This window comes from Bubalus bubalis, chromosome 12 (genome assembly GCF_019923935.1).
Source record: "Bubalus bubalis isolate 160015118507 breed Murrah chromosome 12, NDDB_SH_1, whole genome shotgun sequence".
Classification (NCBI taxonomy): domain Eukaryota; kingdom Metazoa; phylum Chordata; class Mammalia; order Artiodactyla; family Bovidae; genus Bubalus; species Bubalus bubalis.
The window spans coordinates 97,019,682-97,091,770 of NC_059168.1; the positions used below are offsets into that span (position 1 = coordinate 97,019,682).

The 72,089-nt window shown below is 44.7% G+C and overlaps 1 protein-coding gene across 2 annotated transcripts; it reads left to right on the top strand.

Moving 5' to 3' along the window:
* The first annotated feature begins 27,352 nt into the window (after window positions 1–27,352).
* On the top strand, window positions 27,353–56,222 carry ZBTB43 (zinc finger and BTB domain containing 43). Of its 2 annotated transcripts, XM_044926345.2 has the most exons (3): window positions 27,354–27,505; window positions 50,385–50,438; window positions 50,748–56,222. In XM_044926345.2, exon 3 carries the CDS (start codon window positions 50,770–50,772, stop codon window positions 52,264–52,266), a length of 1,497 nt encoding a protein of 498 aa, XP_044782280.1. In that variant the 5' UTR covers window positions 27,354–27,505; window positions 50,385–50,438; window positions 50,748–50,769; the 3' UTR covers window positions 52,267–56,222. The 2 variants fall into 2 exon arrangements, with proteins under 2 accessions (XP_006074582.3, XP_044782280.1); XM_006074520.4 differs by lacking the exon at window positions 50,385–50,438 and having other exon boundaries at window positions 27,353–27,505.
* Window positions 56,223–72,089: the final 15,867 nt, after the last annotated feature.

Consider the following 72,089-nt stretch of genomic DNA (forward strand, 5'->3'; position numbering starts at 1 on the left):
GAGGCTGTGCAGTCTGGCTCCTCCAAATGGGAAGGGATGAAGGAGGGAAGGTAGGTTTCCAGTCCAAGATGACACTCTGCCCCTCCTCTGCCATCAGTGCCCCTGCCTTCTTCCCTGCTCTGTACTGTCTCCAGGGCTGGTGAACAGGACCTCCTGCAAACCCAGAAGGGCCCTGTATGATTCCCAGCACGTTGTCCCATCCCTATCTCAGTCTCTTTTATCTTGCCTCAACTGCAACAGCGCCACCTTCAGGTCATCCTGAAGTATTCAAACCCCATGAAGGGTCTGGATTACAGTCCTTCCGGTTGGGAGGTGGGATGGCAGAGGCGGGGTTTACAAGGGAAGCAGATTGTTTGGGGCAGCTCCTCCCTACACCTCTGGGAGCCCTGTTGCAAAATGGTCATTGGCAATATCTCAATGGGAGACTCTGAGGATAGAGCGAGATAACCACATAACACACCGAGAACCAGCCTGGAGAACCAGTTCTCCCAGCAAGAGCCCAGTGACTAATTCTGTTATAAGGTTGGATGAAAAGCTTGTTGAAGCTTCCCAGGTGGCTCAGTGGTGAAGAACCTGCCTGCCAATGGAGAAGATGCAGGTTTGATCCCTGGGTCTGGAAGATCCCCTGGAGAAGGGAACGGCAACCCACTCCAGTATCCTTGCCTGGGAATCCCATGGACAGAGGAGCCTGGGCTACAGTCCATAGGGTTGCAAAAAGTTGGACACAACTGAGAGATTGAGCATGCACGTATGACGTGCTTGTTGGCCTCATTTGGAAAATCCCTAAACAACTAACAATCTCTAGGTTTTATTTTAAAAAACAAAAAACATAGAAGTCCTTGACTCCTTTTTCTTTGATTCTTTCCTTTCTTTGCTTTGGACCACAAAAGCACAGGATTCAATTGCTCACAACTGTCAGTTCAACTCAGTGATTATCAGTCATGCACAGGTCCTCTTGTATCTTTGCTTTGCTTTTGTCTCTTCCATCTTCTTTCTTGAACTCCCTGCCTTCCCTCACTCCTCTCCCCACGGGCAAATATTCTTATGTTGTCGATCTGTGAGCGTGTTAGCCTTGAGAATATATATTGCAGCATATATAAGCAGTACCTGCCAGACACCTTGTTTGGCATTACCTTTTTACGACCTGCCCATGTTAATACACATCATTCTAATTCATTCCATTGAATCCTGCCTGGTGTTCGTCATTTGCATATGCCGCCTGTGATTTATCTACTTCTTTTTGAGTAGACATCTTGGGTGTTTCCAGCCCTTGGCTATTACCAGCAAATGCTTAGAGGAGGAATATCACTGAGGAAATCTCTTTGTCTGCCTGTGTGACAGATGCTCTGGAGGACATGATCAGAAGCGAAATTGCTGGGATATATGCCCTCCACACCGGCCCCATAGCTCACTCTTCCACTAGGACAAGGATTCCTAGGTCTCCACCAACACCTGCCCATCGGATGGTTATAAAGTGGAGCTCAGGACTTCCCCGGCTGTCCAGTGGCTGGGACTCCGTGCTTCCACGACAGAGTGCTCACATTCAATCCCTGATTGTGGAACTAGAATCCTGCACGCCATGAAGATTGGCCAAAACAATAAAATAAATTGGAGCTCATTGTCACCCACCTCTCTTTGTCCAACCAGCCTGTCCCTCCTGCATGTGCTGGAGAAGGGATGGATGAGGTCTCCTAGATGCCACGTATTCTCTTACCTTTGACGATAAGCGGCTCCAGCTGCTGGGTGTCCTCAAACTCCATCACTTGTTATCATCCACGCACAAGGAACAAGTCGAACAAGCAAAGACACATGAGCCTAAAGATGTACCAAGGTGTGTGGCCAGCCCCAAGATGGCCCTGAAAACTCCATCCATTCCAAGAGTGTCAAATCAGCCCATCAGATGCAGTTTGCCTGCCCACCTCCTCTTTCTCAGAAGTAGACATTCGGGGCAAACAACAGTGGCGTGGGTGATTTTGTTAGGGCTGCTGTTCTGAGCCCCCATTAGCAATGCTCTTGGTTGCCCCTGAGGTATAAAGGGCCATGCAACCCAGGATAAGCTAGGTTCTGGGACCAAGTGGCCATGTTCCCTTTAAGCTCAAATTCCTCCAAGTCTCTGCAGTGTGTTTGCTTAGAGGATTTCAGAGTCACAGTCTCTGGAGTCAGATTGTCCTGGGTTCCAGTCCCAACTTACCTCACAGGACTACTGCAGATGACAAAGGCGCAGTACATGCGAAGTGCTGAGCTGACTTCCAGGCACGTGCTAAGCCTCAGAAGGCCATCTGTTATCCAGAACAATCCACAATACAAGAAATACGTTCTCCACTTTACAAATTATAAAATTTGTAATTTTATATACCCAGAGAGGCTGAGCTACTTTTTTGGAGAGCAGAATTCAAACTCAGGTCTGTCTGTCTCTGTTTGTTTCCCTCTTCGAAGGAAACTTCGCTGATTCCCGTCCTCTGCCAGGACCTTGGGCTGAGACTGGTATCAGATGCCTCCACGGGACTCCAGGTCCTGGATTCAGTGGGGACAGGCCCACTGGGCCTTCTTGGCAGGAGTCCCTCAGGGAGTGGGAGGCCCAGGGCAGGCCTGGGCCCCGGCTGGGCAACAGGAGGCTTCCAGGTGTTGGGGAAGGCAGCAGCCTGGCTGGTTTCCAAGCACATTCAGAGCCAACCCGAGGGAAACCCCAATTCTATCCGTGCCAGCACGCCTGGGGCAGAAGCACTGGAGACATTAAATATTAAATGTGTCGGCTGACTTCCAAACTTGGTAATTAAAACTCTTATTTCATATTTTACACAGGATGGACGCGGAGGTCATGGGGCTGCTCTAAGAGGTCTCATAGCTCCCTTGTTCACAGATGAAGTGGCTCTTCTGAGGAAAACTTCGCTCTTATTCGGGACCCACACTGCCCTGTTTATAAAGTGATTTCCTGGGAGGGCAGGCAGTGGAGGTCGGGAGGTCTTCCAGGGAGGGTAGGGCCCATTCAGGGCTCCCAGCTGGGTCTCAGGCTTTCTTTCTACTTCTCCGAAATAGGCCTGCATTCCCAGGAGCCTGCAGAGGGTCTAGCCTCAAGCCCCTCAAGTCTGCTGCAAGGGCAGCCCAGGGAGCTGGAGTTGGCTCTGAAAATGGGGAAGGAGAAGGAATAGCCAAGGGAGGGCTGCAGGGAGGGTCCGAGAGAGGGGGACCCGTCCCTTAGCCTCTAGCGCCATCTGCTGGTCATATGCTGAACTGCATCACCCTGGATGCCCCCTGGAGACCTCACGGGAGCTCTGGGCTGGGTTGAGAACAGGGGATCAATGAAAATCAGGGCTGATGCTTCAGGGAACAATTTTAAAGCACAATTTAGTTTTGTGAATTTTTCAGTCAGTCATTCTCTGAGGTCAAGAGCTAAATAAGACTCTGACCTGGATCTCTGGGGACCCAACCCAGCTTGATAACCAGGATATCCATGGAAATCAGCACATGATGAGCACAGGCCTCCACGATTTATGTTAGTTTTCTCACTACGGGGGCTGTTCTCATGCTGCATGCCCATTTGACAGATGAAAACACTCAGCTGACAGAAGACCCCAAAGCCAGATTACTTGCGCCCACCCCCATCGTCAATCTTTCTGCAAGGCCTGACCCTTTCCACCTCCAAAACATACCATGAGTTTTCTTCTTTCCCCCATCATCATTCTTACCTCCTTGGTCCAAGCCATTTTCACCTCTTCCCTGGACAAAAACCTCCCCAGGACGTTGGCAGGAGGATTTTAGCAGCTCCAGCCTCGCCCTCTACCAACTATGTTTCACAAACAGCCAGTGGGATCTTAGGACGTGAATTGAATCCCACCCATCCCTTGCTCAAAAACTTTGATGGCTCCCATTGCCTTTAATATAAAATCTAGGACTTCCCCGGTGGTCCAGTGGTTAAGAATCTGCTGCCAATGCAGGAGACATGAGTGCAGCCTTGGTCCAGGAAGACCCACACGCTGAGGGGGAACTAAGCCCGTGGACCACAACTACTGAAGCCCACATGCTCTAGAGCCCACAAGCCACAAGAGAAGCCCCCACAACGAGAAGCCCAAGCAGTGCAACCAGAGAGTAGACCCACTCAGCACAGCTGGAGAAAGCCTGCATGCAGCAACGGAGACCCAGCACGGCCAAAAATAAGCAATTAATTAAAAAAAAAAAATCTCAGCTCCTTGCCAGATTCAGAAATGCCCTGATGCGGTGTTCTCACTAGCCTCATGTCATGCCCCTCTCTACACCCTCCGCTCACTCCACTGCCTTCATGCGGGCTTCCTCAAACATGCCAGATCCTTCCCAAGCTCAGTTCCTTTGCAGATGCTGTTCACTCCACCTGGAATGCTGTTCCCTTCACTTCTTCTCTCCGAATTAAAAGTTCTCCATGTCATGGAACACCCCAGGCCTTTCCTGACCACCCTCTCTAAAGAACACCTGCCCGATTGCCCAGTTATTTTCTAACCCAGTCTTTTGTTTTTTCTTTATAGAACTTCTTGGCACTTGCAACAACTTTTTTATTTGCTCATTAACTTTTAAAAGTTGTTCCCCCAACTGGAATGAAAATTCTGAGCAGGCAGGGAGCAGATGAGCTTTGTTCATCATAGCACAAGGCCTACCAAATAGTAGGCACCAAATAAATACCTGGCACCAAATGCAGGTACAGAGCATCAGAGAAGGTTTCTTGAGGAAGGGACATCTACACTGAGACCTGAAAAATGGATAGGAGTAGCTCAGGAGAAAGTGAAGAGGCAGAGGAGCCTGGAGGGCTACAGTCCATAAGGTCACAAAGAGTCAGACACGACTGAAGCAACTTACCATGCACACATCTAGGCAGAAAGGGGAGTGACAAGGAGGAGCTGAGAAATGGAATATTTCCTGCCACATCAATGGCTTCCCTGGTGACTCAGATGATTAAGAATCTACCTGCAATGCAAGAGACCCCGGTTTGATCCCTGGGTCAGGAAAATCCCCTAGGGAAGGGACTGGCTACCCACTCCAGTATTCTTGTTTGATAAATCGTATGGACAGAGGAGCATGGTGGGTTACAGTCCATGGGGTCACAAAGAGTTAGACACAATTGAGCAACTAACACTTTTCACCTTCAGTAAACAAAGATGTCAGTCATCAGCAATTGCAGCCACCAGGATGGTGAGCTGGTGAGCCCTGAGGGAACTCCAGAAGGAAAGAACACCTGCCATCCAGCAACCACCAACTGCAGTCACTCCCTATGGTGAGTCCTGAGGAAATTCAGGATGTGAAAACACAGGATACTGGCCTCAGATAGCTGATCAGATCAGATCAGTTGCTCAGTCGTGTCCGACTCTTTGCAACCCCATGAATCGCAGCACGCCAGGCCTCCCTGTCCATCATCAACTCCCGGAGTTCACTCAGACTCACATCCATCGAGTCAGTGATGCCATCCAGCCATCTCAGCCTCTGTCGTCCCCTTCTCCTCCTGCCCCCAATCCCTCCCAGCATCAGAGTCTTTTCCAATGAGTCAACTCTTCGCATGAGGTGGCCAAAGTACTGGAGTTTCAGCTTTAGCATCATTCCTTCCAAAGAAATCCCAGGGCTGATCTCCTTCAGAATGGACTGGTTGGATCTCCTTGCAATCAAAGGGACTCTCAAGAGTCTTCTCCAACACCACAGTTCAAAAGCATCAATTCTTCGGCGCTCAGCCTTCTTCACAGTCCAACTCTCACATCCATACATGACCACAGGAAAAACCATAGCCTTGACTAGACGGACCTTTGTTGGCAAAGTAATGTCTCTCCTTTTGAATATGCTATCTCGGTTGGTCATAACTTTCCTTCCAAGGAGTAACCGTCTTTTAATTTCATGGCTGCAGTCACCATCTGCAGTGATTTTGGAGCCCAGAAAAATAAAGTCTGACACTGTTTCCACTGTTTCCCCATCTATTTCCCATGAAGTGATGGGACCAGATGCCATGATCTTCGTTTTCTGAAAGTTGAGCTTTAAGCCAACTTTTTCACTCTCCACTTGCACTTTCATCAAGAGGCTTTTTAGTTCCTCTTCACTTTCTGCCATAAGGGTGGTGTCATCTGCATATCTGACGTTATTGAGATTTCTCCCGGCAATCTTGATTCCAGTTTGTGTTTCTTCCAGTCCAGCGTTTCTCATGATGTACTCTGCATATAAGTTAAATAAGCAGGGTGACAATATACAGCCTTGACATACTCCTTTTCCTATTTGGAACCAGTCTGTTGTTCCATGTCCAGTTCTAACTGTTGCTTCCTGACCTGCATACAGATTTCTCAAGAGGCAGGTCAGGTGGTCTGGTATTCCCATCTCTTTCAGAATTTTCCACAGATGGCTGAGGTGCATATCAAAAGAATGATTTCAGAGAGCCCAGACTCCTGCATCTTTCCATACATAGAAAAACACTAAGTTCCTTAACTTGAGATATCTAGTTTCCTTTAATTCACAATAATCTTTTGATTATTAATCCTTGGAAGAAAAGCTATGACCAACCTAGACAGTATATTAAAAAGCAGAGGCATTACTTTGCCAACAAAGGTCCGTCTAGTCAAAGCTATGGTTTTTCCAGTAGTCATGTATGGATGTGAGAGTTGAACTATAAAGGAAGCTGAGCGCCAAAGAATTAATGCTTTTGAACTGTGGTGTTGGAGAAGACTCTTGAGAGTCCTTTGGACTGCAAGGAGATCAAACCAGTTAATCCTAAAGGAAATCAGTCCTGAATATTCATTGGAAGGACAGATGCCGAAGCTGAAACTCCAATACTTTGGCCACCTGATGCAAAGAACTGACTCTTTGGAAAAGACCCTGATGCTGGGAAAGATTGAAGTTGGGAGGAGAAGGGGAAGACAGAGGATGAGATGGTTGGATAACATCGCCGACTCTATGGACATGAGTTTGAGCAAGCTCTGGGAGTTGGTGATGGACAGGGAAGCCTGGCGTGCTGCAGTCCATGGAGTCGCAGAGTTCTACACAACTGAGCGACTGAACTGAACCAAACTGAACTGAATCTTTTGATGTTCAGACCACCTGCCCTTTGTTGCAAAACTTCTATATAACTTGGCTCCCTTGCCCCCAACCTCATTGCAGCAGTTCTTTCAGAGTTATTTGAGATGCTGCCTCCTGGGCTTGAAGTTCTAAAAATTCCTGCTGAATAAAACATACCTCTCAACTTTTAAGATGTGAATATTTTTTAAGTTTACAAGCACTCCAGGCAGAGGGGAGAACAGGTGAAAGTGTCATAAGGCAAGAAGATTCTTGGCACTTTTAAGAAATTAAAAATAGAAAGAGGGATTTCCCTGGGCATCCAGTGGTTAAGATTCCATGATTCCACTGCAGGGGGCACAGGTTCAATCCCTGGTTGGGGAACTAAGATCCCATGTGCCACATGGAGAAGCAAGAAAAAAAAAAAAAAGGAAAAAAAAGAAATGGAAAGAAAGCTGACATCACTGGAAAGGAGTGAGAATAAGGAGAGCCTGAGAGTAAGTTATAGCAGAAGGATAAGTCTTCCTCCTCAGAGCCTGGAACACCATTGAGAAATGAGAGGCAAGAGGTGAAGTGAGAAGATTCATGTTTTTACAAAGCTATGACAAACCTAGACAGCATATTAAAAAGCAGAGACATTACTTTGCCTACAAAGGTCCATAGAGTCAAAGCTATGTTTTTTCCAGTAGTCATATATGGATGTGAGAGTTGGACCATAAAGAAGGCTGTTCAGTTCAGTTCAGTCGCTCAGTCATGTCCGACTCTTTGCAACCCCATGAATCGCAGCACGCCAGGCCTCCCTGTCCATCATCAACTCCCGGAGTTCACTCAGACTCACATCCATCGAGTCAGTGATGCCATCCAGCCATCTCAGCCTCTGTCGTCCCCTTCTCCTCCTGCCCCCAATCCCTCCCAGCATCAGAGTCTTTTCCAATGAGTCAACTCTTCGCATGAGGTGGCCAAAGTACTGGAGTTTCAGCTTTAGCATCATTCCTTCCAAAGAAATCCCAGGGCTGATCTCCTTCAGAATGGACTGGTTGGATCTCCTTGCAATCAAAGGGACTCTCAAGAGTCTTCTCCAACACCACAGTTCAAAAGCATCAATTCTTCGGCGCTCAGCCTTCTTCACAGTCCAACTCTCACATCCATACATGACCACAGGAAAAACCATAGCCTTGACTAGACGGACCTTTGTTGGCAAAGTAATGTCTCTCCTTTTGAATATGCTATCTCGGTTGGTCATAACTTTCCTTCCAAGGAGTAACCGTCTTTTAATTTCATGGCTGCAGTCACCATCTGCAGTGATTTTGGAGCCCAGAAAAATAAAGTCTGACACTGTTTCCACTGTTTCCCCATCTATTTCCCATGAAGTGATGGGACCAGATGCCATGATCTTCGTTTTCTGAATGCTGAGTTTTAAGCCAACTTTTTCACTCTCCTCTTTCACCTTCATCAAGAGGCTTTTTAGTTCCTCTTCACTTTCTGCCATAAGGGTGGTGTCATCTGCATATCTGACGTTATTGAGATTTCTCCCGGCAATCTTGATTCCAGCTTGTGCTTCTTCCAGCCCAGCATTTCTCATCATGTACTCTGCATATAAGTTAAATAAGAAGGCTGAGCCCTGAAGAATTGATGCTTTTGAACTGTGGTGTTGGAGAAGACTCTCGAGAGTCCCTTGGACTGCAAGGAGATCCAACCAGTCAATCCTAAAGGAAATTAGTCCTGAATATTCACTGGAAAGTCTGACGCTGAAGCTGAAACTCTAATCCTTTGGCCACCTGATGTGAAGAACTGACTCACTGGAGAAGCCCCTGATGCTGGAAAGATTTGAAGACAGGAGGAGAAGGGGATGACAGAGGACAAAATGGTTAGATGGCAACATTGACACAATGGACATGAGTTTGAGCAAGCTATGGGAGATGGTGAAGTACAGAGAAGCCTGGCATGCCGCAGTCCGTGGGGTCCCAAAGAGTCAGACATGAGTGGGTGACTGAACAACAACCAGGCTGTCCTGTGATGCATGCAGCGCAGAGGCTGGAAGCAGGAAGATCAATGGGAGGCCATTGTTCTAGTCAGGTGGCGCTGGAGGAAGATGTGTCATGGGGAATGGGGGAAGGTGTGTCCCAAACCAGGGCAGAGGAGACAGGAGATGAGTGGATAAGCCCAGAGGCCTTGAGAACATATCAGATAGGGAGCTGTAAAAAAAGAAAAATGTTTACTGACCTACATGTTTCCACAAAACTGGACATAAGGAAGTAGCATTCACTGAGATAAGGCACAGGTTGATGTGTGGGGAGATAAATCAGCTGAGATTCTTTGTGTTGCAGGTCATGAAAGCCCAACTTAAATTGGCTTAAATTGCTGGAAAGTCCAGAGATAAAGTGAGTTTCAGGGTTTGTTTTGTTTAGAGACCAGTGATGTCATTGAGTACCCTGTTTCTTTTTTTCTTCTGGTCTTGCCGTCCACAGTGTCAGTGTCTCCTGGCGGCTGCTCCCCTCATGCTGACAGAATGGCTGCAGGAGCTCCAGTCTTCACATTTGTACCTACCCAGCTGAGAAGATGAGAAAGGGCCAGCTGTGGCCCCCTTGGGGAAATAGAAATACTCTTTCCCTAAAGTGCCAGTAACTTACCCTCATGTCTCACACTGGTCTAAAGTGGGCTTTATGCCTATTTCTGTACTAATGGCTGTGGCCTGGGGAAGCTTTATTACTTCAGACGTGGCTACTTGAACTAATTATGGCCAAGAAGAAATGACTTCTTGAGTGGGTTAAACCAGGTTTTCAAACCCAATTGCACATTTGAGTCCCTTGGGCTAAAGCCTAGGCCAGGGCATTTGAAGAGTTCCCCTAGGTGATTGTAATGTGCAGACAGGGTTGAAATCCATCAGGGCCTATTCCTAGAGTTCAAAGTGGGGTCAACCCCATCTCCTCCAAATCTATGGAGTGAAAGAAGGCGGGAAGGAAGAATAAAAAGACGGCCCCACATTTAGCCCATGTTGAATCCGAGTTGCCATGGGTACCCATGGAAAGTGTTATGTTGGGCACAGGATTCTGGGCTGAGATCCTTAGCCCATGATTTGACATCTCATAAACATAGCACAATCATTAGCTGTTAATACTTTACCTCTTTTTCAGTGGCTATAACCTCATTTTCAGAGAAGGCAATGGCACCCCACTCCAGTACTCTTGCCTGGAATATCCCATGGACAGAGGAGCCTGGTAGGCTGCAGTCCATGGGGTTGCTAAGAGTTGGACATGACTGAGTGACTTCACTTTCTCTTTTCACTTTCATGCATTGGAGAAGGAAATGGCAACCCACTCCAGTGTTCTTGCCTGGAGAGTCCCAGGGACGGGGGAGCCTGGTGGGCTGCCGTCTATGGGGTCACACAGAGTCAGACACGACTGAAGTGACTTAGCATAGCATAGCATAACCTCATTTTATACTTGAATTAATGCTGTGTTTGTATGCCTTCACCCACCTGCACTCATAGTGCAATATTTTGCTTCTGACAGTTGATGTGTGCGTGTGTGCTAAGTCGCTTCAGTTGTGTCCGACTCTTTGCGACACTATGGAGTGTAGCCTACCAGGCTCCTCTGTCCATAGGATTATCCAGCAAGAATACTGAATTGGGTTGCCATGCCCTCCTCCAGGGGATCTTCCCAACCCATGATGGAACCCATGTCTCTTATGTCTCCTGCATTGGCAGGCAGGTTCTTTACCAGTAGCACCACCTGGGAAACCCCTGATGGTTGATAGAAGGAAACAATTTTGTATGAATGGCTCTTTGGAGATCAAGGCATCACAGAGCCCGGAACATTAACTTCTCTTACAGCCCCAGGCTGGTGATGAACTTTCCCACAATGCAGATTGAGCCTGTAACCGCTATGGTGACATCCTCCCATATCCAGTCCATCAAAGATACTGTACCAGTTTGTCACTGCTCCTTAATAGACCATCTTAAAATCCTGTGGCTTTTAATAGCAGTTGTTCGTAATCACGCACACCTCCACAGGCTGGCTGGGTTTGGCTGAGCGAGTCTGGGGTCCCCTGGACTGCTCTGCTTGAGGCTTCAGGGGCCTCTGTGGTCATTTCACATGTCTCTCATTCTCCTTGGGCCAGCAGGCTACGACTGCCAAGCACAAGAGGGTCAGGCAAAAACACAAGACCTCTTTCACCCATGTTTCACAGAGCGAAGACCAAGGAAGGATGGGGAGTAAGTACTGATGGGGAGTAAGTGGGAAGGACCATGAGTTACATGGCAAAGGGTATGGATACTAGGGGAGTGCAGGCTTAGGGCCAATGAAGCATGGCTTTATTTATTCTAAGTAATGGACAGTGTCCTGGGATAAAACAATTGATGTTTAAGAAGCCAATCCCTGCCCCCCCCCTCCACACACACACCCCTCTCAAGGAGGGAGTCCAGCTGGCAGGGTTGGCTCCTGGCGGCCCTTTTCCTCTGGAAGTTCTAGATAATCAGCAAATCTCACAGAAAGTAGCCAGAGGGGGATGTTGATCTCTATAATAAAGACATGAAAGAGAGCCCAAGCTGGAGGGAGTCAAGCTGCTTGGGTCTGGAGAAAGAACACTGTCTGGGTTCCAGCAGTGCCTCAGGCCCCGTCCCCGTTCCTTCCTCACACCTGGCTCGACCCTCAGCCTCAGTTCCTTTTAAGAAGCCACTGAAGGAGTCGAGGCTACAAAGTGACAAGTTTTGACCTTGGTCTTCTGAAAACCACTCTGACCAAGAATAGCTAGGACACTCAAGAACAGCAGGCATCAGGAGTCAGGATTTAAGAGAAAGCTTTTATTAATAATTATTATTATTATTTGTTAAATTATTATTACTATACCATTACTAATTTTATTTAATTATTTTATTAATTAATCAGGACAGCATGGTTTCAGCACAAGGACAGATACAAAGACTAGTGCAGAAGAAGGTAGGCCCAGAAACAGATCTTTCTACACATGGGCACGTGATAAATGACAAGGTAGCCCTGCAAAGCAGTAGGGAAAGGAGAGTTTTCAGTAAGTGAGTTCTGAGATAATTGGATCTCCACAGGGGAGAAAAATGAGATAGGACCTCTAATTCTACCATCTGCAACCATAGAAATGGTGTGCAGGCTTCAGGAGGAGCTAGATCCAGGATCTGGAAGACTTTTGGGGAACCATGGAGGTTCCTCTACTTCAACCCCCTCCCCTCCTCCCCTGATGTTTCTTGAGCATGTTTTCAGCATTGGGCACTGAGGGTTTTATGGGCACTCCCATGTCCCTGCAACATTGCTCTGAGGCCAGTGTTAATATTCCCATTTTATAGCTAAGGAAACTGAGGCTGGGGAATCAAGACCTTTGTTCCAGTTTACATGATGCACACATGGCAGGACTGGGATTTGACTCCAGTAGGGCAGTTTCAGAGCCCACTGTTCATTCTTCCTCCTAAACAGCCCTCAAACCTGCCCCCTTCTCTAAATCTCCACAGCCATCCCTTAAACATCTCTCATGTGGACAGCGGCAGTAAGTAGAGACCTCAAAGGTCTCTCCCTCTTCAGTCTTAAAATACACAATAGCTGTGTCATTCCTCTGTCTAAAACCCTTCAGTTACTGGCATAGAAGCAGACATATGGTTCAGTGGAATAGAACTCAGAACCCAGAAATAAATGTATATACTTATGGTCAGCTAATTCTCAAAAAAAAGGGTGTCAAGATATTTTTTGACTACACCAAACGTCTTATGGGAACTTGGTTCCCTCCCTGGCCTTGAAAGCACCAAGTCCTAACCACTGGGCTGCTAGAGAATTACCTACCTCAATTTTTTAATAAAGCAAACACATCAATGACCCCAAGACTTTTCACCATCTAACTAATGCCTGCCTACCCTTCCAGCCCTATCTCTTACTAGTCCTTCCATTGATCACTTTGCTCAGAGAAGCAGAGATTCTAGGAAAGATTTTATTTTAAGGGATTCAACTTAGAGATTTGACCTTACTGTAGGAGCTGGGCAAGCTTCCCCAGTGGTTCAAAGGTAAACAATCCGACCTCAACGCGGGAGACCTGGGTTTGATCCCTTGGTTGGGAAGATTCCCTGGAGGAGGGCATGGCAAAACACTCCAGTATTCTTACCTGGAGAATCCCCATAGACAGAGGATCCCGGTGGGCTATAGTCCATGGGGTTGCACAGAGTCAGACACGACTGAGCAACAAAGCATAGCACAGCACAGAGGAGCCGGGCAATCAGCCTTTCTAAGTCTGTTGCCCCTGGTTGACATGTGTGAGCTGCAACAGCTCCTGACTCACCAAGGCTACTGCTTCATCTCTGTCTTCCTAACCTCACCCAAAGTCCCCCTGAAGCCCACCCCATCCCAGAGCACGCGGGGAAAGGCATTCTGGGAAATGTAGTTCTAGCCTCGCTAGGTGGACACAGCACCAAGCCACCCACGGCTCTTCTCACATGCCCTTCCCTCTGCCTGGAGCATGGTCCCCGCTCTTCACCCACTTATTCCTACTCCACCTTTGAATCTCAGCCTCCAACAGGAAGTCGCTCTGGCAGATCCTCCAGAACAGAGGTGGGCACTTCTCCCAACCTCTGGCCCACCACAGGCAGCTGTGAAGGTCGTGCACAACCCCAAGAGCACAGATCGCGTTCACAGCCATCCTAGATGTGTGTCTTCATTATTTATTTGTTTATTTGGCAGTGCGGGGTCTTACTTGCAGCATGCAGAATCTTTAGTTGCAGCCTGTGGGATATAGTTCCCCGATCAGGGATCGAACCCAGGCCCCCAGCTTTGGGAGAGCTGGCAGAGTCTTAGCCACCAGACCACCAGGGAAGTCCCAGGTGCTCATCTTTATATGACTGTCCTCCCACAGGTGGCAGTAAAGTGACTAGAGCAAGGAGCATCCTTTTCTAATTCTAACAACTGTGTTCATGGACTGTTGTGGGACTGGGTGCACTTCCTTTATCTCAAGGGATACTTGGCTGCCAGACTGTGCCCCTTTTTACACTGTGAGCCCCACTTGGCAGGGGCCATAATGGGACAACTCACTGTGGGGTCCCCAACACTTAGCACAGAACCTGACACACAGCAGACTCTCCATATCCATAAAACAACATAATAGGAAGCAACCTAGATGTCCATCGACAGACAGATGGATAAAGAAGCTGTGGTACCTATGTACAATGGAATACTACTCAGCCATAGGAAGGAACACATTTGAGTCAGTTCTAATGAGGTGGATGAACCTAGAGCCTATCATACAGACTGAAGTAAATCTGAAAGAGAAAAACAAATATTGTATATTAATACATCTAGAAAGATGGCATTGATGAACCTATTTGCAGGGCAGCAATGGAGATGTAGAAAACAGACTTATGGACAAGGGTCGGGGGGAGGAAGGAGAGGGTGAGATGAATGGAGAGAGTAGCATGAAAGCATACACACAACCTCATGTAAAGCAGATAGCCAATGGGAATTTGTTGGATAACTCAGGGACCTCAAACTGGGGCTCTGTGACAACCTAGAGGGGTGGAAGAGAGTGGGAGGTGGGAGGGAGGTTCAAGAGGGAGGGGACATATGTACACCTATGGCTAGTATATGTTGATGTATGGCAGAAACCAAACCAATATTGTAAAGCAATTATCCTCCAATTAAAAATAAATAAATTATAAAAGAATAACTGAATGTCTAGGCAATGAGAGAAGAGTAACAGAAGAAAGCAGAAAGATGAATGAGCTGGGGGCTTTGGGAGCAGGCTGGAAAGAAGAGGTAGCACAGCTGGGTGGTTCAGAGCATGGACTCAGGAGCCAGGCTCCACTTTCATCACTTACCAGCTGGGTGACCTCGCTCAGTTACTCCACCTGTCTGTGCCTCAACCTGCTCATCTGTAAAAATCAAGATAAGAACAGCACTTTCTTCAAGGAATTGGTAGGAGAATGCATCAGACTGATGTTTGCAAAGCGCTAAGATGGCAATATATAACCATTTGTTTAAAAAAAATAGATGATGATAGATAAAATGAGGGAAGGATGAATCATTTTGTTTCTCTCTCAAAGCCAGAGTGAAAGGCAATCCCGATGGAGAAGCTGCTGCCAGGGTTCCCCATTTGAGTGACTGGAAGGTGGTGGAATGCTTCTACTCTGAAAATATACAGGTTTAAGAGCATTGAGACAAACACCCTGGCTGGTAAGAACATCTAGACTAGAGGGTATTACATTATCATATGGTTAGTTAAGGAATTATAGCTCTTAGGGTACCAGCTTCTGCACAATAAAATGATTTTTAAAACAACATTTTAAAAACCCGATTAAAACATAATGTCCTGTTTAGTTACTGCCACAAAATGTTTCATTTGCAGATTACAGCCTAGCGGATTTAATTTACTTTCCGCTGACACCCATATTAGATGCGATGGGCCAGGGAGGCACTCAAGGCTGTAAGCTGCAGAACTTAGAAGCTCATGGGTGCCACTGATAAGCCTTTTTGGAGGACGTGACATGGCCAGGCTTCCTCCCCACCCCCAGGACCCTGAGGGTTTCCTGATGGTTGGCACACAGCGCTCCTCCCTGCAGGCTCTTCTGATCAAGTAAGGTTTGGGACTCTGCAGGATGCTATATGCTGAGAGTACAGACTGAAAACTGGTGCTTCAAGGGCCAGGTTCGGCTATTGATCATCTGCCTCACAGCATGATTTCTAAATAGTCAAGCCAACATTTGAAACATCAAGAGATCTCACTCTAAACCTGGACGTTTCGCTACTTTTAAAAAATGGGAAGAATTGACAGTGCTGAACTGTCACCGTCACGGCAGCGACAGGCTGGAGCGGGAGAGGTCATGTGCTTTCCAGGCCGTCACAATCCCTACCATTCCTTACCGTCTCCCTCACAGTCAGGGGTTTGAGAGTTAACTCCAATCTGGTTTGCTATCGCATGTGAGGTGCTCTTTTGTTTTGTTTTTCGGTAGAGAAACATTCCTTGATTCTATCTTTTGAGGTTCCAGCAGGAAATAGACAACATGCTCAAAGCTGGGGAGGTGAGGAGAGTTTAGTAGTGGGATTATTTACAAAGGTATGGATAGAGTTTAGGAAAAGCAACAAAGAATGATACAGCCTCCAGTGCCACAAACACTGAGGAGTGTTACCATCCTGAGTCCGAAGGGATGCAGGGAGGGGGCCTGGAGAGAAAGCGCTGCTGATGGAGCTGAGTCTGGGTCAAGGGCGGCAGTCAGCCCAGGGTGACTCCTTGTGGACAGAGCCTGGAAAAGACTCCTCCAAGTTCCTTTCCTCATGCCTCCAGTCTCCTCTGGTGACCCCCATGGGCCACACCAACTGGAAGCGAGAAGACAAAGGGATCCTCCCAGGCTCCCCATATAGCTCAGATTCCAGGACACAGAGTTGGGGAGCCTGGGGGACAAAGAGAGGGCCTGGAGAAGGACCGAATAAAAGAGAGCCAGCATGCCATGTGTCCATCAAAAGTGGCAAAACAGAAAGAGGGTGTATATATCTGTGTGGAAGTTAAGAATATTCTTGTACTTCCCTGGTGGTGCAGTGGATAAGAACCTGCCTGCCAACGCAAGGGACAAGGGTTCAGTCTCTGGTCCAGGAAGATTCCACACGCCTTGGAGCAGAGAAGCCTGTGCACCGCAATTTCTAAAGCCCGCACACCTAGAGCCTGTGCTCCACAACCAGAGAAGCCACTACAAAGAGAAGTACACGTACCACAATGAAGAGTGGCCCCGCTCACCACAACCAGCGGAAGCCCGTGTAAAGCAACTAAGACCCGGCACAGCCACAAATAAAATAATTTTTTTTTAAAAGAATATATATTCGTATATATTTAATGTGCCAATGCTTGGTCCACTTCTCTCGTCTGCGTCGTCTTCGTGGTCCCCTAAGCATCTGACTATGCATCACTGGCCCTGGGAGAGTTATCTCCACCCCTGCCCCCCACCCCCATCCCACCACACCCTCTTTCGACTTTGTCTCCTCTTGCGGAAGGAGATTCCCATCCATTCCCCCAAAGAGGAAACAGCAGTAGAAACAAGACCCTTCTCATCCTTCTCTGCACGCCCTCATCTGTGCAGTGAGGTGGGGCTCAGGTCAAGTTCAGACATGGCCCTCCCCCTGGACCTGCCCTCAAGAACAGCTCATCCTTCTTTCTGCTCCTGTTGCAGGCAGTAACTCAGCAAGATGAAACATCACTGCCCTAGGGAGAGGGCTGCCTGGTCTAAAGGCGCCCCCACAGCTAGGAGAGAAACTCAATCCCTTTAGGGAAGGAGAAGTCAGAAGCCCCAGGTTCCAGCTACATTCTCTAACTCCGATTTCCACTAACGTTGCTGAAGCTATTGTCCCCGTTTGATCTCAGTTCCTTTTGCCCTGTATTGAACATTTGTCCTATTTTTCTGACTTCCCAGCAAGGGCTCCCATCCTGTTTTTGAGGAATTCCTCATTTTACAAGGCTTGGAAGGAAACAGAATTCATTTTCCACTCTGTGTGCTCGGTCGCTCGGTCGTATCTGACTTTTTGACACCCTTTGACCCTTTGGACAGGCTCTTCTGTCCATGGGATTTTCCAGGCAAGAATACTGGAGTGGGTTGCCATTACCTCCTCCAGGGGATCTTCTTGACCTGGGGCTTGAAGCTGTATCTCCTGTGTCTCCTGCATTGCAGGCAGATTCTTTACAGGCACTCTAGAAGCCTTTAAGGCTGGGTGTCCTTTTCCCGGTGTCCTTTGCAGCTAGGAAGCAGCCACAGGACCAGGCTCTGAGTTGGTCTCATGGCTCAGGGAGGTGGCAGCAGCAGTTGCAGTAAGACCAGCTTCCAAGGCCATGAGGCCAGCAACAGCGCAGCTTGGGGCATCGGTCAGCGGTCATGGTGGTGGCCCTGGGGGTGGCAGCAGCGTCCTGGCCACTCCAATTCTGTGACCTGATTGTGGGCACAGCTGTGTAGTCACCAAGCCTGCTTTTCCAGCCTCCTAGGGACTGTGTGAGCCACCCATACCTTTCTGGTGAATTCCTTTACTGCCAAAATCAGCCAGACTCCATTTCTGTTCCTTGAGTCTTTTTTTTTTTTTTTTTTTTTTAAATTTGGCTGTGCCGGGTCTTCGTTGTAGCATGCAGGATCTTTAGTTACAACATCCAGGCTCTTAGTTGCAGCATGTGGGATCTAGTTCCCTGACCAGGGATGGAACCTGAGCCCCCTGCATTGGGAGCTCGGAGTCCCAGCCACTGGACCACCAGGGAAGTCCCTGCTCTTTTTGACTTGGAACTCCTACTGATACATGTGACCACAGAATCCTGGAGGGAAGAAAAGATGAATGGCACCCCTAGCTACACCCCCAGCAACTCCCTCCAGATTATGTGTCCATTAAGACTATCTCAATTATTTTAAAAATGCAAATCAAAATAAAAGCAAAGCCTCAAATTGACAAAGAATAAAGAGAAAGTGTAAGTTCACAGGAGCCTGGTGGGTTAAGGCTAGAAGCAGACTCTCACTGAGAAACTGATCCATCTCTGGCTCTCTTGTAAGTCCTTCTGGCTGTCAGGTTCATCTTCAGCCCCCACACAGGGGCCCCTGCAATTGCAAGGCTTCCTCTCCTTGCAATAAAACAGCTACAATAGTTCTCGATCTCACCTCCTCCCACATCACCCCACAAAAGAAAGTCTCTTCTGGGAGCTCTCCCACAAGTCCAGGTATGTCCAAAGGTCACAGGCTTGTCCTTGTACACATCATGGTGGCAGGAAAATGGGATAAGCTGATTGGCTTAATCAAATCAAGGCTCATCTGAAACTGAATTCTCTCAAACCATCGGATGAGAATGGGGCAGGGTGGTGAAGTCCCCAAGGAAAGTCAGCTTCCTGTTGGTGGGAAGCGGGGGCATGGATGCTGGAGACCTCTGGGGGACTCAGATATCTGGGTCAAGTCTCAGCTCTGCTCCAGCCTACCAGTGTGAACCTGGCCAGCCCCTTTTCCTCTTCATGTCTCAGTGGCCAGGTTTATACCACGGTGGAGAGTGGGGTACATTCTACAAGTCTATGGGTCTTGGAGGCAAAGTAGCACTACCTTGAGTCAGTGGCTAGATGACCTGAATTGTGTCCCTGACAAATTCACATGTTGAAGCCATAGCCCTCAGGACCTCAGGATGTGACTATATTTGCAGAACAGGGCTTTAGAGGGGTGATAAAGCTAATTGAGACCCTGAGAATAGGCTTTTCATATAATATCCTTATAAGAAGAGGACATTAGGCTATACAGAAACACCAGTTCTCTTGCCCATGAGAACACAGCCAGAAGGTGGCCCTTGGCAAAGTTGAGCAGAGCGGCCTCAGGTAAAGCCAAACCTGATGACACCTTGATCTTGGACTTCCAGCCTCCAGATCCGTGGGAAGATCAGTCTTTGTTGTTTCAGTTACCAGTCTGCGGTACTTTGTTATGACAGCCCAAGCTGACTAATACAGAGCTCATGAATTTGAAAGGGGAGGTTCGTCTGGCCAAGTTTCCATACCCTACCCTGTCTCGTACCAGCTGTATACCTGGGCAAGGCACTTCACTTCTCCGAGCCTAGCAGCTTAGCTGGGGGAACACATTCTCCAAAAGTGCCTACTATTTCAATGTTTCTATTGGACACCTGCAGACATGGTAACTGTTAAGAATATGATGAAAAGATATTAGAGGGAGCAGAGGGAGGGCTGGGGCCAGTCTGTTCATCAGGCAACTGAAGCATCAATGATCAGAGCTTGAGCCTCACGAGGAGTCATCAAAGGAGAATGTGCCCCCAACCGACCAGTGCCAGGGATCCCCTCTCAGCCCCCACATACCCACCTCTAGGCCCTTACTGAAGGGCAGAACTTTTGGGGGCTCCCACTCCCAGATGAGAACATCTGGCTTGCTCATCTGCCAGCGCTCCAGATTCCTCACGCATAGAATGAGGACAATAGCATCACCTGCTGCACGGAGTTGCAAAGGTTTAATACGATAACGAATGTGAAGCGCTCCGCACAGCACCTCCTACAGAGTAAATGCCTGAAGGATGAGTGTGGAGAGTACTGCAGGTGCCCTTCAACTTCCCTTGAGCCAAATATTGATCCTCCCCCAGTGATAACCCAGATTTCAGCAAGACTCCTGGGTCTAAAAGAAAAAGATGATCATGGGACTTCTCTGGTGGTCCAGTGGTTAAGACTCCATGCTTCCACTGCAGGAGACATGGGTTCAATCCCTGGTCAGGGAACTAAGATCCTGCATTACATGCAGTGCGGCCAAAAAAAAAAAGACAAAGATGATCAGCTAAAACCACCACATCTTCTCCTGTGGAGACTTCAGTGTGTTTCCAAGATGTTTGCAGGTACCCTGGGTGTACCTGTCCTTGTTACTCCTGGATCTAAGTGCCAGCTTATGTTGAATTTGTTCTATTTCTGTCATTGTCTCCAAAGGAACTTGACCCTTCCTTTGATGTGCACGCACACACACACACACACACACACACACACCACTCCTGCAGGGCTTTTTGTGGGTCTAACAGCCTTTACTGAAAGTCTAGGATGACAGAGGGGAGGTTAACATCACAAGCACTCAAGCCAAAAGAAAAAAAAAACAAAACACCTTAAATTCACATATGAAATATCTTTTATCGTAAATGAATGTTCATGCTTTCTGCACCAGAGATTTCTCACTGGCCACACCATAAAGATCCCTGGAGTCTCACCAACTTGCACACCTCTTTGTTCTTTTCATCCTTCCTCTTTACCTACACTTTCCTATTAATAGATGGCCCCTCTGAATTCTTCTCATTCCAGTATCAGAGTAATGATGATATATTGAGATATCAGCCCAAATTCCTCACCGTTTCCTGTGTCCTTTTCCCATGGGACTTTGCACATCCCCCTCACTAGAAGTGGAGTCCACTTTCTTACCCCTTGCCTGTGGGCTCAGCCGTATGACTTGTTATGGCCAGTGTGATGTTAACAGAAATGACAAAAATATGCTTGCACAGTGAGACTTCATCTCTTAACATCTCTGCATTCCATGAGAAGAGTTTCGCCTGGGTAGCTACCATCCCTTCAGCTGGATCCCCAAATGGAAACACATGGACAGACCTGAGCCTAACCTGCCATGAGGAGCCAGGCTCACGTGGACCCACAGCCTGAAGCACAGCTGCTCAGTTGAATCCAGCTTCACTGACCTATAGACACATAAGTGAAAAAATAAATCAGTGTTGTTTTAAGCCACTGAATTTTGGGGTGAGTTGTTTTGTAGTAATGGCAGACTGGGGGACTTCCCTGGAAGTCCAGTAGTTAAGACTTGGCCTTCCACTGCAAGGCGTGCAGGTTCCATCCCTGGTCAGGGAGCTAAGATTCCACATGCCCTGGCCACCAAAAAACCAAAACATACAGTCCCAACCTTGTGTTTTTATCTCTGGTCAGCTTAGGGATCTCCCACCTGCTATTTTCACTCTAGGACTCTTGCTGATGGAGCAGGCACTTTCTGGAACATCGCTGGTCTCCATGGCAGAGAGAAAGTGAGGAGGGGATCGACACACTGACTCTCAATGCTGTCACCTGAAAGTGACACAGGCCATTTCAATTCCTTTTTCATGGGTCAAAGAAAGCCGCAAGGCCACATCTGTGTTCAGGGGCAGGCCTAGCCTCTCCAGGAGAAAGAAAGAAAACATTTAGTGGCAACACCCATGAATTCCACAGTCTCCACTCTGACGGTGAATCTGTGGATTTCGACCAATTTCTACTCTATATCATCATTTGAGGCTACGATATCATATGGTTACAATTTAGAATTATCATGTACTTCTGGTGAGTTGAACCTTTCTCATAAAATAGCCTATATTTATTAGTCATCTTTTGCTAAGTTAGGCATGAATCATGCACTCATTCATGAAGTATCCACTTGGAACTGACATATTTCATGTTACATTAGTCAAAGAAAGCCACATGACCACACCTAACTTCAAAATCTCAGTGGCTTATAACGATGATCGTTAATGTCTCATGTTATACATCCTCTGGGTCATTTGTAGGGTTTCCCAGGTGGTACCATGGTAAAGAATCTGCCTGCCAATGCAGGAGGCGCAAGAGATGTGGGTTCAATCCCTGGGTCAGGAAGATCCCCTGGAGAAGGAAATGGCAATCCACTCCAGTATTCTTGCCTGGAAAATTCCACGGACAGAGGAGCCTGGTGGGCTGCAATCCATGGGGTGGCAAAAGTCGGACATGACCGAGCATGCACACAGGGGTCATTGTGGCACTACCCACTCTTCATTCCAGCTTATTTTCATTCAAGGACCCAGTGGAAGGAGCAGCCCCATCTTGGATGTGACCTGCCTGTGGCAGAGGGAAAGAATAGATGGTTCATCATTTCTATTCATGTGTCACTGACCAAGCCTGAAGTCCACAGGTTGGGAAGTACAGGCCTCTTACAGGGGTAGCAAATTATCAAGAACAATGATAAAATTCACTACACTACTTCTAGCAATGCTTTTGCCTCAAAGTCTACCTTGTCCAATGTTGATACAGCTAAAACAGACCCAGCATGGAATCTCTTACTATTCTTTGACTTTAAAATTTGTCTTTGTGCATAGCTAAACTTTTTCAAAAGTTGGTGTTACAATCTATCTTTTAACTAGACAGTTCAGGTTTTTAAATATATATGCTGTGCTGTGCTTAGTCACTTAGTTACATCCGAGTCTTTGGACTGTTGCCTGCTAGACTCCTCTGTCCATGGGATTTTCCAGGCAATACTGGAATGGGTTGTCATTTCCTCCTCCAGGGGATCTTCCCAACTCAGGGATCAAACGAGCATCTCCTGTGTCTCCTGCATTACAAGTGGATTCTTTACCCACTAAGCCACCAGGGAAGCCTTACTGTGATTACTGAAATATTTAAATTTGTTTTTCCACTTTATTTTGTGCTCTGTATTTTTCCACTGCTTATGTTCTTTCATTCCTGCCGTTATTTCCTTCCTTTCTCCCCCTTTGCTTCTTTCTTTTTTTTTTTTTTTTTTTCTTTTTCAACAGAATGTTTTAAAGTATTGTTTATTTGGCTGTGCCAGGTCTCCGTTGAGGCATGCAGGGTCTTCCACTGCAGCACACAGGGCATGTGGGATCTAGTTACCTGCTCAGGGATCAAACCCAGACCCCCTGCATTGAGAGCCACTGGGCCACTAGGGAAGGCCCCTTCCCCTTTAAAGTTTTGTTGATTTACTTTTGGCTGCGCTGAGTCTTCACTGCTGTGTGCTGACTTTCTCCCGTCGCAGTGAGCCAGGGCTTCCCCTTGCAGTGGCTTCTCTTGTTGCAGAGCTCAGGCTCTAGAGCATGCAGGTTTCAGTGGTTGCGGTGCACAGATTTAGTTGCATGTGGAATCTTCCCCATATCAGGGATCGCACCTGTGTCTCCCGCATTGGCATGTGGATTCCTAACCACTGGACCACCAGGAAAGTGCTTTCCTTCTTTTTAAAAATCTTCTTCTTCTTCCTCTGGTTTGGTCTTTATTCTTTAAATAGTAAGCCTTGAAATTTTAACATTCGTATTTCATTAGAAGTCTAACGCTAACCAATACTTTTATAGACAGTGGAATCGGTTCACTCTAACTGGCTGATACACCTAATGACTCCAATTCTTTGCTTTCTTATGCACACTCTTTGCCATAATCCTTTATAGCTCCCTCTTACTATAGCCTTGGGCTTCCCTAATAGCTCAGTATTCAGAAAACTAAGATCATGGCATCCAGTCCCATCACTTCATAGCAAATAGATGGGGAAATAGTGGCTGACTTTATTCTTTTGGGCTTGAAAATCACTGCAGATGGTGATTGCAGCCATGAAATTAAAAGATGCTTACTCCTTGGAAGGAAAGTTATGACCAACCTAGACAGCATATTAAAAAGTAGAGACATTACTTTGCCAACAAAGGTCTGTCTAGTTAAGGCTATGGTTTTTCCAGTGGTCATGTATGGATGTGAGAGTTGGACTATAAAGAAAGCTGAGCTCCGAAGAATTGATGCTTTTCAACTGTGGTGTTGGAGAAGACTCTTGAGAGTTCCTTGGACTGCAAGGAGATCCAACCAGTCCATCCTAAAGGAGATCAGTCCTGGGTGTTCATTGGAAGGACTGATATTGAAGCTGAAACTCCAATCCTTTGGCCACCTGATGCGAAGAGCTGACTCATTTGAAAAGACCCTGATGCTGGGAAAGATTGAGGGCAGGAGGAGAGGGGCACAACAGAGGATGAGATGGTTGGATGGCATCACCGACTCAATGGACATGGGTTTGGGTAGACTCCGGCAGTTGGTGACGGACAGGGAGGCCTGGCGTGCTGCAGTTCATGGGGTCACAAAGAGTCGGACACGACTGAGTGACTAAACTGAACTGAACTGAACTGAATAGCTCAGTTGGTAAAGAATCCACCTGCAATGCAGAAGACCCCAGTTCTATTCCCGGGTTTGGAAGATCCACTGGAGAAGGGATAGGCTACCCACTCCAGTATTCTTGGGCTTCTGTGGTGGCTCAGCTGGTAAAAAATATGCCTGCAATGCTGGAGACTTGGGTTCAATCCCTGGGTTGGGAAGATCCCCTGGAGAAGGGAAAGGCTACCCACTCCAGTATTCTGGCCTGGGGAATTCCATGGACTGTATAGTCCATGGGGTCCCAAAGAGTTGGACACGACTAAGCGACTTTCACTATTACTACTACTACTGCTACTATAGCCTTGGACTCAGTCATGTGACCTTCTTTAGCCAATAAAATATTTTTTAAAGTCTTAGAAAATGTGCTCATACTTTTCCATTGCTCTCTTTTGTGCACCTACCATTGCCATGAGAATTTATCCCCATTGCCTGGCTGGTGAGTAAGAGACACATGGAACAGAGTCAGGGCTCCCAGCCGAAACCACCCTAGATCAGCTGACCCTAGACATGTAGGCAAGCCCAGCCAAGCTGAGCAAAGCTCTCTAACCAACCCCAAGCAGACACTAGACATATGAGCCAGAAACAAATAAAGCTGTATCCCTCTGAGGTTTTGAGGCTCTATGTTATGCAATAGTTAACTAACACACAGTTTTATAATGCATTCAGTTCAGTAATCCTTTTATACTATCATTCCATTATTTTGGTTTTACATTTTTTGATCCTACAAATTATGTTATTCTTTGTTTGTTTGTCCCTGATGTTTGTTTATATTTACCTATGTTTGCCATTTTATCTGCTCACTAATCCTTACTGTTCCTCAGTTTTTCCTCTTGGGATCATTTTATTTCTTCCTGAAATAAATCTTCTAAGAGATGCTTCAGTTAAGTTCTGTTGGTAGTAACTCTTAGCTTTTGTTGATCTGAAAAGTATTTTTGAAAGATTATTTGCTAAGTATACAATTCTAGGTATAAGATTATTTTCTCTCATCTTGTTAAGGCTATTATTCCATTAATGATATTATTTCATGCTATTATTATTATCATTGCTCCCATTATTGCTGTTGAGTAGCCAGGAGTTGGTATCACTATCATTCTATGGTAGATAATCTGACTTTCTTCTCTATCTGCTTTTAAAATCATCTCATGCTTTGGTGTTCTGCAGTTTAACCAGATCTAGGTTTTCTTTTCCCCAATCCTAGTTGGGATTCCTTGTGTTTCCTGAGGCTGCTTCTCTTTCATCAATTCTGGAAAATTCTCAGCCATCAATATTTGACAACTACTTTGTTCATATTCACTTTATTATCTTATAACATAAAAGAGAGTCAGACACGACTGATGAGACATAGCAGCAGCAGCAGACCTCACTCTTTTTCATTTCTTTATCTCACTGGGATGGCTTTTGGATTATTTTCTTCAAATCTATTTTTTAGCGCATGAATTTCTCTTCAGCTGTACCTCATTAGTTATTTAAACCTTCCAATGAGCTAGACACTTAAATGTATCTGATGCTGCTGATTGTCTTCTCTGCCCATGGGTTTTGTTTTTTGATTGTGAATTCATATTTTCGATATTTCTCCTAGCAATTTTATCTATTTTGTTGCTGTTATACTTGGATATATGTAGTCTATTAACCGGAGAAGGCAATAGCATCCCACTCCAGTACTCTTGCCTGGAAAATCCCATGGATGGAGGAGCCTGGTAGGCTGCAGTCCATGGGGTTGCTAAGAGTCAGACATGACTGAGCAACTTCCCTTTCACTTTTCAATTTCATGCATTGGAGAAGGAAATGGCAACCCACTCCAGTGTTCTTGCCTGGAGAGTCCCAGGGACGGGGGAGCCTGGTCGGCTGCCGTCTCTGGGGTTGCACAGAGTCGGACACCACTGAAGTGACTTAGTAGTAGTCTATTAACAGGCTTCCCAGGTGGCGCAGTGGTAAAGAATCTGCCTGCCAATGAAGGAGATGCACGAGACTTGGGTTTGATCCCTTGGTCATGAAGATCACCTGGAGTAGGAAATGGCAACCCACTCCAGTATTCTTGCCTGGAAAATTCCATGGACTCAGGAGCCTGGCAGGCTACAGTCCATGGGGTTGCAGAGTCGGACACCTGAGCAACTGAGCAGTCTATAATATTGCCAGAAATAAAGCCCAAGACCAAAGCAGTCCTACAGAGCTGAGAGCTTGGGTCTGGAGCCAGACTGCAGGGCTTAATTGAAGTTGTGCCACTTACTAGTCGTAAAACTACTCATACAACGAACATCCAGGGATACACCGTCCAAACCTGAGACTATAGCTTAACCTCATCTGATAACTGGGCTCTCTCAAACTTTCTGCTTCGTTGGCCTTAGCATTTGTCATATCACAGGCACATGCCAGTAACTGAATTTTCTACCTTAGAAACAGGAAGAAAATAAAAGCTGCAAAACACTTGAGCATATTCAACTGGAAGTCTTGGTGGACTTTGAAAACAAGTACAGAATAAACAAAAACTTTTTCAGAAGCCCCAATCGATGGCTTCTATAAGTATTATGGGCCAGAAATTGGTCACATGCTTATGCCTAGTCCAACTACTGGCTAATAAGAATGAGTTTATCACGAATAGTCTGGACCAGTTACGAGTCATTCAATTGGGGTGAGGCTTTTCCTAGGGGAACCCGGCACAATGCTTGAGAGGGCATTGGTCCCTTCACGGAACTCTTACTGAACACCCGCTACAAGCTAAAGGCGCTGTGGAGCCAGTAAAGGATTTGACATAATCTCTATCAGACAAGCTGAGATAGGTCAAAGTGTTTATTTAGCACTCCTCTCCGCAAACGTCAGCGTTGGCCCTGGAGTACCTACAAGAGACTGACCTGCTCCGGGCCGTACTGCGCAGCCGCGGGTTCTCTCGGAGCACGCTCCTGACTCCCCGCCCCGAACGCGAGTCCCGCATGCGCACATCGCTTTCTCTCGGACGCACCCCCGGAAGCACTGGCAGTTTTAGGGGGCGGGACCGGTAAGCGTTTCCGGAGGCGGGAGGCGCAGGCTGAGGCGGTCGCGGCAGCGACGGCTTGAGCGGGCCCGGCGCCGGCGGCGGCGGAAAGTATCCCACCGGCGGGCTATGTGAGCGCCGAGCCCTTGGCAGGTATGGCAGAGTCAGGACAACGCGTAGCAAGGGGGCAGGAATGGAAACCGGAGAGGTTTGAAGGGTTCTCTGCAGGTTCCGGCGCGCTCACCGCTAACACCGCCAGGCCCATTGCGCCGACCGGGATGCTGAAGCCGCGCGCGGGACCGCTGGAGTCCCGGCGCCCCGGGTCCGACTCCTGCGGTCTCTGGCCAGCTCGGAGCTCGTGCAGCGACACCGAGGCCCCCAAGGCGGCCCTCGTCCAAGGTCACCCTCCGGTGACGGACCTCGGCGGGCCAGAGCGCTTAGAGATCCCGCCACCCCTTCTTCCCCCAGTCAGACCGCCCCTCCGGCCTTTCGGGGGCGCGGAGTGGGCGCGGCTTGGCGACCTCTCGGTTGAGTCAAAGCCAGGAGAAAAACTGCGCTTGGGACTTGGCTGATACTGGTCTCTGTTTACCTCTGCGTTTCACGTCTCTTGCTGTCTGTGTCACCTGTCATCACCTACCCTTTATGCCTATTAACTCGGCCTCGGTCAGCTTTGTGTTTCTCTCGAACCCATCTCCTAGTATCTGGATCCTGTCTTCATTTCTGTTTCCACCTTCTGTGTCCCTTGACCCTGTGTTTCCCTCTTAGTCTACTCTGATTCACGGCCTGCCTGTCGGTCCAGCTATTTACTCATTCTGTGTTTCTCTGCCAGTCGTGTGTCTTTCTCTCTTGTTTCTGCCTCTCCTCACTGGGTTTCTCTGGGCGGGGCGGCCTGCCCGGACCTCTGAGCCATGGCAGGTGACTCATGACCCTGTGAAGCTTCCTACACTGGTGACATGATCAGCGACTAGACGGCAGTCTGACCTCAGCTCTGACAGGTGTCGCCCAAACGGTCAGGGTGTAGGCGCTCCTGGAGGACAGAAGGCCATCTGCAGGCCAAAGTAGCTTGATGAATCCTTGCTTTTTCTTACCCATGGTTTTTCAGAACTGCCGACTCTACTTCCCTTTGCTCCATTCACGTGGCTTCCAGGGTTCTAAGGAGCCTGCTCTCTGAGTTACCACTGCTTAACCAGGCCTGTGTACAGGCTGAGGAAGGGTCTGTCAGAGATCCTCTGCCCGTTGGAGCTCGTGGGGCAGTAGCAGGATTTCTGGGAGAGCTGTATACTTAGTTTGAAGATCGTGTCACTATGTACAGTTAAATTGTGAGAAACCTAGTCGCTTGGCGTTCGTTCTTTGCTCTACAGAAGTATTCAGTGGAGAAGTAAGCTGGACCCAAAAGAACAAATAATGAAGGAGTCCACTTATATGAGGTATCTAGAATAGGCAGATTCATGGAGACAGAAAGTGGAGTATAGTTTTGCCAGGGGCTGAGGGTGTTGGCAAAATCTTGGCTCTCTGCACACCAGTGCCCAACAGAAATACAGAGAGTCATGGAAGAAAAGGAAAGAGTGGCTTTACTGCTTTGCCAGGCAAACGGGGAACAGAGTAGGCTAGCGCCTCAAGAGCTGTGCCCTACTCCCAGGTGAATAGAGAGAGGTTATATAGTCAGACTGGGATGTGTGATAGGATTAAGGCAGTAACAGTCTTGCATTCTTCTGCAAAGTTTCAAAAGGGTGGGATTGCTGACAAGATGTGTGTGCAGGGTCTTAGGTGGGCTTCCCAGGTGGCACAGTGGTAAAGAATCCACCTGCCAATGCAGGAGACTCAAGAGACTTGGGTTCAGTCCCTAGGTTGGGAAGATTCCCCTGGGGTATAAATAGCAAGCCTCTCAAGTATTCTTGCCTGGAAAATCCAATGGACAGAGGAGCCTAGTGGGCTCTATTCTGCGGGGTCACTGAGCGCGAACACAGGGTCTTGGGTTCATTCTCCTAATCTTGATGAGCCTCTCTGGTCCCTTTAATCTTACCTCAGGTGATTTCTTGGCTGCTCCTCCCTTGATTAGCAACTTTTCTGCCCTTTGGAACTAAGAGAACGTTGTGGAGGCTGGAGTCTTGCGTATGAGAAATGGAGGACAAAAAGACCTCAGTGTCCTGCAGCCCCACAGGGCCCTGCTCAACATCAAGGGGGAGGAGAGGATGGAAAATTATTATTTAATGGATACAGGGTTTTAGTTTGGGATGATGAAAAAATTCTTCAAACAGATAATGGTGGTGGTTGCGCAAATGCATAAACGTACTTAATGCCACTAATTGTAAACTTTAAATGGTTACAATGGTAAATTTTATGTTAAGTATATTTTACCACAGTACCAAAAAAGAAAGTTGTTGAATGTAGATTCCTGAAACTAACAAGCTCTTTGAAAATGTGATTTTAAAAATTCCATTCTGTAGCTTTTAGAAACATTTAGTTGAACTGACGTTTCTTGATGCCTGCTCTCCACAGCCAAGGTCCTTAGAAAAGGAGTTTGGTTAAAAGAATGTAGTTAAAAATTTCTACTTTTAGCACCCTGACTCTCCCTTTGTATTCATTGGGTTCAGTGCAGGAATCTGCTGCATAAGCAGGAAACTAGAGGATGGTTTTACTTTTTACTTGAAGAAAAATAGTCCTTTTATTATTATAATGAAAAATTATGTGTTATTAAGTGTTTTCTGGTGGGAGAGGCCTTTGTTTTATATTTTCTTATCTAAGCTGTCAGTTTGTAAGCTAGTTTATCAAGCTTTCTTATAAGATGTAGCAGCCAAATTACTGCCATATTGAATCCCTTGATATCATTGGTTATTTTATGTACCACCAAAGGAAGAGAAAGCTCTGGCAATTAAACTTCTGCTTTGTGCATGCTAAGTCACCTCAGTAGTGTCTCACTGACCCCATGGACTGTAACCTGCCAGGCTCCTCAGTCCTTGGGATTTACCAGGCAAGAATACTGGAGTAGGTAGCCTTTTCCTCCTCCAGGGGATCTTCCCCACCCGGGGATCAAACTTCCGATTCCTGAGTCTTCTGCGTTGGCAGGCAGATTCTTTACCAACTACACCACCTGGGAAGCCCAATTAAGCTGTTACATATGCTTTTTTACATGTTTAAACTTATTTAGATCTTTTAAAGTTATATTCTAGTACATTTGTAAAAATAAGAAAAGTGAAACAAACTGATTAAAATGTTCATTAACCTCCTTACTATTCCTACTCTTCTGAATACTTTTCAGTTCAGAATTACACCTGTGCTTTTCCACAGTTTGTCCTGTGTGTCGTCAGAAGCATTGGTGAGGCTCTCAGGAAAGCTCTAGTACTGTTTAAGCAGAGACAACTGTTATAACTTCCACCTGGCTATCACATCCTGATTTCAGAAATTTGAAAATGTGCCTCTTATAATCAATTGACTATAGCTCTATATTAGTTTCACGAACTTTTCCGTTTTACCTTTTTATGTTTGCAGTTAAAATACAAAGAGATTTTTGTCTCATTTGTAACATATTGAGGGGAAAAAAAACTTTTGTTGTGTATGTTGTAGAACATACAAAACAGCAAGTGCTATTTCTTCCTTCTGCTTTCTTGGTTCAGCTTCTTATCCTGAATTCTAATGAATATGAGAGTGCAGTTAAAAAACATTTCCTTGGCTTTATTGTAATGTTAATGGCAGGATGAGATGGTGGATGGCATCATCAACTCAATGGACATGAGTTTGTGCAGACTCCAGGAGATGGTGAAGGACCGGGAATCCTGGTGTGCTGCAGGCCATGGGTTCGAAAAGAGACACAACTGAGCTGAACGACTGAACAACAACAACAGCAATAGCAGGATGACTGATAAGTGGAGAGCTAGTGGTTAGAACAATAACTTCTCTTTTGAATCGCAAAGAATTTTCCACACTGGATCATTTGCCCTGAAGTTTTAAGTAAAACATTCAGCTGTGGCAGGAATCAAACTTCATAAAGTAGGTAGCTTGTTTTTTAAAAATCCTAGAATAGGTTTTACCAAGTGCTCTGGCTGTGTGTGCTCAGTTGTGTCTGACTATGACCCTTTGGACTGGAGCCTGCCAGGCTCCTCTGTCTGTGGGATTTTTCAGGCAAGAATACTGGAATGGGTTGCCATTTCCTTCTCAGGAGATCTTCCTGACTGGAGGACTGAACCTGGGTCTCCTGCATTGCAGGCAGATTCTTTACCTACTGAGCCATCAGGTTGCGGGGGGTTGCGGGGGCGCGGATGAGCAGTGTGTTCCAGTTAGAAAATATAGGTATATTTGATTGATAATTGTCTAGGGAACAAAAAATACTTTTGCACAGAGTAGTTTAATTCTGCAAAATTACATAGGTATTGACTAGTGAGAGTTCCAGAAAAACATCTACTTCTGCTTTATTGACTATGCCAAATCCTTTGACTGTGTGGATCACAGCAAACTGGAAAATTCTTCAAGAGATGGGAATACCAAATCACCTGAGCTGCCTCCTGAGAAATCTGTATGCAGGTCAAGAAGCAACAGTTAGAAGTGGACATGGAACAACAGACAGGTTCCAAATCGGGAAAGGAGTATGTCAAGGCTGTATATTGTCACCCTGCTTATTTAACTTATATGCAGAGTACATCATATGAAATACTGGGCTGGAGGAAGTGCAAGCTGGAATCAAGATTGCTGGAAGAAATATTAATCACCTCAGATGTACAGATGACACCCTTACGGCAGAAAGTGAAGAAGAACTAAAGAGCCTCTTGATGAAAGAGCAGAGTGAAAAAGTTGACTTAAAGCTCAACATTCAGAAAACTAAGATCATGGCATCTGGTCCCATCACTTCATGGCAAATAGATGGGAAACAGTAGAAACAGTGACAGACTTTATTTTGGGGGGCTCTAAAATCACTGCAGATGGTGACTGCAGCCCTGAAATTAAAAGACGCTTGCTCCTTGGAAGAAAAGTTATGACCAACCTAGACAGCTTATTAAAAAGTAGAGATACTGCTTTGCCAACAAAAGTCCGTCTAGTCAAAGCTATGGTTTTTCCAGTAGTTATGTATGGATGTGAGATTTGGATTATAAAGCTGAGTGCTAAAGAATTGATGCTTTTGAACTGTGGTGTTGGAGAAGATTCTTGAGTCCATTGGACTGCAAGGAGATCAAACCAGTCCATCCTAAAGGAAATCAGTCCTGAATATTCGTTGGAAGGACTGATGCTGAAGCTGAAACTCCAATACTTTGGCCACCTGATGTGCAAAGCTGACTCATTTGAAGAGACCCTGATGCTGGGAAAGTTTGAAGGCGGGAGGAGAAGGAGATGAAAGAGGATGAGATGGTTGGATGTCATCACCGAGTCAATGGACATGGGTTTGGGTAGACTACGGGAGTTGGTGATGTAGAGGGAGGCCTGGCGTGCTGCAGACCGTGGGGTTGCAAAGAGTCGGACATGACTGAGTAACTGAACTGCACTGAACCATGGTGATACGAGATGTTAACATTTAAAGAAAGCTGAGTGACAGTCATGGAGGAACTCAACACTTTTTGTAACTTTTCTGTAAATTTAAACTTACTCCCAAATTAAAACTTTATTTAAAAAATGCAAAGGTAGTAGCTCAGAAGGTAGAAAAGCTGATATAACAGAAAATATCAGTCATGATTATTTTCTTTGCCACTCACCCACAGATACAATATTTATTAGCAAGACACTGGTACACAGTGAATGGCACCAGCATCTCTCACATTTTTAATGTGATTTTTCTTTTCAGAAAGCACTGTGATTTTAGTTTGAAACAAAACTAAGAAATGGGTTCCTCTTTGTCATTTATTCATACTGTCTTTTGATGGTCATGGCATAAAGAACTTTATCCCAGGAATGCAACTTTTTTTTTAGGTAAGCTATAAACTTGCTAAAAATACAGTTTTTTAAATTATTTACTAAAATGGTTTCTTTTTCAGTAATTTTTTACTGAAATAATAATGTAATTGTATTTACATTAGACCAGAAGGTTCTTTTACTTCTGAGGAGTAGATACTGCACATTTTAAGGCCAATCATTGCCATTCTTTGTATTGTTAGAGAATTTAACTTCCAAAAAACTTCTCTTAAGTGACATTTTTTTTTCACTTAGAAAAATATTAGATTTGGAATTACATTTCTGTTTGAATCCTAACATACCACTTCTGAGATATGTGACCTGGGCCAGATCTTTTAACCTTTCTGAGCTTCAGTTTAGCTCCTGAGTGTGATGGTATAAAGGCTATTGCCACGCCGGAGTTTACATAGTCTGCTTAGTGAACTGTAAAGCATTTGGCTAAAGTATTTGAGTAGGCATGGGGTGTTGGTATTTTTGTACATTTGTGCCAGACTAGAGATTTAGTAAAGTAACATTTACTGTGTTTAAATGTGCTCTCTGCAGTAAGCATGCAAATTACCATGCACTCTGATTACGAAATCTCTGGAGGGCTTCAAGAAAAGTCACTGGTGGGTCACCTTCCCTATTATACTGTTGTCCTGTGTCTTTTTAGGATATGGAATTGGTGTTTAAACAGTATATAAAGCTTAACATACAATTCCTCAGCTAAATAATAGATGTAGTCTACAGTTAAACTCATCAGAGTTGGAAAGGGTCTTGTAGGTCATCTAGTTCATATTTACCCTTTGTCCTCTGCTCTTAAATAGCCAGATTAGAACTTCCCTAGTGGTCTAGCGGTTAAGACTGTGAACCTCCACTGCAGAGGCTTCAGGTTTGATCCCTGGTCAAACCTCACATGCCACAGGATATGGTCAAAAAAAATTAAAAAAAAAAAAAAGCCAGATTATCTTAGGGAACAATGGAGGGAGTTAGCTAGGATTGGTGTGTTTGTTTTAGAACTGTTACTATTGGATTAAAAAAAAAATTATGCAAGGTGACATAAAATTGCTAGTATTTGATTAAGTCTGAAGATGGCGAATAATTTGCTCTGATTGCATTGCACACTGTAGACTGTTTTGGTTATTTGTGAAAATATTCATCTTTACCTTTCATACTGCCTCATCTCTCAGACTATTGCGTCTGAGCTGGTGTTGTGAATTTAAGTTCCAGCTTCATCAGTTACTGGTTGTATGACCTTAGGTACATAGTTTAGCCTCTCGTCTATTTTTTATTCTTTACAATAGGAGTAAAAAATATCTTATCAAGTGATTTTTTATGAGGATTAATTTATGAGAATATATAAAGTGCTTTACATAGATCTGTTACAATACATTCATTAAATAAATGGTCCATGCGATTACCTGTCCTACTAATTATGACATTGTCCTGCTTACCCAGTGGGATTGGTAACTAGTTTACCTTGCATGCATGCTAAGTCACTTCAGTCGTGTCCGACTCTTTTCAACCCTATGAACTGTAGCCCACCAGGACCCTCTGTCCATGGGATTCTCCAGGCAAGAATACTGGAGTGGGTTGCCATGCCCTCCTCCAGGGGATCTTCCTAACAAAGGGACTGAACCCATATCTCTATGTCTCCTGCATTGGCAGGTGGGTTCTTTACCACTAGCACCACCTGGGAAGCCCAACTAGTTTATCTTGCATTACTCTGTTTTTAAAAACTGCTTTATCATGACATAATTCATATGCAGTTTAGAGTTTTTTTTAGTATATTCAATGAGTCAAATACCCATCAAAGATTGAGGGCAGTAGGAGAAGAGGGCAACAAAGGATGAGATGGTTGGATGATGTCACCGACTCAATGGACATGAGTTTGAGCAAACTCAGGGAGATAGTGAAGGACAGGGAAGCCTGGCTTGCTGTAGTCCATGGGGTCTCAAAGAGTCAGATACAACTTAGTGACTCAACACCACCACCACAATTTAATTTTAGAATTTTTGTCTCCCCTTTTAAACAAACCAGTTAGCAGTCACTCCTTATTTCCTTGCCCTGTAGTTTCTTGCAATGCTGACTTATTTTTGCCTCTGAAATTCACTATTCTGGACATTTCATGTCAGTGGGGTCATACAAGATTTAGCCTTTTGTGTCGGACTTCTTTCACTTGGCATGATGTTTCAAGGTTTGGACTTCTGATATATATCAGTACTTCATTTTTATTGCCAAAAGGATGTTATGATGCATGTAGTATTAATAAAATGGAATAATATTCCATTGTATAGATATACCATGTTCTATTCAGTCATCAGTCGAGGACATTTGGGTTATTTCCAGGTTTTGACCATTATGAATAATGCTGTTAGAGACATTCATGTATGTTTTCTGTGGACATCATGTTTTCATTTTGGGTAGATACCAAAGAGTAGAATTGTTGAGTTATATGATAACCCTGTTTAACTTTTTGAGGAGCTACGAAACTGTTTTCTAAATTGGATGCACCATTTTACATTCCCACTATCAATGTTGTTGTTCAGCCACCCAGTCGTGTCTGACTCTTGGCGACCCCGTGGACTGCAGCACGTCAGTCCTCCCTGTCCCTCACCATCTCCCAGAGTTGGCTCAAGTTTGTGTTCATTGCATTGGTAATACCATCCAGCCATCTCATCCTCTGACACCCTCTTTTACTTCTGCCCTCAATCTTTCCCAGCATTAGGGACTTTTCCAATGAGTCATCTGTTTGCATCAGATGACCAAAATACTGGAGCTTCAGCTTCAGCATCAGTCCTTCCAATGAATATTCAGAGTTGATCTCCCTTTAGATTGACTCGTTTGATCTCCCTGCTTTCCAAGGGACTTTCAGGAGTTTTCTCCAGCACCACAGTTCTTTGGTGTTCTGCCTTTATGGTCCAGCTCTTACAACCATATCTGACCACTGGGAAGACCATAGCCTTGACTATACAGACCTTTGTTGACAGAGTAATGTCTCTGCTTTGCAATGCACTGCCTAGGTTTGTCATCGCTTTCCTGCCAAGAAGCAATCATCTTCTGATTTCATGGCTGCAGTCACCGTCTGCAGTGATCTTGGAGCCCAAGAAGAGGAAATCTGTCACTCCTTTCACTTTTTCCCCTTCTATTTGCCATGCAGTAATGGGGCTCCGGGAGTTGGTGATGGACAGGGAGGCCTGGCGTGCTGCGATTCATGGTGTCGCAAAGAGTCGGACACGACTGAGCGACTGAACTGAACTGAATGGGGCTGAGTGCCATGGCCTTGCTTTTTTTAATATTTAGCCTTAGCTCTTTCCCTCTCCTCCTTCACCCTCATCAAGAGGCTCTTTAGTTCCTCTTTGCTTTCTGCCATTAGAGTGCTGTCATCCACATATCTGAGGTTGTTGATGTTTCTCCCGCCTGTCTTGATTCTGGCTTGTAACTCGTCCAGCAGGGCATTTCTCATGATGGACTCAGCATATAGGTTAAACAAACAGGGTGACAGCAGACAGCTGTACCGCAGTGTATAAGGGTCCTAATCCTTCCATATCCTCTCTAACACTTGTTAGTGTCTGTCTTATCACAGCCATCCAAGTGGGTGAGCATTTCCCTAATGAATAATGATACTGGACTTCTTTTGTGTGTCCTACTTGGAGAAATGTCTGTTCAAATCCTTGACCCATTTTTCAGTGGGTAGTCTTTTTATTATTGAATTTTAAGAGTTCTTTATGTATTCTGGAGTATGAAGTGGCAACCCACTCCAGTATTCTTGCCTGGAAATTTTTGTGGACAGAGAAGCCTGGTGGGCACCAGTCCATGGGATTGCGAAGAGTCAGATACCATACCACTACCACCACCGTATGTATTCTGTATACAAGTTGCTTGTAAGTTACCTGATTTGAGTATATTTTCTCCCATGTTGTAAGTTATGTTTTCTTGATAGTATTATGTGTACTTTGGCCCACTCTTGTATCTTCCTGCCTACTGATTCAGTAGGTCCCATTGATTCTGTTTTCCATATTCATTGCTACTTTCATTGCCTCAAACCTAGACCATATTTACTGAAATCTTAGAATTGGCCTTTACTTTAGGCTTGCTCCTGCTTTAAGTCCATCCATAAATTATCCTTTCTGAGCATTTTTCACAGCATGTCACACAAAAGTTTTCAGTGCTGCCCCCAGTGCCCCATTTAAAGCTCAGACTCAGCCTTTAGCAGGGTGGTGCCAGTCATTCTTTTCAGATTTATCTCTCACTACCCCTGTCATTTGTAGAAGGAAGCACAGGCAGTGATGCCCATGCCGCCAGAGGAGGTCTTGAATGGAAGAAAGCTTTTAAGAGGGTCTTGTGGGGGTAATTTCACCATAAAATGAGTTCTTGCCCTCAGTGCGGTGGTGCCAGCGACTCAGCTTCTCCAGTATGCCACACTCATGGTATACTCAGCCTACAAGAAATTAAAGCAGAATGCTGTCTGCTTTATAATTTTTCTTTTCTGTGTTAATAAGTGAGAGAGTTATGTTTTTTCTTTGTCCATTTTTGATACTGTGGTTTTATAAAAAATACCAAGTATTCTTATATCTTTGTTCCCTTTCCCCTTTCTTCCTTCTCTGAAACAGTTTATATAACATAGGAATTCATTTTAAAGAGTTTTCCCATAAAATATACTGGGCCTGGTGAGCTTTGGGCAGTCATTTGAATATGCTTTGTCATTTCTCCACAGTTACTTATCTCTTTAGGTGTGTCTGTTCTTCTATGAAGTTGTTTTTTTTTTGTTTTTTTTTAATCAATGTGACATTGAAATTTATTAGGGGAAAATTGTCTTCTGTTTTAAAAAGTTTCTGTCGTGTGATTATATTTTGTTTCATTTCTTATTCCTAATTTTCTGAATTTGACATTGCTGGTTTTACATTATTTGTTGTTATTGCTCAGTCGCTAAGCTTTTCTTCTGCATTGTTAATTCTGTTGTTATTCCCAGCCAGTGTTTGTTTGTCTTTTAATTTATAGTTCAATTTTGGAGTTCCTGTGTGTTTGTTAGTTTTCCTGTGTACCTACCATGCTTAATTTTTGTGAACATAGGAAATGTAGAATTTTCTACCAGTTGTAGAAGTCTGTCATTTCTGGGTCTGTTTCTGTTGATCAATTTTTTTTCTCTCTCTCCTTATTATGAATTATATTTTCCTTCTTTGCATGCCAGGTGATTTTTTTTTTTTTTTTTTAAATTGGATGCCATACACAAATTTTACCTTAGTGGGTTCTGGATTTTTTGTGTTGTATAAATATCCTTAAGCTTTGTTCTGGAACACATTTAAGTTACTAGGAAATATTTTGATCCTTTTGAGGCTTGTTTTTAAACTTTATTTAATGGAACCAGAATTGCATTTTGTCTGAAGCTAATTTGTTCCCACTGTTGAGGCAAGATTCTCCTAAATACTCAAGGTTTTACACTCGGAAGTTTTCTTCTATTAGATACTTTGATTATTCCTTCTGCTCCATTCATTTTGTTCTTTCTTTCAAGGACTTTTAACTAGCCATATGTTGGAACTATATTCTCTGTTCTCCTATTCTGTTATCTTCTACCTTGCTGTTATCCTATTTTTATCCTCCTCCTGCATAAACATTCCTCAGAGTGCTTCCACATTATTGATTCCATTTTTCTACTCCTTACCGCCTATTTAAATTTCTGCTCTCTTTTAGTTTCCTTATATCTTGTTCTTTTTGCATCATTCTACTGTTTTATCTTCCATAAATTTTCATTCACAGAAATCACATTTTCATGCTTGGGGAAAACATGCTTGTGGAAAACCTTTAAAAAGGTTATCTAAACTGTACTCTTTGTTTACACTTTACTATTTTCTTCTTTTTGGTTATTGTAGAATCTATTTACAGAATAAAACAGTTTTGGGAAACATTTTGTTCAGGTCTGAAAGTTTCCCCCCTTTTGGATAGATCATTTTGGATAGATCACTTTATACCTGAATGCTGTTATAGTCAACTGTTAGCTCTTCTGCTGGAGGATGGGTTGATGATATTGACATCAGTGTTATAACGAGTTAAAAATAAATACATAAACTGGGGTGGAGGCTAGGTTGAGACATTGTTAGGCAAACTTGAGCTCCATGCAGTTTGTTCTGTGTTGGTGAAATTGTTTTACCAGGGGCCAACTTGTGTTTCTTTGGTCTAGCTGACAAAGGATGGGCTATGTCTTTGCTTCCTTCCTGGGGCTACTAATGAGCCCCACCCTTTCATATCAAGTCTTTAAAAATTTTCTGCTGAGGCAGTGTGCAACCTTTGGTACCCAGTGCAGCCATCTCTGAATGTTGCCAGAATGCAGGACCTTTCCTGTGGTCTGCCCTCTTTAACTGTGGGCCTTCCTGATGAACAGGTACCTGCTGGTCCTCTGTCAGGATTACTGCTGCCAGAATTGCCTGGTGTAGCAGGGGGAGTTGTCAGGGCAGGGTCTCCCTTTAGCCTGGCCCCATCTCCACTAGATCCTTAATTAAAATTTGTTGCATAGAGACAACTCTGATCCCTGCTTTTCAGGCTAATCTTTTTGTTTCTTATATTTTTTGGTTTGGATGTAGTAGATGGAAAGAATTATATGCTGCTTGCAAGTCTTCCTTTTAGCCTGGTGACCACCAAAATTTATAGTGACGATATATAACTTTAGAATGCACCAGGTACCCTCCTCTGAATTCCTCATGATTTGTAATCCTCTTATGGTGCTTATATCAGGCTTTGCATTGAGTAACAGTATTATATGCATGGGGTTTTTTGTGTGTTTTTTTTAATCCCCCTACCAGATCATAAACTCTGGACAGTGACATTCCTTCATCATCTTAGAAATCCCCCTCGTACTTTGCACATAGTGTTTTATGTTGTGGGGTGCTTTAAAATGTTCTTTTGTGGTGAGTTAATTACTTCTGTGAAACTCTTAACAATTGAAATGGCAACTACTATTATATAGACCTCAGTTGCCTGTGAGTTTGTAAATATTATTTGCTTCTGTGCTGTCATGTCCAACTCTTTGCGACCCCATGGACTGTAGCCTGCGAGGCTCCTCTGTCCATGAAATTTTCTAGCAAGAATCCTGGAGCAGGTTGCTGTTTTGTACTCCAAGGGATCTTCCTTACCTGGGGATCAAACCCATGTCTTTGGCGTATCCTTCATTAGTAGGTGGGTTCTTTACCACTGCGCTACCTGGAAAGCCCAATATTGCTTATATAACAGGGAAACCTGTAGGAGAGATTTAGACTTTGCATGTTACAAGATAAGAGAATATGTAGAAGTGCCAGAATCATTCAAATTTAAGGGTAGAGGTCAAATACTTATTAAATTACAAAGATTATTACCATCTCAACAGAGTTAAAAAATAAAGTTACATGACCTTTTTCCAATTGTTTTTTAGTATGTGGTAAAAAATACATGTTATTCCATTTGCCACTTTAACCATTTTCAGGTTACTTATATTCCACTATTGTGCCTGACGTGACTTATATTCCAGTATTGTACAGTCAGCACCACTTTCTAGTTGCAAAATATTTTCATCACCCCAAACAGAAACTCTATCCATTAAGCAATAACTCCCCATTCCTTATTCACCCAAACCCGTGACAACCTCTAATCTACTTTCTCTGTATTTGTCTCTTCTAGATACTTCACAAAAGTAGAATTATACAACATTTGTACTTTGTTTCTGGCTTACCCTAACGTTTAGCATGTTTTAGTGTAATGTTTTCAGTATTCATCCATGTTGTAGCATATATCAACTTCATTCCTTTCTGTTTGTGTTCTGTGTGTCTTCTCAATATAATTGACTTATAATGTTGTTGAAGTCCTCTGTTTCCTTATAGAGCTTTTGTCCTGTTTTTCTAGATGTGTTGAAGTCTCCCCCTGTTAGTGTACATCTGTATGTTTCTCTCTTGAGTTCTGTTCATTTCTGCTTCATATATATTTCTTTTGTTAAGTGCGTATATGTTTTTGTCATACATTCTTGAAAGAGTGAAACTTTTATCAGTGTATATTATCCATCTTCTTGTAACCTTTTTGACTTAAAATCTGTTTTGTCTGATAGTATTAATAATGTAGTCACCCCTCTCTCTTTCGGTTTCTCTTTGCATGAATCACCTTTTCCATTATTTTACTTTGAACATCTTTGTGCCTCTGTAACTGAAGTGAGTCTCTTATAAACAGGGTAGAGACCGTGTTTTTTAACCTATTCTCCAAGTTTCTTGCCTTTTAACTGGAGAGCTTAATCTACTTCATTTGAAAAAAAATTACTGATAAAGATGGATTTATTTCTACTGTTTATTTCTAGCTATTTTCTGTGTATCTTATGTGTTTTTTGTTCCCCTTATTGCCTTTTAGGTTTTTGGTAAACATTTCTTGCATCTTCTCAACCTTTGCCTCCTTTCTTTTTCCGAGATACTAAATCATATTCACTGTCATTGTTCTGCATTCTTTTTCTGGAAGGTTGCCTATCTCCGCTTCTTTTACTTGTTTTTCTGGGATTTTATCTTGTCCCTACATCTGGGATGTAACTTTCTGCTTTTTCATACTGATTAACTTTCTGTAAAGTGGTTTTGTTCTAGTTGTGGGATTGTGGTTCTTGCTTCTTCTGTCTGCCCTCTGATGCAGCCGGGTAAGAGGTTTGTGTAAGCTTCCTGATTGGAGGGACTGGTGGTGGGAAAAACTGGGTCTCCCTCCAGTGGGCAGGGCCTTGCTCAGTAAAGCTTTAATCCAGTTATCTGCCGATGGGTGGGGTTGCGCTCCCTCCCTGGTAGTTTTTGGGCCTAAGGCGACCCAGCCCTCTGGGCTCTGGGCTGTATGGTCAGGGTAATGGCAAACCTCCAAAAGAGTTTACGCCAAAGAAGACCTTCCCAGACAGCTGCTGCCTTCCCCCCATCCCTGTGGTGAGCCCCTGCTGACCCACACCTCCCCTGGAGACCCTCCAACACTAGCAGATCGTTTCAGATCAGTTTCCTGTGGAATCACTGCTCCTTTCCTCTGAGGCTTGGTGTACGCAAGGTTTTGTTTGTGCCCTCCAAGACTGGAGTCTCTGTTTCCCCCAGTCCTGTGGAAGTCTTGTAATCAAATCCTGCTGGCCGTCAAGGTCAGATTCCCTGGGGATCCCCAGTCCCTTTGTCGAGTCCCCAGGCTGGGAAGCCTGACAGTGGGGTTTAGAACCTTCACAACAGTGGGAGAACTTCTTTGGTATTATTGTTCTCCAGTTTGTGGATCACCCACCCAGAAGGTATGGGATTAGATGTTATTGTAATTGTGCCCCTCCTACGGTTTCGAAGCGGCTTCTTTCTCTTTGGACGTGGAGTATCTTTTTTAGTGGGTCCCAGCGTCCTCCTGTCAATGGTTGTTCAACAGCTAGTTGTGATTTTGGTGCTCTCGCAGGAGGAGATGAGTGCACTCCTTCTACTCCACCATCTTGAACCCCCCCTTATTGCCTTTTAATTGAGATTTTTGTTTTATATATTGTTTAGATTCCCTTCTTTCCTTTTTATGTATATTTTTAGTTATTAGTAGTTATCTTTAGGTTTACAATTAACATCTTAAAACTTATAACAAGCTATTATCAGTAGTATATTAAAAAACAGAGGTATTACTTTGCCGACAAAGGTCTGTCTAGTTAAAGCTATGGTTTTTCCAGTAGTCATGTATGGATGTGAGAGTTGGACCATAAAGAAAGCTGAGCGCCGAAGAATTGATTCTTTTGAACTGTGGTATTGGAGAAGACTCTTAAGAGTCCCTTGGACTCCAAGGGACTTGGACTGCAAACCAGTCAATCCTAAAGGAAATCGGTCCTGAATATTCACTGGAAGGACTGATGCTGAAGCACCAGTACTTGGGCCACCTGATGTGAAGAACTGACTCATTGGAAAAGACCCTGATGCTGGAAAAGATTGAAGACAGGAGAAGGGGAAGACAGAATAAGTTGGTTGGATGGCATCACCAACTCGATGGACATGAGTTTGAGCAAACTCCGGGAGTTGGTGATGGACAGGGAGGCTTGGCATGCTGCAGTCCATGGGTTTGCAGTCGGAGACGACTGAGCAGCTGAACGGACTGACTGATTGGTAATATGTGAAAACTCTACTCCTATACATCTTCATCCCTCCCTCTTCATATTGTTATTGCCACTGATTACATCTTAATACAGCAGTCCCCAACCTTTTTGGCACCAGGGACCTTTTTCATGGAAGACAGTTTTTCCACAGAGCAGGGCTGGAGGGGTGGTTTCAGGATGATTCAAGCGCATTACATTTATTGTACACTTTATTTCTAATCCAGTGCCACTTCTGATCTAACAGGAGATACTGGTCTGCAGCCTGGAGGTTGGGGACCCCTGTCTTAATACATTGTGTGCCCAATAACATAGACTTATTGTTTTATTCATTTGCCTTTTAAATCATTCAGGAAAACAGGAGTTGTAAACAAAAAGTGTAATAATATCGGCTCTTATATTTACCTATGCTATAACTTTTACTGGTAGCCTATTCGTTCATATGCTTTGAATTACTATCAAGTGTTCTTTTATCTCAGCCTGAAGGACACCTTTATCATTTATAGAGGAAGCCTACTAGTAGCAAACACCCTTCGCTTTTGTTTATCTGGGAGTGTCTTAATTTCTCTCTCTTTTTAAAAAAATATTTACTTATTTGGCTGTGTCGAGTCTTAGGTGCGGTGTGCAAACTCGTAGTTGCAGTATGTGAACTCTTAGTTGTAGCCTGTAAAATCTAGTTTCCTGACTAAGGATCAAACCCAGGCTGCCTGTGTTGAGAGTGCAGAGTTTTAGCCATTGGGTCGCCTTCATTCTTGAAAGGATAGTTTTGCAGATATGAAATTCCTGGTTGACAGATCTTTCTTGTAGCACTTTAAATATGTCGTGTGCTGCCTTCTGAGCACCATGGTTTTTGATTAGCAGTTAGCTGTTAGTCTTACTGAAAGTGAAAGTGTTAGTCACTCAGTTGTGTGTCTGACTCTGTGACCCCATAGGGTGTAGCCTGCCAGGCTCCTCTGTCCATTCATTTCTCCAAGGCAAGAATACTGGAGTGTTGCCATTCCCTTCTCCAAGGGATCTTCCTGACCCAGGGGTTGGAACCCAGGTCTCCTGCGTTGCATGCAGATTCTTTACTGTCTGAGCTACCAGGGAAGTCCAAGTCTTACCGAGGATCCCTTTTAGGTGATGAGTGGCTTGTTTCTTGCTGCTTTCACGATTCTCCATTGTCTCTTCCTTTCCACTGAGAAATGGAATATTTCCCGCCATATCAGTAAACAAGGACGTCATAGTCAATAGCAGTTTCAGCCACCAGGATGGTGAACTGGTGAGCAGTGAGGGAACTCAGGATGTGAAAATGCAGGATACTGGCCCCAGATAGATGGCACGCATATCAGAGGAATGATTTCAGTGAGCCCAGACTCTTTCGTCTTCCCACACATAGAAAAATGTGAAATTCCTTAGCCTGACATATTTGGTTTTCTTTAATTATCAATACTCTTTTGACTTTCCCAAATACCTGGCCTTTGTTGGAAACCTTCCTATATGTCCTCCCTCTCTTGCCTCCTCAGAGCAGTTTCTCAGAGCTATCTGAAACACTGTCTCCAGGGCTGCAGTCCTCATTTCGCCCCAAATAAAACTTAACTTGCAGCTCTCACATTGTGCACAAAGTTTTTTTTTTCCAACCCCACTATTTGACTTACAATGTATCTTATGTGGATCTCTTTATCTACTTGGAGTTTGTTAAACTTCTTGGATGTGTACCGTTTATGTCTTATCAAATTCAGGAAAATATATCATTTCTATTCTTTTTTCTGCTTCTGAGACTGATTTGCATGTTGGTATATTTGGTTTTCCATAGTACCGCAGATTGTGTTTCTTTTTCTTTGTTCCTAATACTCCTCAGACTGGATATTTCAATTGCTTTACATTTGAGTTTGATGAAGTTTTTTCCTTTTGCCTGCTTAAATCTGCCATTGAACTCCTCTTATGAATTTTTAATTTTAACTTGTATCTGTTTCCTTGGTCTGCCATAATAAAATACCACAGGCCAGGTGGCTTAAGCAATGAGAAGTTATTTTTTTCACAGTGTCAGAGGCTTGAAGTCTGAGAGCAAAATGCTGGCAGATTTGGTTTCTCCTGAGGCCCTTCTCTTTGGCTTGCAAGTGCCCCCTTTCCATTGTGTGTTCACATTGCACACATGCCTGATGTCTCTGTCCAAATTTCATTTCTTTTAAGAACACTAGTCATCTTGGATTAGGTCCCACCCAAACAGCCTCCTTTTAACTTTACCTTTTTAAAGGCCCTAAATCCAAATATAGTCACATTCTGGAGTACTGAGGGCTAGGGCTTTAACATCGGGGAATTGGAAGGATGCAATTTAGCCCATAATGCAGCTGTTAAAATTTCCAGCTCCAGAATTTCTATTTGATTACTTTTTACAATTTCGATCTCTTTATTGACATTGTTCTCCTGATTTTCTTGAACTCTTTGTCCATAGTTTTCTTTAACAGTTTGAGCAGGTCCACAGCAGTTGACTTGAACAGATCTAACTAGCTCTTAACAATGTCTGGTATTCCTCAAGGATAGTTTCTAATTTTTTTTCCCCTGTGAATGTACCTTATTTTCCTTTTTCTTTGTGTATTTTGTGTATTTCTGTGTAATTTTTGGTTCAGAACTGGATATTTTTAGTATTCTAATGGGATAGCTCTTGAAATCAGATTCTTCCCTTCCTAGGGGATTTTTTTGTTTGTTTCTTGTTGATGGCTGCTGGGGTCTATATGGTGGTTTTTTCCAAACTGTTTTGCAAAGTCTGTACTCCTTGTTGCATATAGTCCCTGAAGTTTCTGTTGCTTTAGCTCTGTGGTAGACTGTGTCCTGACAGAGATTTCCTTAAGTGTTTGGGCCCAGGAAATAGCGGGAAAGGTGTGTGTATTTTAAAATCTTATGATGGATGCTACTGGGGAAACCATGCAGCCCGAGACAAAGCTGCATGGATCCACCAAACTGGCCAAGATGCAAAAACCCCAATTTTTGAAGAACACCATTCTTCTACCCTGGCATCAGCTAGGCACTCTTGGAAACTGGGCCACTGTCTTGCAGATTGTGGCAGGAGGAAATGGCAACTTGCTCCAGTATTCTTGCCTGGAAAATTCCATGGACAGAGGGGCCTGGTGGACTATATACATGGGACCGCAAAGTTGGGTACAGCTGAAGCGACAAAGCATGGACACTCACTCTCTTAACAAGGTTTAACAGCCTCTTCCTTGATCAGGCATTGCTGTGGTTGCTGTTAAGTGTCTGATCAGATTCCAGAGTTCTGAAATGGTTGATTTTGATCATCTTAACAGTTTACTGATTGTTTTGGTAGAGGGACTGACACCTAGAGCTTCTACTCCATTTTCTCTAACATCACTTATGGCATCTTTTTTGTAGAACTGTTTTTAAGTCTTATCTCAGTCACATAAAATTTCACAGCAAATATTTTAAATCTTGAGGAAAAGATGAGTTATTCAGTAAGTAGTGTAGGAAAAACAGGCTTGCCATTTTGGAGGGAAAAGGAAAAACTGGATCCTAACCCTCTCCTTATGCCAAAATAAATTCTTTATGTATTAAAGACTTAAATGCCTTTAAAAGAAAAATGGTGCCAGGAATAAAGTCTAAATAATTCTTTTTACTTTAAAAAAATAACCTTGTAGTCAGGAATGCCTTTGTGTGTCTAACACAAAACCCTGGAGCTATAAAAGCAAAGATTGGATAATTTGCACAAATTTGAAAAGTTAATGTCCTGAATTTACAAAAATTACAAATCAATGAGATGAATTGCTTAATTTATTTGAACACAGAGTATGACTGATAATATATAGGAAAAACAAATGACCAGTAAATGTAAGTAGAATATCAATCTCGTTCATAATTAATTGAATGTTGATCAGAACAATGACTCATGGATTATTCACTTGAGAAATTTGCAAACTTTTTTTGTGTTGTTTGATCAAGTTGAGAAATAGACACTGTCATTTATTGTTGGTAAGAATATGACTTGGTGCAACCTTTCTGGAAATTAGTTTTATTGACCCGGGAATTCTACTGGTAGAGATTACCCTATAGGTATTTACAAAGATAAACCAAGATAGTCATAATTTCAAAAACCCAAACAATTGAAATTCCATAAGAAGAGAGCTAATTAAATTATCGTTAAGTCCATATAGGAGAAAACTATATAGCCATTAAATAGAATGAAAGTGTTAGTCGCTTAGCTATGTCCCACTCTCTGCGACCCCACAGACTGTAGCCAGCCAGGCTCCTCTGTCCATGGAATTCTCCAGGCAAGAATACTGGAGTGGGTAGTCATTCCCTTCTCCAAGGGATCTTCCCAGCTCAGGGATTGAACTGGGTCTCCTGCATTACAGGCAGATTATTTACCGTCTGAGCCATCAGGGAAACCCAGACATAATGAATTCCCTCTTCTTATGCTATTATGGTGTCTTAGTCCATTCAGCCTACTATAACAAAGTGCCATAGACTGGGTGACTTATAAACAACAGAAATTTATTTCTCAGAGTTCTGGAGGCTGAGAAGACCAGGCTCAAGGTGCCAGCAGGTTTGGCTTCTGGTGAGGGCCTACTCACTAATTCGTAGACAGCCGACTTTTCATTGTCTCTTCATATAGCCAAAAGGGACAAGGGAATTCTCTGTTGTCTTTTCATAAGGGCACTAATCCCATTCAGGAGGGCTCGGCCCTCGTGGCCAATCATCCCCCAGAGCAAACACAATCACACTGTGGGAGCGTGTCTTCGTGCATTTGGAGGACATAATCAGTGTATAGGATGTCAGATACTCTGCCAGATACGTTGAGTGGCAGAGCTAGAGTAGAATGTAGGTAATGAGCCCATTTGGGTTGGAATTTCTAAAGAATATAGATCATTTATTCTGATACATGCACAGAGAAGTTTCTAGAAATATATACAGGAGTTTGTAAATCATGGTTTCTTTTGTGGGGGAGGAGAACTAGGAATAAATGGTGGAGGGATTTTTTTCTTAAACAGCTTTTTGTGTTTTATGCCCTCCCGATTTTTTTCCAAATAGCTAAAACCAAAATTCTGTGGTGATGAGAGTTTACATACCTGTAGTCTGTATGCATTTATGTAGTTAACTGTTCCTTTTGAAATTATAAATAGCTAAATAGTTAATTTTCTGGTCTTTTTGTTGTTGTTTTTATCATTATGAAATGTTCTGTGTGTGCTCAGTTGCTCAGTCGTGGCTCTTTACGACCCCACAGACGGTAGCACACCAGGGTCCTCTGTCCGTGGGACTTCCCAGGCAAAAATAGTGGAGTGGATTGCCGTTTCCTTGTCCAGGGGGTCTTCCCGACCCAGGGATCAAACACGTCTCCTGCATTGGCAGGTGGATTTTTTTTTTTAACCGCTGTGCCACCTGGGAAGCCACTATGAAATGTTCTGAGAGCTCTAAATAATAAATTAATACTTAATTCTAAAAACACTGCCTTACCTCTTAAAATTAGTAATGACTAATCTGGTATTTTCACATCTCCTTAGAAGATGCAGTGATGTGATAGGAAAAATAGCATAGGCTTTGGAGTCGTAGAAACCTGGATTTCAAATCCCAACATAATAAAAATTAGCTTTAATTTTAGCCTTAGGAAATTTACTTGAAATAGTGAACTTAAGATAACAGCCCTCTACATTTGCCTAGCGTGCTGCGATTCATGGAGTCGCAAAGAGTCAGACACGACTGAGCGACTGAACTGAACTGAACTGAACGTTTGTAGATTAGGTGAGAAGGTGTATAGTCCCTCAGTTCAGTTCAGTCACTCAGTCGAGTCCGACTCGGCAGCCCCATGGACTGCAGCATGCCAGGCCTCCCTGTCCATCACCAACTCCCAGACATGCTCAAACTCATGTCCATCGAGTTGGTGATGCCATCCAACCATCTCATCTTCTGTCGTCCCCTTTTCCTCTCATCTTAAATCTTTCACAGCATCAGGGCCTTTTCCAGTGAGTCAGTTCTTCTCATCAGGTGGCCGAAGTATTGGAGTTCCAGCTGTATAGTCCCTGGTATATAGTAACTACTCAAAAAACTTTGGAAGTTTCTTCTCTTGGTATCTCTCCCTGTCTCTGAAAGGTAACTTTCAACCTTTGTTGGGTTATCTGCTTCTCTTTTCTGGTACTTAGAAAATCTGCTATTTAGCAATGTTTAGATATGGTATCAGACTCAAGTGACAAATAGCACCAATAAATCTGTTGAGGGACTTCCCTGGTGGTCCAGTGGCTAAGACTCCAGGCTTCCAGTGAGGAGGGCCTGAATTTGATCCCTGGTGAGGGAACTAGATCCCACATGCTGCAGCTGAGAGTGTGCAGCCTGCATCTGGAGAGCCTGCCTGCTGCAACTGAGACCTGGTGCAGCTAAATAAATACAAATTAAACAGATAAATCTGTTGGGTTTTCTGGTTTGTTTTAATTTTCTCTGGAATTGCAGAGGCTGAGCAGCGTCTTTAGCAGAGTTCATCTCATTGATCACTCTTGTGAATTGTCTGTAATGCTTGACTCACCCCACAAAATATATTTATGGTAATGCGACAAGCAATCCCTTCTTTGTTATAACTATTTTCAGATTGAGTTCACTCAGTGACAGGGACAGTGTTTACTGTACTCTTTGTTTGATAGCTTTTAAAACAATTTGGAGATTACCAGAGAGAAAGAATACCTTGCCTTGCCATTTTGTTCTGTTTCATATTATCAGAAGCTCTTAAAGGACTAGAATTCTGATAGCAGCTAGAGCAACCCACGTTGTTTGGGACCTCAGTGAGTTAGCCCCTGTGGTGCTAAAGAACCAAAGGCCTGACTGAACTGATCACAGCTCTTTGGCCCCTTATCCCCTCCCTGGATTCTAGCACAATGGTCTTCTTTTAGTTCCTTGCAGTTACCGAGATCATTTCTGCCTAAGGGACTTTACCTCTGCTTTAAGAATCTGCCAGCAATGCAGGAGACCCGGGTTTGATCCCTGGGTTGGGAAGATCCCCTGGAGAAGGAAATGGCAACCCACTCCAGTATTCTTGCCTGGGAAATCCCATGGACAGAGGAGCCTGGTGGGCTACAGACCATGGGATTGCAGAGTCGGAGACGACTAAGCAACTAACTCCCCTTCTTTCCACAGTTCTTCCTCGTGTGGATTGAATTTGAGGCCTCTTAAAAATTCTGTCAGGAAAAGGTATTGTATTTGTTCTGACTAGAAATATTTATTTTGTTTTACTTGGGATTTATATGGTTTACAAATATCTCTGGATTCTGTTTTCTCACAGACACAGGCAGTGTCAAGAGTTAATACAATAAATAATGGTGGGAGGTTCTTGCTTTTGGCACACTCAACACCTGCAAGCCTTGCCCTGGGGGATGAAGGCCCCACCCACTGTCCCCACAGGCCAGGACGTTTTTTGAAACTATGGAACCTTGGTTTTCTTAGTGATCTGTAAGTTTCTCTTTGGGCTGGAATTAGTACTAATTTTTCTTTCTCTTTTAGCACCAACAAGATTTGTGATGAAATGGAGCCTGGAACAAACTCTTTTCGAGTAGAATTTCCTGATTTTTCCAGCACCATTCTGCAAAAACTGAACCAGCAGCGCCAGCAGGGACAATTATGTGATGTGTCCATTGTTGTCCAAGGCCACATTTTCCGAGCACACAAAGCTGTTCTTGCTGCCAGTTCCCCCTACTTTTGTGACCAGGTACTCCTGAAAAACAGCAGGAGGATTGTTTTGCCTGATGTGATGAATCCCAGAGTGTTTGAGAACATTCTCCTGTCAAGTTATACGGGGCGTCTAGTAATGCCTGCTCCAGAAATTGTCAGTTACTTAACAGCAGCAAGCTTCCTCCAGATGTGGCATGTGGTCGACAAATGCACTGAGGTTTTAGAAGGAAACCCTACAGTCCTTTGTCAGAAGCTAAATCATGGCAGTGACCACCAGTCTCCAAGCAGCAGCAATTACAATGGCCTGGTAGAGAGCTTTGAGCTGGGCTCTGGAGGCCACACGGATTTCCCCAAAGCCCAGGAACTGAGAGATGGAGAGAACGAAGAAGAGAGCACCAAAGACGAGCTGTCATCTCAGCTCACCGAGCACGAATACCTTCCCAGTAACTCATCCACAGAGCATGATCGGCTGAGCACGGAGATGGCGAGCCAGGACGGGGAGGAGGGGGCCAGCGACAGTGCCGAGTTTCACTACACCCGGCCCATGTACAGCAAGCCCAGCATAATGGCTCACAAACGCTGGATCCATGTGAAGCCCGAGCGCTTTGAGCAGGCGTGCGAGGGCATGGATGTGCACGCACCCTATGATGAGCACCAGGTCACAGAGTCCATCAACACAGTGCAGACAGAGTACTCAGTCCAGCCCTCAGGGGTAGAGGAAGACTTTCACATTGGGGAAAAAAAAGTGGAAGCAGAGTTTGACGAACAGGCTGATGAAAGCAATTATGACGAGCAGGTGGATTTCTATGGCTCCTCCATGGAAGAGTTTTCTGGAGAGCGGTCAGATGGGAATCTCATTTGGCACAAACAGGAGGCTGCCCTAGCATCAGGCTACAGTGAGAATATTGAGATGGTAACAGGGATTAAAGAGGAAGCTTCCCACCTAGGATTCTCAGCCACTGACAAGCTGTATCTTTGTCAGTGCGGCAAGAGTTTCACTCACAAAAGTCAGAGAGATCGACACATGAGCATGCACCTCGGGCTCCGGCCTTACGGCTGTGGGGTCTGCGGTAAGAAATTCAAAATGAAGCATCATCTAGTGGGTCACATGAAAATTCACACAGGCATAAAGCCATATGAGTGTAATATCTGTGCAAAGAGATTCATGTGGAGGGACAGTTTCCACAGGCATGTGACTTCTTGTACCAAGTCCTACGAAGCTGCAAAGGCTGAGCAGAATACGACTGAGGCTTGTACCAAGTCCTATGAAGCTGCAAAGGCTGAGCAGAATATGACTGAGGCTTGTACCAAGTCCTACGAAGCTGCAAAGGCTGAGCAGAATACGACTTGAGTGGCAGGCACAAAAATAAACTGTGGTAATTATGCAAATCTGGGCACAGATGATGCGTGCTACTTGCTATTATGAGAGAAGCTTAAAAAAAAGGAAGATATTTCTGCAAGACCAGTTCTAAGTAGGCCAATTAAAAAATCTAATTCTTCAAATTTGTATGTTCCCGGCCTGGAGTGGCTAAAGGGAATAAGTGCACCCACCTCACACCTGGCAAGGTGAACCTTCAGGCCTCTTGTGAATGAAGCTGGTGGACTAGAGGGTAGAGACACCTGCACTTGGAATTGGACTCCAACCCCCCAGTTCCGTTTCAGGTGGCAGCGGTGTTTGATCAGTCATTATTACAAGGTCATATTGGAATTTTATTTTGCTCTTACTATAGATACTTAGGTAATGTGGGTTTGTTTTGGTAGCTGCTTCACTGAATGAAATGCTCCTTATGTAATAGCTACAAATAATGTGATTTCTAGGATACTAAGTTGATTAACAGCTCTCTTATCTGGTTTTGTTCTTTCTAAAGAGTATTCTAACCAAAACTATGGAGATTATTAAGAGGGTGACATTCTAAGTAAAAAAAAAAGTAACTCATGGTACCAGCTCCAATTTCTGTAAGATGCCACTGTCACAACGATTTTCAGACTCTTGATAAGTCAGAGTTTTATATTTTAGTACTAACATTTAGTTTGAACAGTTGTTTCTAATTGTAATTCTCTAGGGTGCCAGAGATAGGTATTTCTAACTGGTTTGCTGTCCCAAATCCTGTTTGTTTAATTGTAGCATCCACACGGTGGAATCTGCTGTGGCTAGTAGACTTCTAGCCTGCCTTGACTCTGACCACGGTACCATTGGCTGCTCCAGCCCATTCACTCTGTCTTAGATTATGGTGCTTCCTGAAGTGGTCAGTCAATGACCAGTTACTGGGAAGGAGCTGGAAGCCACGGCTGAGAGTTACCTGTGGACTTCAGGAGCCTATAGAGTGCTAGAGCGACACTCCAACTGTCAGAATGAGAGCCGCCAAGTAGCAGAATTTTGAGTGTCAGGTTATGCTTAGGGGGACGAGGGGAACCAATTGCTCAAGAAAAGGGGTTTTGAAAATACACTGGTAGAGATACTCACAGAGGGGTACGTTGAGCTGGTCCTCCCAGCTCTTTAGGAGTGCTGGAATGTGTTTTAAAAGAGGGAAAGAAAGAGTCCTAATTTTAGGAAGTTGTCTGCAAATTCCTGCTCTCATTTAATAGATAAAGCTGCATAAATTTACAAGTCCGTATAGCTATACCTACCAAAAAAAAAAAAAAAAAAACCCAAGAAAAGTAGCTATTCTGAGACCTTTTCTGAGGATCAGTCAGAAGTTTGGGATTAAAAAAGAAGCTTGTTCAGGATGTTTTAAACTGTAACATACCTGAAGCTGTCACCAGGATTGGGACAGGGTGCTACTGTTATGTTAACTTTTCCGTAAACTTAATGGTTTATTATTTCTTAGTGGAAACTTTTTTTTTCCCTGAAAACAAAAATAACTTTTCTTGGATTTGGAATGAAGTTTTTGTTTTAAAAGTTGGGCTTTGCTCTGAAATGAGCGACTTTCCTGGCAATGGCCTCTGATCCTCAAACTCCTACCATCAAGGCATTTAGTTGTATGGAAAGGGGAAAGATTTATTTACCAGTTAACGCTTGTAATCGAGGTTACAAAACAGGGATCTATTCATTAACACTGTATCATTCTCAATATATAAAAAGCACTTTGTATTTAAAACTTTATTATAAATATATATTGATTTTTTTAACCTAGAAACTAGATATTACCTCTTGGTTGTTTGCCATGTTAATACCCTCTTCTCTTAGTGTTGAAACTTCACCAGTTAACAGTCATTCTCTGTGTACCTGACAGAGAATGTAGAGGTGACTTATAGCCAAGCTCAGTTGCTGCTTCTCTTTTTCTCATGTTAGAAGCATTGGGTTTTAGGTATGATCCCAGCCATTGTATGTGAGGAAAAATTGTTGTATTGCTTCTACTGATTTCAGTACTAAGGCAGTGAAGCCATTTTGTTTGTCCAAAAGCCAGTCACCCTCTCTCATAGTATCAGCAGACCATTTCTGCCTGTTTGGAAGGTTTGATGTTCTGGTTTCTATTAAAGATTGTACTCAAATGAGTGTTGGAACACTTGGGAAGAAGAATCTTGAGAAGTAAAATAAAAATATTCTGGAACAATCTCATGGTCCTTCAGTTATGTTGAGATCAGCACGGCAGTCGTCATGAGTAATGAGGAGGAGGAGGAAAGGACTAGGGGGCAGCTCTCTGGTGGTAGTTTTAGAAGCTCTCAGTTGTGCTGGGACTTCATGTGTTATGAAGAGAAGCAGATCTTCTATTGAAATCCTTATGTGTACACCTGCTACTAAATGTAGACTATAAATGTAAGTTCCTCACACCTGCTGTTTGAAGCTTTTTATGGTAGTGGGGTTTTTATAAAAGTTAGTTGCTGATCAGTCAACCAGACCCTGTGAGATGATTGGGCATCTGAAATGCTGGCCATGTCCAGAGAGGTGGGGCAAGGGGGTTGCCTTAGTTTGGATATTGAAAGTGAATCTTTTTAAACTTTGCTTTTAGGCTTAAGAGATCATACTGTATTACTACTTTTTTCTTTTTGCTCCTGCCCACCCTGGGTTGGACAGATAGTTTCTGTCTTTACCCTCAGTACAGCTTTAGAAAATCTTTCTCCTTCCCGTTGAGTTTGGAGAGCAGTGGGTAACGTTTCCAAACAGTCTTTCAGGGATCTTGTCAGTGGCCCGCAGCCAAGGTGTTTGTCCCTTACTTTGAGTCTTTACTGTGGTTTCTCTCCAGTCCCAATGGGAAAGGGCTTGAAGGCACCACCAGTGGTCTTTAATATTCGTACTGATGCTATGCCTTTCATTTTAGATCCACACATTACAATAATCCACCTGGTAAAGTAGGTCTGACCAGTTGAGAACAGACTGCCATAACCTTTTCTCAGCTGTTGAAGGTTACCCCCCAGTCCCTTCTTTTGGCCGCTGGTCTCAAAGAGTCTGCCCGAAAGGGTCTCCTCCGCTGTAGTGGGCATTTGCTGAACTGAACTGACCCTAAGCTGACTTCTGACTGACTGGGAAAGCTGCTTAGTCTCAGTGGCATCTTCCTACGGAGGCACACACCTCCTCCTGAGGCTGCTGCGGACATGAAGTTGGGGCTGAGCAGAAGCAGCAATGCTGGCTTTCCCTGGGGAGGGGGGATTTGCTGCACCCCCCCGCCCGGGGGTTGGGGGGCAGGGGAGGGTAGAGAGGATGCCATCACACCAACTTCAGGGGTTTGCTTTCATAAGGTCTCTGGATAATTTAGGAATGCTGAACACCAAGCAACATAGACCCCCCACCCCTCCAGCCCTTCTGTGCCACACTAATTTTGTGACTTAGGTTGCTTTTCTGTGACTCACTTTGTTCAGTGAAACCAGGGTGTTTGTTTGGATTTTTGTCTTTGCTAACTTATGTGTTCGAAGGTACATGTTTCTTATTTCAGATTTCTACTGATAGTGCCCAATGGGAAGATGCTGGAACACATTTTGCAAATGTGATTTTTTTTTTTTTTTTTTTTTTTTTTTTAGTTTTGCTTGAAGCCTGTGTCATAATGTCAATTGCTGCTGCCTTCTTTCCTTTTATGAGGTTCCCAGTGTTTCTTCTAGAAAATTATTTATGCAAGTCAGGTGACTCTTAGACCACAAAACCATTTGACAATAAACAGAGTATCATTAGGTGCATATCTTATTGATATTTTGTGAAATGTTATGCCTGTGTTGCAAAAGTTGAATAGTTTTGTCTTTATATACTGCTGTCTTCAGTGTACAGCATGGTTTTACTTAATTGAATGTTACTGTTTAATATTTTCTTCTTATAGAAGAGACCATGCCCTTTTGTATGACATGTTTTAATAAATGTTATCTGTCAACTTTGTAAAAGTTTTGTTTTTCACTCTGGATATTTGACCACAAGTCTTTGTTTTCATTCTGACCCTTGCCACCTGAGAATAAAAGTTATATTGTGGCCTTTTGATAAGTAAATGCCAACTAGCCTGCTCAGATGGGTAGTGAGTTGATCATTTGCCCTGTCAGGCGTTTATGACGATTATCTCGCTTAGCCCCCCGCCCCGCTAGCCCTGTCAGGTGTTTGGGTGTCCTGGTTATTCTCTCTTGGCTCCTCCAGATCCCCTCCCAACCCTGGGCTTCGCTTTGGCCGCTCACCCCTGTGGACCTGTCCCTGCTTCTGGTCAGGGTCTACAGGAGACACACTGGGAGGAGCCTGGCGGGTGGGAGTAGAGAAGTCCGGGCATTCACTGCCCGCGGCTCCTTTCCGCCAGGCGTGGCTCGACAGGCGGGCTCTCTCCGCAGCTCCTGTCAGGCAACTTCAGCGTCTGGGGACTACACCCTCCTCTTGGGCTATCAAGCCGAGGCTCGGTCCTGACTCCCGGTTTCGCCGGCCCTCAGAGACTGAAGTGTCCCCGTAGGAGTTCCTGGAGCCTGCCCACACCCTTTGTAAATAGTCCCTTATGAAACGCCCCTGTCTCCCAGCTGAGTTATGCCTGTGTTCCGTGCCCGCACCCCAGGTGATGCCTTAGGTGCACTCGCCTCAACATGTGAGCCAGCTGTGATTCACAGGAGGGGAGTCTGTTACCAAAGGTGGCACCGCAACTTCCCCGGCAGAGCTGAGATTCAGAAGCACGACTTGTGGCTGAAGCACTCGAAAGGTGGTTTTTTCCAGTCTCTTTAATGCTGCCTTGCTCTTTAGTCAGGTCTCTGCTTCACCTCACTTTCCCCTCCCCTGCTCCCCAACCCCCACCCCCAAGAAAACCCGCAAGAAGCAGCAACAGTGCTCTTTAAAAGTGCCGCAGGCACTGAGGGCCACACGTATTTCCTAACAACAGCTCATTACCAGAGACACTGCTTGTTTTAGACCAAACTTAACCATCTTCCCACACAAACCTTCTGTTACCACTGTTTGTTGTGAGGTTTCCCCCCGCCCTCCCCACTGCTGATTTTGAAGCCAGCTACAGATTGCCTCAGCTAGCTTAGCCATTCTCTGTATGGGAAGAAGTCCAAAAGAACCATTTCTAGCCCTTTTTTTTTTCCTTTGAGGCGAGGCTGTCCATTCTGACCAAGGGCAAACGGTTAAGGCCCTGCAGCATGGTGACCCCGCCGACCCCTACTCTTGCCCTTCCTGGGTACCCTGCCGAGGCCCCTGGTTACCACCAGTCCAGCCCACCTAGAAAGTAGATTTTCCCACACGGCTCCCACGGGGGCAGAGACCATAGGGTGAAGAGGCAGGCCCCTTTTCTTATCAGGGGAAAAGAAAAGGATGAAGTGGCTCATTTGTATTTGGGAACAGAAGGGGGGTGGGATGTGAGGGGTGTTATCCAGACGGAGCGTGTAACACCTGTGCAGTTTATTTAGATTTCCTCATAGTCAGTTCAGGGACTGCTTCCCACCAAACCACCGGAGCACTTCTTGAGAACGGTCTCCACGCATAGGCGTCCTGGAGGGTGTACAGCTCTAGGATTTGCCCACGGTCAATGGACCAGTTCGCAGGTCAGCGACAGGATATGAGGTAAGCTTGTTGAACTCGATTTAACAGTCATTTACTGTTTGGCAGGTGATCTTAAATTTGTTCTTTCTCAGCACAGAACATGAAAGATAAGAGCTCTGTACCCTCCCATCTCTGTCTTGTGTTCTCTTTAAGAAAAGAATGAATGAATGGTAAATGAAGATAGGCACAAATGGTGTTTTTTTCCCCCACTTAATGAGAAGCCAGAACAGGAGCAGCGGTGGAGAGAAAAGTCTCATGGTCTTTCTGAACTGGTTTGACTAGTTTGAATCAAAACCAAACCATTTGATTTTATAATCTGTCATTTTCTTATCCCACTGCAAGTAGCTTGATGCCATCACAGGAGAGACACAGCTGTCTTTCAAGGGAGTATGTGGGCAATATAAAAATAAGCAATATTGTAGGTAAGTAGATGTTTTTTAAAAATTGTGGCTTTTAAAGTCTAGAAATTGTGAGTTCTATTTTTTTTCTTCCTCATATTCCAAAATAAGAAAACAGGACTAAAGCCATTAAATGTATTTATAACTTAATAAGACACTTGTTACTCCCCAGAGTATAATGGTCTGTCTAATGTAATAGCTAACTTTTATGGATAGAAGCGAAAGGCTGCCTCTAGAACTGCCCCTGTCTTGTTAATTTGGGGTCAGCCACACTGCAATAAAATCTCACTTGTTAGGGTTCTCGGAAAGCTCCTGAGCTGCACAGTGCTCCACTCGTGGTGGACGGACACCAAATCTGTACCAGCTGCTGGAATTCCTGCAGGGTCTGGCCGAGCGGAGATTGTAGACTTTAAAATGACAGCAGTGACTTTGAACCAGACTGGAAAGGATTAATTTTTAACCTCATTTATAGAGTGTGTCATAATGTGCGAGGTATCTTTTGTCTACTCCCAATGTGGTGATACAGAGAATCTTTCTTGGAAAGTTTTTTTTTTTTTTTTTTTTAATGCAGTTCTATATCTTTAGGACTCTGAACACCCACTCAATCCACTGAACACCATACCTACTTTAATAGGTGTAAGAAGAATTGGGATTGCAGACTATAAATAACAGCCCTAGGAGAAGGTTCATCACAGGCTTAACCATGTGCTAAGTGTCTAACTTGCATTAGCTCACTTATTCCTCATAAGAGTCTGGTGAGGCAGAATTTTCTCCCAGGCCACCTTGGGTAGCAAGAAAGGATGACAGCTTCCTAGTCTGCAGGGGAGATTTTTTTTTTTCCTCAGAGAAACCCCTCTCTGAGCCCTTATTCATGGGCTAGGAAGGATGTCTGCTTCTGAGATTTGCACGATTACCCTCACCACCTATAGGGCACTGAGCAAGGCTTCTAATGTGGGGTGGCAAGGACCTGGGATAGATTAACCTTCCAGTGCCTTTAGGTGCTGGGTGACTCACTGGGTGTCGCTTGGGTTCACACACTTTGCTCTCTTTGGAGAAATAGAGACTCCGTCTGGGGACAATTCCAGGCCTGGCACCAGTAGCTCCCTGCTTGAATGCCTTAGGTTCAGGAAATATATGAAGAAATTAACCCCAGGGGTGGAAAGTCCAGTGATTTTCAAACTGGTAGAAAAGGTGCATCAGGGCCTACTCCAAGAAAAGGGCAGGGAAAAGGAGCATGACCCACCCACCACCACCCTCGCCATCAGAGCAGCTTTATTTTCACATAGTACAATCAACCAATTGCTTGCTCCTTGATAGAGTTCACATTTACGTGGGCCTACTGTGTTCTGCACCATTCTAAGCACTTTTCTTGGCCTAACCCTTCACCCTCACACCCACTGTGCAAGGCAGGTGCTCATGCCGTCACCATCTAGCAGGAGGACACTGACAACAGAGCCAGTATTCCAACCCAGCCAGCCTGAGTCCTGGGCTCCACTAAGCTACACCTGTTGGGCTCAGCATGTCCGGAGGAAACCCCGCCCTGGCTGCTGGTGCCCTGGATGTGAAATTTTGAATGTAAATCGTATAGAGAGGGATTCCAAAGGCCACGGGCTTATCTCAGCCCCCTGACCACTGCTCTAGTGTCTTATCTGCAGGAGACCGGGTCTTGGCACCAGCAGCACCTGCTTATCTCTGGGTTGGTGGGCCCCAAGCAGGCTCACCCTGTTCCCATCAGCCTCTGGGGCAAGGTACTCCCTCCCAGCATCCCCAACTCCTCACTTGACTGCTCCAAGCCCTCCCCCCTCCCAAGCAGATCTAGTCCTGTTACCTCCCATGATCCCCCGCGGAGGATCTTAAGCCCTTAGCTGCCATCCAGGTTCCTGCTGTCACAGTAGCTGGCTGGTCTGGTCTTAACTGCCCATCTCCACTTGGGCCCTGGCTCCTCTCTTCGGACTTTTCTCTGTCCTTCGACGGACGCTTTTCCCTGCCTTGAACACTCATTCTTCTCTTTTCCGTCCCCACTTCCTAACTTCCCTCCTCCTGGAACACTTTATTCCAGGCTCTGCAAAAATAACTCCTGTGATGCCTTCCCTGAGTGCCCCTGAAAATTATTCACACCGAGTCTTAGTGATTCCATTTTCATTTTAAAGGTAACTCTGCTGTAGCCTTTGTTACTATCTTGGAATGTTACGTATACCATCCATTCTTCACACAAACTCATGTTCCCTGCTAGACAGTGAGGTCCTCAGAAATAGAAAATATACCTTAATTGCCTCTGAGTGACTGTTGCTGACACAGTCCTGATCCACAGTCAGTAAATACTGCTGAATTTTAAAAATTTTATAATAATTGCCGATCTACTGTTCAATCTTTATCCACCAGATATGGCCATGAACTTTTTGCTTTGTCAGACACCTTTCTTAGGAAGTATGCATACCCAACGATCTTAGAAAGGCCCTCTTCCCACTGAATGTCATCTAAATGATGCTGAAATTGCCTCTTAGCTAAGAATTTTAAGGTAAGTATAGATCCTCTTTCCTAACCCAAGTGAAAGGTTTTGTATCTGAGAAAGTACTGAGCTGTAATATTTGATACTGTTTATTTAAGTAAAGTCAGGCAGAAGCGGGCAATGGGATTTATCAAAAAAATGATTTCTGGTAGAGAAAAGTCAGTGTCTGGCTCACACCAGAATGTCAGTAGAGTAACTTAAAACAGTTGACAACTTGCTTTGGAAGCAGAATAAACTGAATTGCCAGACTGCTTATTAAATACACCAGCCCTGTAGTGAAGGAAAGTGATGAATATTTTTTGTTGTTAACTTCTGCTAAGAAGCTTGTTCTAGAAGAGGGCATATTTTCAGTGAATTTTGGCACAGTCTAAAACAGATGGTTACATGTTATTTGGTGCTTCATCTAATACTAAAACTTGTGGCAATTGATTAAGGACCAAAAGTTGCTTTTCTACAACACTCAAAACATGATTGTAGCATTCTGAGCTTTAAGTATTCTTAATAATAGCAGTAGGATGTTGCAGTTGGGAAACACAGGATCTGGACTAGACAACTGGGCAGGTTATAGGCAATAAAGGCAGTTTGTTTTGTGTGAATCGATTCTGAGAGAGCATGGCATGAGGCTCTTCTGACCATCTGAAAGTAGAAAGGGCAGCAGTGAGCTTGTGACTTACACAGGAGTTCTGTCTAAAAGGTGCTAAGCAGTTCTGCTAGAAACTGTTTCAGAAGCATCTCAGGGCAAATCTTCTCAATCTTTTCAAGTAGAAGGATTTTTTTTTTAGCTTTTACTTTATTCCTTTTTTTGGCTGTGCCATGTGGCATACTAGATCTTAGTTCCCCAACCAGGGATGGAATCTGTGACCCTTCCAGTGGAAGCGCAGAATCCTAACCACTGGACCACCAGGGAATTCCCAAGGTCATTTTTTTAATATTAGAAAGATTTGCAGAGCCCCCTCCCACCATGACAATCGTTTATCAAGAAAAATTCAAAATTGCAAAACACTATTATGAATTTTATTGTATGTAAATGTATTTACATTTATTCTTTGAAAAGTATTAATGCAAACATGTGGGATATCTCGAAAGTAGCTTTATATCCTTCCAGGGTCTATTCTTTGGTTTATTCATTTGCTCATTTATTTACCAAGTATTTATCAACCACCAGCTCTGGCCCTAGACTGAGCCTCCAGATGGTGATTCCTTGCCTTCAGTTCAGTTCAGTTCAGTCACTCAGTCATGTCCGACTCTTTGCAAACCCATGGACTGCAGCATGCCAGGCCTCCCTGTCCATCACCAACTTCCAGAGTTTATCCAAACTCATGTCCATTGAGTCAGTGATGCCATCCAACCATCCTATCCTCTGTTGTCCCCTCTCCCACCTTCAATCTTTCTCAGCATCAGGGTCTCTTCAAATGAGTCAGTTCTTTGCATCAGGTGGCCAAAGTATTGGAGTTTCAGCTTCAGCATCAGTCCTTCCAATGAATATTCAGGACTGATTTCCCTGTCTTCAGAGATTGTGAAAAACACTCTGGGAGATGAGGAAATGGACATTTCAGGATAGGTCCTTTGCTGTCTGTGTCATTAGAGTTGGTTAAATCTTAATGAATCCAGGCCAGTAAATAAGATTTTACCATCAACTTCAAGAGAATACGTCTCAAACAAATCTAGCTGTGGATGTGGTCAAAGCCACTGACCTTAATTCATCTGTAAGACAAGACCCAAGTTACAGCCATTTCCTGTAATAGCTACCCTCAAAATCAGTTGCTTCTCTGGGTTTTCTGGGTTTTAACTCATCTCTTTCATCCTGAGGGTAAAGAGGGCAAATCTTCCTCATCAGTGATTCCTATTTCTGCCTCCCAGGATTTTCCCATTCCCCACTTTTGAACAGAGTCCTTTTCTCCTAGTTTGTCTGCTACCGTTCAGCACAGTGAATTCACAAGGATAACACGGACACTATAGAATAAATCATATCACAGGTTCCCAAAAAGCACACTCTAGTGAGAAGAGTCATGCTTAAAAAATAAACCAACACTATGTGTTGTTCTGGATGCTGGGGATATAGCAATAAACAAAACAAAATTATTGCAGCCCTCCTGGAGTTCACATTCTAGAGGCAGGTAAGACTAGTACCTCTCGAAGTACCACAAACTCCACACAGGAACAGGATACCGCGGGATATGCACGAAGCCTTCCTAGTGCCATCAGCATCTGAGCAGAGCCTGAAAGGATGGGTGGAATTCTGGCATGCAGATCCATGAAAAAGAGTGAAGAAGAGGCCAACCTACCCAGAGTGAAAATACAAAGAAAGGCAGAGGGGGGAAGTGAGAAAGGAGCTGTGGCAATACAGTAGGAAAGGTAGGTTTGGGGGGGCCAAGTTGTTACTATGGTGATGGATGTCAACCATCCAGCATTTACGGTATGCCAGGCTCTGCGCTACATTCTTTATGTGCGATACCTCTTTAGATCTTTACTACAACCCGGCTTCAAAGGTAAGGGGAAACCAAGGCTCAGAGAGGTTGAATAAGTGGCAGAGCCAGAACTCTGAACTAGGTCCTCCGACTCTGGAACCCAAGCTCGCAGCAGTTACACCATATTGGTACTCAAGGTCATGAAGGACCATGGATCCTAGGCTGAGGATCTGATTTCATGGGCGATGATCAGAGCTGTTAGGAAAATGAACCCAATGGAATGATATGACCCAGGATGTGGTATTTGTGCTGCATTCCCTATGTGGGTTGAGTGACAAATAATAGGTTTGCCAGTGTGGCCTCCTGGGTGTGGAGCAGGTGTCTGGTGGGAGGAGCCAACATGAGCTCAGGTAGGTCAGGTTCAAAGTCAGTGATAAAATGGGGCAGGCTGGACTCCTAGCAGCCTACTGGGGGGCTGTTGTTAACCAAGGTAGGGTCATCTGAGAACGAGAATTGCAGAGGCTCCCTCTACACTTGCTTTTCTTCCATGGGATTTTGGCCCCTGGCACTGAGCATGCACCCTCCTGCCTTGCATGCCAGTGAAATTCCAATTAGCAATTCCTTTAATGTAATTCAAGAATTGCTCCACCAACATCCTCAAGAATGGGCAACACCTTCTTCCTTACATGAAGGTCACGAGGGGAAGGATAGTTGGCAGGGAGTCTCAACAACTCCACCCACACACATACTCAATTAAGTTCAATTCTTTGAAAGGACTTCTGTGGTGGTCCAGTGGTTGGGACTCGGTGCTTTCATTGCCGTGGCCCTAGGTTCAGTGGCTGGTCAGGGAACGAAGATCCTATAAGCCAAGCAGTACAGCAGCAAAAAAAAAAAAAAAAAAGTCCCATTTGTTTAAGGTTTGGAAGGTGACTGTCCCCACCATCATCCTCCTTGTCTCTCACCTCGATGACTGCGCCAGCCCGCTGTCCCCACTCCACTCCCTACACACACCCGTCAACCTCACTGTTCCCTCAGGTGACCACACGGCTCTGAAACACCCCGGGGGTCCCCGATTCCTACCACAGTTGGTGCATCCTCTCCAGACCGTAGGCTTTGTCTCTGTTTCTGGTTTGTTTTCACTGTTTCTCCTGCCTATTTTACTCTCAGGCCAAATCCCACATTGCCTTGAAATTGCTCTCAGCTTCCCTATGACCATGAGGATTACTGAGACTCCCTCTGCCAACAATTCCATTATGTCCTCTCCTTTTGACAGAATCCTGCCCATTCCTCCTGCCCCAAATAAAGCCCACTTCTGATGCCACCCCCCTGGACTTCCTTGGTGGTCCAGTGACTAAGACCCTGCGCTCCCAATGCAGGGGGTCTGGGTTAGATCCCTGGTCAGGGAACTAGATCGCACATGACACGACTGAGAGTTTACATGCTGCAGTTAAAGATCCCGCAGGCTGCAACTAACTAAGACCAGGCACAAACAAGTAAAAAACAAAATAAATGTAAATATAATGCCACCTCTTCCAAGAAGCTTTCATTTTTCCCATCTCAGTATCATCTGTTCTTCCTTGCTGCTGCTAAGTTGCTTCAGTCGTGTCCGACTCTGTGCGACCCCATAGACGGCAGCCCACCAGGCTCCCCCGTCCCTGGGATTCTCCAGGCAAGAACACTGGAGTGAGTTGCCATTTCCTTCTCCAATGCATGAAAGTGAAGAGTGAACGTGAAGTCGCTCAGTCGTGTCCGGCTGTTAGCGACCCCATGGACTGCAGCCTACCAGGCTCCTCTGTCCATGGGACTTGCCCCCAAAAAACATACAAGGTGTCATCATTTGTATGCACATTGCTAACCTCTGTGAGGCCCAGAAGGTTGTAGAGACCTGCTTGTGTTTGTTCATTACATGTCTGTGTGACAGCAGAGGGCCTGGCACCCAACCAGTTCGTTCAGTTGAAGTCAGAGCCGCCTCCTACAGTCTTTAGCAAGTCTTGAGTGTCAGTAGCAAGATGAGAGACTGGAGACTCTGGAATATTCACTTGAGGTAGATACCAAATACCAAATGAGAATGTATGAAACTGTAAATACTGGTTGAATTTCCTCTTGTAAATTCAGTCATCTTACAAGGCAGATATTTTTTATTATCCAATCAGCCACCCCAAGCCAGGAACTGCCTCAGAAGTCACTGGCAATTGAAGGTTGGCTTGGCCACATTCAAGTTGCTCCCTTCTTGGTGCCTGTGATGTGCCGATTCACTGAGGGGACCCTGCTGACCTCCAGCACCCATGAGCAGCTATCACAGCTTAGTGCCCAGGACAGGAACTGAGCAGCCCAGGAACCATGGTCACACCTGCAGCCGAGCTGCTTCTGCTCCTTGGGGGGTCTCTCAACCCTCTTTACAAATGGAGGCCGATGATAATTCAGCTGTATTCTCTTTTTGAACTTAGGTAAATGACTAGCTTATCTGACTTTAAGCACAGTCTCTTCCTTGTTGTATGAGTCACAAACTGCTACTTTCAAAAGTCCAGACCCCAAAGAATCATCCTGCCTTGGGCAACATGAAAGTCAGCTTATTGTTCTGCAGAATGCCTGGGAGGCAGCTTGTCCAGTGATCAGAGTGGCACTTGGGGGAAATTCTTCAAGATGGCAGGGCAGCCTCAGACTCTGTGGTTGGAAGCCCCTCCCCACAAAGGATCCTTATCTGCTCCAGGGGAAAGTGTTACATGTCTTCAAGATCTTTTCCAGACAACAGCTACACTTCCTAGCAGCTGGTGACCCCTGGCCTCCATCAGAACTCATGATGACACAGAACTTAACAGAGAGTGATTGGAGGAAGACAGCCTGGGTGAAGGGTTCTCCCCTGTTCACTAGGAAAGGAGAATTTCCTCTTGGTAGAGTTTAATGACCCCAGTGTTCACAAGAAAGCTGGTCAGGGTGTGCTAGTCTTTTCACTGCTCTGTGAGTGAGTTTAAACTTAAATTTACCCCAAGGCTTTGCATTATCATTGTGCGGTCCAGTCCTGGACCTCAGGATTTCCTGCTGGCCATGTGCACTTTTTATTTTTTATTGGTAACTAAAGTATGGTCAAGCATAAAATAAAAACACAAATCATAAATACACAACTCAGTGAATTTTCACAAAATGAATGTACCCATGTCATCAAAAAACATGAGGCTGAAAACTCCCCTCCTTCCCTTCCCTGGTGGCCCAGTGGGCCACTCCAAGCTCCCAATACAGGGGGGTCTGGGTTCAATTCCTGGTCAGGAAGCTAGATCCCACATGCTGCAACTGAAGATCGCATGCTGCAGTGAAGACTGAGGGTCCCACGTGCCGCAGCTAAGACCCGGCACAGCCAAAATAAACACATAGATCAATAAATGTGGTTTAAAAAAAAAAACCTCCCTCATTCCTCTTCCCACTTCCTGACTAGTAGCACTGTAGATTAATTTTGCCTGTCTTTGAACTTTATATGAATGGGTTGTATATCGGTCACACTCTTGTGACTAGCTTCTTTGGCTCAACGTTATGTTTCTGAGCTTTATCCACTTGTGTATGATCGTAGTTCCCCATATTCATTTTTTTATTCATCTGTTCTGTAAATGGGATGGTCTCCAAAACTGCAACTCAAACTGCATCAAAGTACCATACCCTCCAGCACACCATTTCAGCTGTGAGCTCGATTGTCATACAGAATCCTCTCCTCCTAGAAACAAGCAAATGATGGGTATATGGAGGGACTCCTGGGCCAACAGTATAGTTTCAATTTGACTGAGCAAAGAAAGGGCCATGTTTACATTTTTTCCTCCAGTTCTCAGTTCTTGGGTCTCCTGAGAGAGGGCTAAAGTCAGGCTGTCTTTGGAATGTGCTTTAGAATTCAAGAGGGCCTTTCTGCTGAGGGCATTTAACTGGGAGAGGATCTAGAGGCTGAACTTACCAGTAACCCTTAAAGAAGATGCACTCTGCACAATTCATTGAAAGGAATGACTGTCTAATGGATGGGTTTATGACTGTCTAATGGGTGGGTTTCTGGAACACATTGTTGATACAAGATTGTCGATGTATTGAAGGAAAGAGGTTTTACGAGACTATGGATCCTCCCACTGGGAGAGGGAACTGCATCAGCTACACACTTCACTTAGCATCTGGAGCTTGCTGTTGCTCACTTCTTAGAGGTAAGCTCTGCCTGTCTCTCAGCTCTGTGGACAGGCAGGGTGAGCAGCACTTTTGAGAGGAGGCTGAAGTGAGGACCAAAGAGGGCTGGCATGGTAGGGGATGATCGCTGGGCACTGCCAATCTGTATTCCTCATCCTGAACCATCTCATCCTCGTGGGAGCTAGCTAGAGCCTGACCTCTTTTGATCCTTCCTTTGTTCTTGGTTTTAAAACATTTATTGAGCTTGGTGCTAGGCGCAGGGATCACAGTGGGAAACAAGACAGTGTCCTTGCTCTCAAGTCACAGGAAGTCCCTGACAACAGGAAATGCTGGTAACTTCTAAGAATTGTGTGAGAGCCAGACAAGGCCCTTGTTGTTAAGCTGCTTATGACTGACGGGCGAATCAGCAGATACCCAGGGTTCAGCGTGTGATAGCTTCCAGGTAGCCAGACACAATAGAGAAGCCTCAGCAGGAAAATAAGACTTTTTCCTTACAGACTTCACCGTGGACATAGGAGCTTCTGGCTCTTGCTTGTTTATCACTCATGAGGCACTTTGCGAAGTGCATTACAATCTTTATCTCACCGTACTGCTCCCCACCACCCTTTCGGATCTGAACACTTATCTCCATTTCACAGATGGGGAAACAAGTTCAGAGAGGTTAAGCATCTTAACTTTGTTCAGTGAGACTTTTTTTTTTTTTAATGAGCTACTCATCACCCAATAAATTTGCCTTTATTCTTAACTTTCTATGTCCCTGGTTTCTGCAGTGAGCTTTCTTTTTTTTGGTCTTGAGGCGTGTGGAATCTTAGTTCCCCAACTAGAGATCAGCTTGAATCTTAATCACGAGACCACCAGGGAAGTCTTTGTTCAGTGAGTTTTGACCATAGAAACTGTGTTCTTAATTTATCACTTGACCAGAAGTTGAGCCACCCCTAACAAGCCTTCAGGCCCCAAATTTCTGCAAAGGAATCCAAACAGATGAGCATGTCCAATTTGGTCAAACTCAGGCAGCTCAAGGAAAAAGAAATGAGAAGCTCATTAAAGGAAGAGGAGAATGGGTAGAGGTTACTCGCTTATCTGCACGTCTTGTGAACATGGGGAGTGGGTTAAAAAATAGGCATTGTTACAGTGTAAACTGTAACTGTCAGCTGGGCCAGGCTTCCATGCTGGGAGATAACAAAGGGGCTTTGATTCTCATCCGGCAGAGATCTTCTCCCCAGAGGAGGACCCCGGACAAACTAACCCACTGACTAGTTTGGCTGCGAGTGCATTCAAAATAAAGAAAGGTCTAAGATAACCCCCATCTTCTTGAGTCTTGACTGACAAGGAAGGTATCATCCCCTTTGAACAGAGACTGTTCTTCGGGCGATGACAGTGGGAGGGAAGGGAGCTGATCAGTGGGAAAGTCTTTCTCATTAAATGGCCAGAGGCAAAGATTCCGTGGAGCTAAACTCGGTGATGAAAGGGGAGCCGAGAATGACAGAATGTCAGGGGTTGGGGGAGGACAGGGGAGATGCAGAGGAGGCCGGGAAGGGGTGCAGAAAATGAAGCCAGGGCGCACCCCCACTCCGCGCTGCCCCCTGCCTTGCTGCCATTAGCTCAGTCCCTCCTGCATGAACAACTCCGGCTGATTCGGCACCCACTAAATGCAAGCCTCTGAAAACCACTTTGCATCTACTGTCTCATGAGATTCCCCTAACAACCATCTGGGACAGGTGCACTATGACCATGCCCATCTTACAGATGAGAAAACTGAGGTTCAGAGAGTGATTAACTGGCCCAGGTCTCATGGTCTTTACTATGGGATCCACTCTTAGATGGTGAAAAGGGGCAAGTGTCTAGTAACAGTGGATGCTCTGAATCTGAAAGCAAAGCCAGGCCAGGGAGAGTGGGCAGGGCTACAGAGATGAGACCAGGGGACAGAGTAGACACAGGAGCTGCTGAGGAGCAGATCCTCAAGGAGCGCAGCAAAAGAAAATTGACCAGAGCAGGGCAGGTACAACAGGCAAACCCCAGCTCAGGGTCAGCAGGGGGAAAAGATTAAGGTCAGGAAGGCAGGTAGAGATGCCATCAGCCCCTGCTCACCCAACAGCTGTGAGGATCCTCTGGTTTGATACAGAAGTCAGGCAAGAATTTTGAACTTGTATAAAGCTCTGTCATCGAGCCCTTTTTACCACCTAACATGCTATATATAACTTTCTCTTTTCCTGAAAGCACGTATGTTCCTGAAGGGCAGGGATTTTTTTCCCCCTGTCCACTGCTACATCCCCAGGGCCTAGAGTAATGCTGGCACTTAATTAGCACTCAAAAAGTACTTGTTGAATGAATAAATAGATATACAACAGTTATTGTTGTATATCTCCCAGGCATTGTGAACCTCCACAGCCCCGCTGATCTGGCCTGAGTATGGTGAATTCACCTCCTCCTAATAATTCCCCTCTTCTATTAGGGTTCCATCCCAGTCACTGATTTCTGCAGTGTGAACAAGCAGGGCGAGAATGCATGGGGACTCTAGGAGGCAGGATTAACACCCAGATGCTGAGCCCCTTGTTTGTGCCGCTACTGCTACTGCTAAGTCACTTCAGTCGTGTCCGACTCTGTGCGACCCCATAGACGGCAGCCCACCAGGCTCCCCCATCCCTGGGATTCTCCAGGCAAGAACACTGGAGTGGGTTGCCATTTGGTGGCAGTTAACAGATGTATTTGTTGTTGTTTAGTTGCTAAGTTATGTCCGATTCTTTGTGACCCCCTGGACTGTAGTCCACCAGGCTCCTCTGTCCTGGGATTTCCCAGGCAAGAATATTGAAGTGGGTTGCCATTTCCTTCACCAGGGGATCTTCCTGACCCAGGGATCAAACCCAGATCTCCTGCACTGGCAGGAGGATTCTTTACCACTGAGCCACCAGGGAAGCCTCTTAACAGATGCATACATTGACCAAAACTCAATTTATCTCATTAACATAGACTCTCTTCTTCGCTCTGCAGTTCCTAGAACCATCCCAGGGAGTTGATTCCCAAAGGGCTCCCCTCCATTCTGATTCTGTTGTAAGAAGGGAAAAAGAGAGATTAAAGAGACATCGTGTCTCCAAATCCTCGTATTTGAAATCTTTAGTGAAGCCATCAAACAATCAGATGTCCTGGCTTTTATTTTTAAACAGCTTTCAACTCTAGAAAGTGCCAAACTCATGTCTAAGGTCAGGGGAACTATTTTTTCTGGGGAATTTTACTGAGGGGAAAAGGTTCCATCTCCCCGGGCATCCTTTTTTAAAGAGTCTTGGTCATCAAAGTCATCCTGCAAAGCCCTCTGACTTCTGAAGGAAGGGGAGCAAAGCTTCTGGTCTAGAGTTTGATGGACAGGATGTGGGCTTTACATTAAACACATGTGGCCGCAAGAATGCTCTTCACACGCAGCTTGCTTACTTCATTGAAATCCAAGGCGTGCCTGGTGGGTTTGAGCCTGGTTTAGAGCACTTAGAGCTCAGTCACCTTTTGAAACCAGCATACATCTTTACAGATGTCTTCATTTTACCAAGTTAAATCAGACATCTGCCTGTTTCAAGAAATGCCACTGATTCTGAAATATACTCTGGATCTACTGAGTTTGAGGCAAGAAACCCAACCAGATTAAATATACTTATTGATTGTAAGGTATCTTCTGATTGCAGGAATGTCTAAATGTGAACAAGAGTGTTTATTAAAAGAGGAAATTCAGGAATGTTAGGCCCCATTGTCCTATGAAAAAGTAAAAAAAAAAAAAAAAAAAAAGGTTGAGTAATTCACCCAAAGCAACTTCTTGACTTCTTTCCTGCTCTTGACCAAAGCTCCTCCATTCTCTTGACCAGACGTCAACACTGCCCACCACAGTTTGCATGAGTGTGAGTGTGCATGAGCCATTAATAGCAAAGTATGAAACTTTGCTATTAATGGCTTTGATGAAAATTGGGAGATAAATGCACAGGGCCAACAAGTGGTGTGGATCTGTGTAACCTCTCCTGGAGGGTAGCCACCCTTTTTGATGAGGTAGATGTGTTCTCTGCAGGAACTGGGGTGGGTTTCCTGAAAACCTTATTTTTCAAATGAGAACTCCCTACAAACGTGGAAGAAGTTTCTCTTCTCACCTGTTCTCCCTGTGGATCAAGGGATGGTACAAGATGAGCTGTTCAGCACCATTCACACTGACAGGGGTGTTACGCAGTCCAAGCTCACTCTGCTCACCACATGACAGGTCAATGGATCAGAGGGATCAAAGAAGAGGTATTGAAGCAAGGAATGCAACTTTATTCAGACAGCTGACTGATCAAGATGGCAGACTAATGTCTTAAAATAACCATTGTTGTGGTCTGTGCTTGGGTTGGAAAAGAATTTCCAGACAAGAGGCAGAATGAGAGGAGAATAAAATTTATTAGACAGGGAGAGGCTATTAGAACAATGGGCCCACTCAAGGGAGAGATGACCCCTTTAGTGGGCTAACTGCCAATTTTTATAGCCGCAAGACGGAGAAAATTCCTAGTGGAATGGTGGCATTAGGTGATTGGTTAGGATGATACAAGGTGGGTAATAGGGTGGGTATTTTACCTAATATAGATTCAATGAACATGAGTTTGAGCAAACTCCAGGAGATAGTGAAGGACAGGGAAGCCTGGCAGGCTGCAGTACATGGGGTCGCAAAGAGTTGGACACGACTGAACAACTGTACAACAATATGGCATCAGAGAACTGGCTGGTTTAGATCTGGAGGCTCATGGCAACAGTTGCTGTGGGGCTTGGTCAGTTCCA

Coding starts and splice junctions, on each gene's coding strand:
- ZBTB43 (XM_006074520.4), top strand. CDS start 50,770: ATGGAGCCTGGAACAAACTCTTTTCGAGTAGAATTTCCTGATTTTTCC.